We start from the raw sequence: 72,089 nt of genomic DNA, 5'->3' as shown, positions 1-72,089 counted from the left end.
GTTCAGCCCCATGAACTGTATCCCAACAGGCATCTCTGTCCATGGAATTTTCCAGGCAAGAATAATGGAATGGTTTGCCATTTCCTACTCCAGGGGATCTTCCCCATTATGAAGTATATATTGGCAACCAAATAATAAGAGGGGCCGCAACCAGACTAGCTCCGTTGGCATCCATCACTTCAGCTAGTAGAAATGGAATCATTATTTTTGTTTTTCCCAAAAGCAAGTTATGGATTCTTAGGGACATTCTGTCCTGGGTCCATAATGGAGGAGTGAGCCCACTGAGATGATTCCTGCTGCCTTGTTGTTCCAAACAGTCATCAAATGAGATGCTTTAGTAGCTTCATAAAAGAGGTATTGATCCAACATAAGCATCTGCTAGATTCATTTCATATTTAGTCTATCTTGAGGAATCTTTAAGCTGCAAAGAGGTTAACCCATAGAAAAGTGTCTTTGTGGCTATTGTAGTTATAGTCAGCTAAGGGTATTGGGAAGGATAATGTCACAATACAATCAAATGACGTGGCTGATCCATGATCAGTGTGCTTTCATTATGAGTTACTCTGCTGATATTCCAATAAAAAGAGGCTCATTAAAGGGAAAGCTGAATGTACAGAAAAAGGTAGCAAACTGATGCTGAGGATTTCCTTTAAATTTAGTCTGCTTAGGTGAGTACTGATATCAATTTTTATTGATACCAAGAATTTATAAATTATATCAAGTAAGTGGGTGTGTTGGGACAAGCTATATAAATCAATTGTAAGAGAAATGGATAACTCTTCTCACACATACTAGAATTTGGAGTCTCAGCTTCCTTGGGAACATAACCACTTGTGAAAAAAGAACTTCATTTATAAAGCAGTAGTTAATATATGTAGTGAAGTAGTAAATATGTAGTAAACCATGTAATTCAAAATCATCAGATTTATAAACCACTAGAAGACCATGAGTTACTTGGATCCTGGCTACTAGAATAATGCAAGTTTAACTAGGCACGATTGCCAGGCTGGAAATATTTTCCAAAGAAGCTGAGAATTTGTAAACTCATTGTGGCAGTCTATCAGGATAGACCCTAGATTCACAAAGCTGTCTTTGACCAAAGTTAGATTAAATATTACTGCACATTAGAGACCAAGAAGGATAACTGACTTCGCCTTTTAACTGTTACCTGACTATCAGTGGTAATCCTAGAAAACCAAAGCAAAATATCTTCTAAACCAACTGTCGGGAGCTCTACTCTTCTCTGAAACCCCTCATTAAAATAATTTGTCTTCACTTGGAATCATGTTTATATGGTAGAAAATGGTTTCTGAATTTTTAAAGATAATACCAGGCAAGTTATTAATATTATCTTAATGCAGACAAAACTTTTTTTTCAGATTTTTTTTTTTTGGTACTAGATTGCCCAATAAAAGCATCTTCTTTGTATATATCTCCACTTTAAGGTAAATTTCCAAGACAAGAGTGCTTGCTAAGAGAACACAGTTGGGTTATTTTTATGCTGGGGGCCCTAAGATAGTCCTAGGAAGTTTAGGAAAAACAGGAAAAAAAAAAAAACCCCCCCCCCCCACACACAACTCCCCTTATAGGGGGAGTATTACTGTGTAACAAAGTACCCCAAACTTACTTTCTGAAAGCAATACATATTCACTACCTTATCCTTTTTGAAGGTTGGGAATTCAGGGGTAACTAAACTGGTTTAGGATTGTAGTGAAGATGGTAGCGGGAGCTGTGTAATCTGAGGCTTAACTGGGCTGTGTGTGTTAGTTGCTCAGTTGTGGCTAACTCTCTGCAACCCCACGGATTATAGCCTGCCAGGCTCCTCTGTCCACGGAATTCTCCAGGCAAGGATATTGGAGGGGGTAGCCATTCCCTCCTCCAGGGGATCTTTCCAGTGCAGGGATAGAACCTGGGTTTCCCACATTGCAGGTAGATTCTTTACCATCTGAGCCACCAGGGAAGCCCTGACTAGGCCTGGAGCATCCATTTCAGAGACTGTCACTTACTTGGCTGATGACAAGCACACTGTGCTCCTTGCTGGACATTGGCAGGAAGCTTTAGTTCCTCTCCATGTGGGCCCCACCACAGGGATGCTTGAGTATTATCATGACATGGTGACTGGCTTCTTTCCCTCAAGTGATCCAAGAGAAAGACCAGAGGAAGAACTCATATGCCTTTTAAGACTGAGTCTCAGAAGCATACATCCTCATATCTGCCACATTCTATTTGTTGTTAGAAGCAAGTTGCTAATTATAGCCCAATTTCAAGGGGAGACGAAGGAATTAGTCCTCACCTCTCAAAGAAGTATCACTAACTTTTAGGTTATAATTTAGAGTCAGAAAGTTTGGAACTATCTGATCCTTTCTCTCAAGAAATTGATTTTGATGGGCTTTCCTGGTGGATCAGTGGTAAAAAAGGGATAGACACAGGTTCTATCCCTGGTCTTGGAGGATTTCACATGCCTTGGAGCAACTAAGTGCATGCACCACAAGTACTGAGCCTGGGCTCTAAAGCCTGGGAGCTGCACACCCTAGAATCTGTGCTCTGCAACCAGAGAGTAGTCCCCACTCACCACAACAAGAGAAAACCCCACGCAGCTACAAAGATCAGAAACAGCCAGAAAGAAAGCAAGAAGGCCGGAAGGAAGAATGGAAGGAAGGATTATTAAAAAAAGAAAGAAATTGATCTTGAGATACAAGGAACACACAGACATGGCAGCAGAAGATACCAAGAAGATTTAGAAGCCAAGAGTTAGCAAAAATCCTGAGAGAGAGAAAATATATAGCACAGATGGTGGGATGGTGGGCTGGCAACCACCGATCTGCTTTTCGTCACTATAGTTTTGCTTTTTCTAGAATTTCACATAAATAGAAACATACAGTGTTTAGTCTTGGGTCTGGCTTCTTTCACTTAGCATAATGGTTTGGGATTCATCCATAATGTTACATATATCAATAATATTTTCCTTTTTAATTGCTGATTAATAACAATTATATGGATAGTTTGTTTATCTGTTCACCAGTTGAACATTTTGGTTGTTTCCATTTGGGGGTTATTATCAATTTATCAACTATGAATACTTGAATCTGACTCAGTGAACATATGTTTCATTTCTCTTATGTAAATATCTGCGAGTAGATTGCTGGGTTTCGTGGAGAGTGTAGATGTAACTTTTAAACAAATTGCCGAACTGTTTACCAAAGGGGCTGTACCTTTTCCATTCTCATCATCACTGTATGAAAATTCCAGTTGCCCCATTCAGGCCATCATTTGATGCTGGAAACCTATTTTAACTTCAGCCATTTGAGTATGTTTTAATTTGTCTTTTTCTTATAACCAGTGATACTGAACATACTCATGTATGTATTTAATTTACTAGGGCTGTCAGAACACAATAACACAAACTTGGTTGCTTATGCTTAGTCATTCAGTCATGTCCAACTCTTTGTGACCCTATGGACTGTAGCCCACCAGGCTCCTCTGTTCATGGGATTTCCCAGGCAAGAATGCTGGAGTGGGTTGCCACTCAAAGATCCAGGGGATCGTCCCAGCCCAGGGATGAAACCCATGTTGCTGTGTCTCCTGCATTGCAGGCAGATTCTTTACCTGCTGAGCCATTGATATCACAATACACAAACTGGGTGGCTTAAACAGCATAAATTTATTGAAATATATTTTCTCACATATGTTGGCGAGAAGAAGTCCAAGACCAAAATGTCTGCAGGGCTAGCTTCTTCTGAGACCTCTGTCCTTGGCTTGTAGTTGGCCATCTACTCTTTTCTCTGTCTTCACATGGTCTTCCTCCTATGTATGCTATGTCTTAATTGCCTCTCTTTACAAACATACTGATCAAATCTAATTAAGATGCCCCCCTAATGACCTCAACTTAATCATCTCTTTAAAGACCCTGTCTCTAAATACAGTCACATTCTGAGGTACTAGAGGTTAAGTCATCAACATAGAAAGAGAAACAAAATTCAACTCATAACTAGGTTGCCCTAGTTATAACTCATAACATGAGTTATGCCCAACTCATAACATACTTGCCATTAATGTATATTATTTGAAGTGTCTATTCAAAATTTTTGTTTATCGGACCTTCAAAAACTGAATTGTAAGAGTTTCCTTTCATATTCTAGATACAAATCCCTTATAATATATAAAGTCTGTGAGTGTTTTTTCCATGTCTGTGGTTCCATTCCTCATTTTCCTAGTCATGCCTTTTGAAGAACAAGTTTTCAATTTTGATAATATCTCATTTGACTTTTTTTTTCTTTTGTGTTTTGTTCTTTGTGTCCTTTCTAAGAAATCTTTCCCTATCCAAGTTTGCAACTCCATTTTCTTCTGGAAGTTTTATACTTTTAGTTCTTTTCCTCATGACTAAGATCCATTTCGGGGTTCCCCAATGAGTCAGAAGGTAAAGAATCTGCATGCAATGCAGCAGACACAGGAGATGTAGGCTCAACCCCTGAGTCAGGAAGATCACCTAGAGGAGGAAATGGCAATCCTTTCCAATATTCTTGCCTGGAAAATCACATAGACAGAGGAGCCCGGAAGGCTACAGTCCATGGGGTCACAAAGAGTTGGACATGACTTAGCATGTGGCACAAGATCTATTTTGATTATAGTGTAAGGTGACTACTGTGCTGTGTTTTATAATATTTTCTAGGGTCACTTGTTGAAAACACTATACTTTGCTCGATTACATCATAAATTTTGTTGAAAATCAGTTGACAACATATGTGTGGGTTTCAGTATGACATTGCAGTGATTACTATAACTTTTTGTTGAAATTAGATGGTCTGAATCCTCCAACTTTATTCTTCTCTTTAAAAAAATTGTTTGGCTATTTTGAGTTCTTACATTCCAAATATCTTTTAGAATCAGCCTAACAATTTCAACAAAAAATCTTGCTGAGATTTTAGGTGGCATTTTGTTAAATCTGTGTATCAATTTGGAAAGATTTAACATAACACTACAGAGCATTCCCATCATAATCATGGCATATCTCTAATTTTATTTAGGTCTTCTCTAATTTTTTTAGCAATATCTTATCATATTCTATCTACATATTTTCTAAATATTTTGTAATTTTTAACCCTAAATGCTCTAGTATTGATATTATTATAAATGATAGTTTAACATTGTAAATTTCCAGTTATTTGTTGTTATAAGAAATACAGTTGACTTGTATATTAACCTTGAATCTTGCAAACTTGATAAATTTAGTTATTAGAGCCAATCTTTTTTTTAAGATACCTTTGGGATTTCTATGTGAAAAACTATGTCCTTGAATAGAACCAATTTTACTTCTTCCTTTCTTCTGCCTTTTATTTTTCCTTCTTGCTCTTACAAGATCTCAATTTAATACTGAATATAAGTGATGCACTTGAATATACATGCCTCGTCCCTGATTTTAGAAGGAGTAACTGTTATGCCTTTGTGTATGCTATAGATTTTTGTAGTTGCCCTTTATCTGGTTGGAGAAGTTCCCCTTTATTCCTAGGATGTTGGGAGTTTGTCTTGAATGGGTACTGAATATTGTCAAATATTATTTCTGCATCTACTGATATGGCCATATTGTTTTTATCTTTTAATTTGTTTATGAGTTCCTATTGTTGGATTTGTTCTTTTGGATAAGCCCCACTTATTATGATGTACAATCCTGTCTTATATATTTTTCTTAAGGAATTTTTATACTTAGTCCTTAAGTGATATGACAAGAAAATTATAACCTAAAATCTTTGTGTGGTTTGATTATAGGGTAATTCTCATTGTAAAATAAGTTAAAGGACTTCCTTATGCACTTTCTTTGTGTAGAATTGGTTTCCTTTATTCCTTTCCTTAAATGTTTGGAAAAATTAACCATTGATATAATTTGGGCCTGATGGGTATGTTTTTTATTTGGGGGTTTTTTTTGGTGGGAAAGTACTTAGTTAGTACTTTAATTTTTAAAATACATATAAGACTATTTATGTTAATTTATTTCTTCTGGAGTAAACTTTGGTGGTTGTCTTTTAAGGAATTTATCCATGTCATCTCTGTAATAATAAATTTATTATATAATAATCAATTTATTCTCATAAGAGGATTCAAAATACTTCCTCTTATTCTTTCCAAGTCTGTGTTGTCAGTAGTGAGGTTCCCTCTTTCATGCTGATATTTTTCCTTATTAGTGAGGGTGCTGCTGCTGCTGCCGCCGCCAAGTCGCTTCAGTCATGTCCGACTCTGTGCGAGGGTAGAGGTTTGCTAATTGTATTTATCTTCTGGAATCAGCTTTTGGTTATATTGAGTTTTCTCAATGGTTCTTCTGTTTTTTGTTTTTGTTTTTTTTTTTTAATTTCAATTCTTATTTGTATTTCTTCCCTCAATCTGTTTACTCTGGGTTAATTTGCTTTTTGTGGTTTCTCATAGTTGAAACTTAAATCTTCACATTGAGGCCTTCTTTATTTCTAATATAAGCATATAGTGCTAAAGATTTCCTTCCTCTTACTACTTTAGATTCATTCCATAACTTTTGTATGTTGTGCCTTCATTATTTTTCCATTAAAAGTATTTTCTAATTTTTATGTTTTTGTTATCTCATATTATTACAAATTGTATCACTTAATTTCAACTCTTGGAGATTTTTCTGTCATTATTTATTGCTTTCTATTTAAATACACTGGCCATAAACCACTTCCAATTTTTAAAAAATGAATTTAAACCCTCAGATTTATTGAGAAATGTATCATGACCCATAATTCATGTCTTGGTGGATATTCCAAATGTAGCCGGAAGGGATGTATGTATTATTGCATTAGGGTTTCGTGTGATATGCTTGTAATTTCTTCTTGATAGATATGATATACTGGGTAAAAGGAACTGGTGCAAATGGACCTTTAGTAACATGCCCATGGGTTTTGTGTGTGGGGTGGAGAAGTGTTCTAGAGTCCTGTGATTAGGTCTCAGTCTTTTAGTGAGCCTCTGCCTTTGGGTTGTGAACTTCACACGTGTTTCTCAGTTTTCTCTTCACTTCTTAGATGAGTCGGGATGGCTTGAGTGAGCAGGATTTGGGTGGATCTTTTCTCCAGGTCAAATAGGCTCTGATGATACATCATGTTAGGCTTTGGTTAACTAGTCTCCCCTAATGGCAGGCAATGTTAGGAGAAAGAGTGCTCTGATGTACTTCAAAATACAGAAGGGTTCTCTTCTGCTCCTTCTTCTGGAAGCTCATGAATATTTTTTTCTAAAACTTCCCTAGGAATCTGATCAAGCTCCTAAAGGAGGTCACAATATTGTGCCCTTCCCTTGTCCCATGACAGGTCTTTCTGAAGTTTTTTTTAACTGTCATGTTGACTGCTCTGATCTTTCAGCACTTTGTCAATTGCAGTTAAGGTCTTCCTACCCTGGCCCTGGTTTCTGCAATAGTTTCTGCTGGTGAGTCTTTCTGCTCCAGGAAGTTGCTATTTGCCTGTTGGTCTTTTTAATCTTGGAGGCAGCGATTTGCTCTTCCTCCTCCTCTCTCCTGTAGACCCAGGAAGAGTTGTTGATTTTTTTCCAGTCTGTTCAGCTTTTTACCTACTAGGATGGAATGGTGACTTGTAAGCTCCTTACATGCAAGATTAGAAACTGGCAGTTTTTGAAAAATTTAGTGAAATCCAAACACATATCAAGCCACTGTTTGCTAAACACACTGATATATATATATATTGCAATTAAAATAGATGTTTTACCTATACATGATTTAAAAAAATACTCCTTAGTTTTTGTTCAAATTCATTAGTTCCCTGAGTTATGCAGATCATCCAAAAGTTGATACATTTCATTGTACAATCATTGTACACATGAATTAACCTCAGAAAAACATCACTGTATATTCATGAGATAATGAGAATGGAAAAGACAAGCATTAACATAGCATTATTAAAACAGGTTTGGCCTAATGGGACCTTTGAAATGGTCTTTTAAAAAAATATTTATGTATTTATTTGACTGCACCAGATCTTAGTTGGAGCATGTAAACTAATGCTGTAATCAAGATCAAAGATCCTGCGCGCTGCAACCAAGATCCATTTCTGGCACTATTAATGTCTTTCTACTGATAGAACTTTCATTCGTATTACTTGCCTTTTGCTGAAAGAACTTCCTTAAATATTTCATGCTGTTGGGGACTCTCAGTCATACACTTTCTCATCTTTTTTCTCTAAAAGTCTTTATTTCACCTTCAACTTTGAAGTTTTACTTTTTTTTTTTTCATGGATAAAGAAGTCCAGATGATACTTTTTCATTTTTGTTTCTGTCATAGAAATAACATTTGACATGAGATCTACCTTCTTGGAAAATCTTAGAAATGTACAATCCTATTATCACTCCCAAGACGTACTATGTGGTACAGCAGACATCTAGAATTCATTCTTCTTGTGCAACCGAAAATTTATCCGTGTTGAATAGTATCTCCCCAGTTCTCCCTCAATCTAACCCCTGGTAACAGCTATTCCACTCTTTGATTCCATGAATCTAACTACTTTAGGTAGTATTTATCATAAGTGGAATCATACAGCATTTGTGTTTCTGCCTCTGCTCTTTTCCAGCTTGCATAGTTTCTGACACATAGTCTGCTGGTTTACCTTTATTCCTTTGGCTTCTTTTGGACTTTTCCTTTTATCACTGGCTTTTAGCAGTTTGACTATAACTTGGTATACTTTTCTTTAAGATTATTCTTTTTGATGTTCATTGACTTTTTGCATTTGTGGATTTATATTTTTATCAAATTTGGACATATTTTAGCCATTATTTCTTTAAACTCTTTTTCTGGCACTTATCCCTACCCTGCCCCTTTCTCTCCTTGATTTCTGGGACTCCAGTTTCATGTATGGTAGACACTTAATGTTGTCCCACAAGGTCATTGATACTCCATTCATTTTTCTCTTCTGTATTCTAAATATTCTGAATAGTTTCCACTACCACATCTTCAAGTCTCTAATCATCTCTTCTCCATTATCTCATCTGCTCTTAATCCCTCTTTGTGTATTTTTCTTTTTAAATTTCAGATAGTGTATTTATCATCTCTAGAAGTTATTTGGGTCTTTTTTACATTTTATATTTTTTGTTATGTTCATGACTTATATACCATAGCTTAAGCATATGAAGCATATTTACAAATAGATGTTTTAATCCTTGTCCATTTACCTCTTTCATTTCTCTTATGTTTCTAATGATTGGTATATATCCCATATAGAGATCATATTTTCCTGCTTCTTTGAGTGGTTAGTAACCATTTATTAGATACTAGATACTTCTCTGGTGGCTCAGACAGTAAAGAATCTGCCTGCAATGCAGGAGATCCTGGGTTGATTCCTGTGTCAGTAAGATCCCCTGGAGCAGGGATAGACTACTCACCCCAGTATTATTGGGCTTCACTGGTGGCTCAGAGGATAAAGACTTCCTGCAATGTGGGTGGTGTGGGTTCGATCCCTTAGTTGGGAAGATCCTCTGGAGGAAGGAATGGCAACCCACTCCAGTATTCTTGCTTGGAGAATCCCCATGGTCAGAGGAGCATGGGGGACTCCTCCATGGGGATCCCAAAGAGTCAGACTCAACTGAGCTACCAAGCAGGCATGCTACAGATCTCTACATGCTTCTTACTTACAATTTATTTCCTGATACTTATCTTTGCTCAGCAAAACAGTGAAGTTCTTTTGGATTCTTCCCCACTACACTACGGCCTGGAAATTGCTTCTAAGTAAACTGAGACTACTCATATGTTTAAATTCATTTGTTTCCATCTTCCCAGGAAGCACAGTCCTGATTTGCAAATTGTCTGAAATCATTTTTTGCGTATATTTTATCTAGCTTTCTAGTGATTTAAAGCAGAAATGTAAATTAGGTGTTAATTTTTCTATCTTGACCTATTGTAAATGCACCATCCCAATTATTTCAGTTGTGTTTATAAAGTTCATTATCAATGTCTTAATTTTATTGATTTTGTTACAAATGTTAGAGGTTTAGGTTGTATTAAATTCAACAAAACTCTTGCTTTAATAAAAATTATTGTACCTAACTGTTTGAATTAGTGACTGTTTTGTGGGAATAGTTACCCTAGAAGGAAAATACTACATGAAGAATTTAAGCACTTTTTATGCTCTTGATACATTGGAGCAAATGGCTTCTTAGAAAGCATGTACCAATTTATAGGAATTCCTATTTATACTAGTAGCTAACATTTGTGGATCTATTAATATGTCCTCAATTCAGTTCAGTTCAGTCGCTCAATCATGTCTCACTTTTTGTGACCCCATGGACTGCAGCATGCCAGGCTTCCCTGTCCATCACCAACTCCTGGAACTTGCTCAAACTCATGTCCATTGAGTTGGTAATTCCATCCAACCATCTCATCTCTGTCATCCCCTTCTCCTCCTGCCTTCAATCTTTCCCAGCATCAGGGTCTTTTCCAATGAGTCAGTTCTTCACATCAAGTGGCCAAACTATTGGGGTTTCAGCTTCAGCATCAATCTTTCCAATGAATATTCAGGACTGATTTGCTTTAGGATGGACTGGTTGGAGCTCCTTGCAGTACAAGAGACTCTCAAGAGTCTTTTCCAGCACCACAGTTCAAAAGCATCATTTCTTCAACACTTAGCTTTCTTTATGGTCCAACTCTCACATCCATACATGACTACTGGAAAAAATCATAGCTTTGACTATACAGACCTTTGTCAGTAAAGTAATGTCTCTGCTTTTTAACATGCCATCTAGGTTTGTCATAGTTTAGGCAATATTATAAGAATGTTCACAGATGCTTATTTGTTCCATACTCACAATAGTGAGGTAGCCTCTATTAGGCCCTTGGAGGAGGAAACCAAGGCACAAAACCAAGATTTTAAGTAACAGCTGACACACGATGGGTTGAAAATTCACAGAACAATGAGGCTATAGAGGCTACTCTAACGTCTACATTATTCTACTTCCTTACCAGTATTGCTCTTATTTAAAATATTTGCAAATTAAATACTCACAAAATGGTATACGGTTATTCAATTTAGTTACTGATAGAATTAAAAATTTGGTATTTCCTGGTGGTTCAGCCAGTAAAGAATCTGTTCCAATGCTGGAGACCAGGGTTCTATCCTTGGGTCAGGAAGATCCCCTGGAGAAAGGAATGGCTGCCCACTCCAGTATACTTGTCTGGAGAGTCCCACAGACAGAAGAGTCTGACAGGCTACAGTTCATGGGTCGTAAAGAGTCAGATACAACTGAGCAACAAACTCACATAGACAGTCATTCTATTTGTTTTATAAGCAAGGTAGTTGTCCAAACAAGAAATCTGAAGAAGACCCTCTGGGCCCATGAACTTCTAGAAGTTCATTCTACTATCACAGCAAAAATGACTAAGATTCCAGACTCTAGGGTTACTCTGAAGATAGTGGGTAAATTACCTTTGGTCACTATAGTCCCTTCTATAATGAAGACCTAAATGTCTCAACTCTAGGTGATCACAAGTTTTTAGAGTGGGTGGCATAGAAGAAGAAAATGAAGGGTTTTCAAATGCCCGAAGAATCAATGACTTCAAAGAGAACTTGAAATAGTATCAGGCTGGCCAAAAATCACTCTTTGGAAAACATTTAATTTGAGTATCGTTTGGTCAGTAGATAACCAAAGACATTCATTTTAGAGTGTTTTAGGTTTTAAGGATATATTTATAGTGCATTTTGGCAATTATAAGCAATTAGTTTTTAGGTTAAAAATAGCCTTGAAGACAGCTTTACAGTACTTCAGATTCTTTCCAGAATCTTTTCTCAGTACAAATGATGCAAAGAAAGCAAATGTTGTAAATGCTTTTACATTGTATAAGACTGGTAAAAATATTCAGTTATAATTCTTAAAGCGTTTTTGATCTATAAAGCAAATTCTTATTAACAAAACAAAGTCTTTTAAAATATATATATGTATATATATATACATATAAATGTGCAAAGGCAGTTATTTTATGTCATTTAAACTTAGTATGAAATACTAGAGAAACATCTGAGCTTTATTTACTTGTATGAATTTGTGGATATAAGATATCTCACTATTGATTAGGGTAGACCAGTTACCCAGTTATAAATGCCACATTAGCAGTTTAACCCATTGCTTACTGAGAATCCCCTCTATGTCAAGCTGGATGCCAAGTGTGTGCATGCTCAGTCGTGTATGACTCTTGGCAACCCCATGGACGCAACATATCAGGCTTCCTTGTCCTTTATTATCTCCCTGAGATTGCTCAAACACATGTCCATTGAGTCGATGATGACAGCCAACCAGCTCATCCTCTGTCACCTCCTTCTCCTCCTGCCTTCAATATTTCCCAGGATCAGGGTCTTTTCCAATGACTTGGCTCTTTGTATCAGGTGGTCAAAGTTTTGGAGCTTCAGTTTCAGCATCAGTCCTTCCAATGGATATTTAGGGTTGGTTTCCTTTAGGATTGCATGGTTTGATCTTGCAGTCCAAAGATCTCTCAAAAGTCTTCTCCAGCACTGTAGCTTGTAAGCATCAATTCTTTGGTGCTCAGCCTTCTTCATGGTCCAACTCTCACATCTGTACAGGACTACTGGAAAAACCATGGATTTGACTATATGGACCTTTGTTGGCAAAGTGATGTCTCTGATTTTAAATATGCTACGTATGTCATAGCTTTTTGTCCAAGGAGTAAGAGTCTTTTAATTTTGTGGCTGCAGTCACTGTCCATGGTAATTTTGGAGCCCAAGAAAATAAAGTCTGTCACTGATTCCATTTTTCCCCATCTATTTGCCATGAAGTGATAGAACCAAATGCCATGGCATTAGTTTTTTGAATGTTGAGTTTTAAGTCAGCTTTTTCACTCTCCTTTTTCACCTTCATCACCTTCATTAATTCCTCTTTGCTTTCTGCCATAAGGGTGGTGTAATCTGCATATTTGAGGTTTTTGATATTTCTCCCTGCAATCTTGATTTCAGCTTGTAATTCATCTTTAGAATGTACATTTGGTTCTTTTTTTTTTTTTTTTTGGTAATTTGTATATACTTATTACTATTCTATATTTGATGAATTCTGCTTTTCTTTCATTTTAAGGGATGGTTTCCTTTAGTTCTTTGCTAATATTTCTAATAGCTCCTTTGAAATCTTTGTCTGCTAAATTCAACATATAGGATTTTCTTTCTTGTTTATGGGCCACATTTCATATTTCTTTCACTTCTCCCTTTTTCTTAAAAATAAGCTACTTTCTATTATTCCATTTTATATTATAGTGCCTATTTCTAATTTTTACCCTGTGACTTGTTGTTGCCTATTTCTGTTTATACTGTGGATGGCATGGATTAATTCTGCAAAGTCTCTTTCTCTTAGGTGTGTGATTTCTGATGTCAGTGCTTAGAATTTTTTCTCTTCTTTTGAAATTTTAAGCTTGGACTCAGTAGTTGCTCTTGGGTCAGCATGTCTTAGTCTTCAGCCAGTGACTGATTAGGAATTATGATTAAACCTCCTGAGTCAGTCAGACTTCTGTTCATTTCAGGAAGATTTCAAATCTTCACTGGTTTTAGCCAGGGATTAATAGCTTTCCAATTGCTCCAGAGCAGATTGACCCTAGTATATGTGCACGACCTTCCACTAGGGATGAGTATAATGTTATCAGGTTTTTTTTTTTTTTTTTTTTCTTTCTGTCTTTTTTCCTCCTGTCATTCCTTATTAAATTTCTGGTGAGTCTACTGTTTTGTTTGCTGCTCCTTGCATCCAACTGATCCAATTACCTCTCAAATTGTATACTACTATAATCTTTATTGAAGGGAGGATGTCTTTAAGCAGGATTGTTCCAAATATAGTTGTTCCAAATTGTATTGCCTACTGCAGGCATGCTATGAAGCTGACAGTCCTCATCCTTTCTCCCCACTAAGCAGAAGTTCTGGTAGATATGATGGAGCTTAAAGGGGGGAAGGATAGGGTCTACTTCTCCTGAAGTAACTCCTTTATCCTAAGAAAGAGCTTGAGGAATGTAGTCCTATTAACCTAGTCGGTATGGAACTTCTGCCTTATAATCTGATGGTGGGGAAGAGGATGTAGCAGTGGAAGCTCTAGCCCTTTTGGCCAGCAGCTCATGGTTTGACATGTCTGCCTAGGATAAAGCCTTTACATTGTAAGTGGGAGCTGAATAGAGTTGGGAGACCTTATCTTCTTGGCTGTATCCTCCTGGAATAGGTTTTCTGAAACATCTTGGTGTTGGTTATAAGTCACCTGTCCCAAGTGAAATGATTGCCTTGTAACTGAGAAGTGGCTGGGGAGCTGGCGAGAAGGTAACCAACCTCTTCTTGGCCTTGTCCAACCAGAATAAACCTTCTGAAAAATTTAGTAGGAAGTAGAAACAGGTGATGGGAGCAGTTTCTGGCTCAAATGTTCATGCTGTTATCAGTGTTTTTGCTGTTATTATACAATTTTTTAAAAAATAAATTCTTCTCAGTTTATTACCCATGCTCAAGTCTATTTCTAGAGACTTCAGTTGTTTGACAGTTTTTACCAGATTAATGATTATTTTGCAGGAGAGAGAGTTTGCAAGCTCACACAGCATACATTTCATCATGTCTGTGTAAGTCTTTACATTTGATGTTTGATCCCCAGGTTTGATCCCAAGGCTGGGAATTGGGACATTCGTTTCTGATCTCATTCTTTAACCTACTTGTCTCTTCCTTAGTTCCTCCTGTAACCTAGAAGGCTTGCTGCAGCCTCTTTTTTCCTGTGAGATCTCCCTTAAGATAAAGTCATATAAGTAGAAGCTTTTAGACTTAAAAACAAAAGCTGCCAAAATCCCCAAGAATAATAATTTGAAAGCTTATTTCTTCCTGCAATAAATATTTTTCATGATGGTTGTCCAGATGGATATCATACCCATATCTGTTTTATTGACTATGCCAAAGCCTTTGACTGTGTGGATCACCAAAACTGTGGAAAATTCTTAAAGTGATGGGAATACCAGACCACCTGACCTGCCTCCTGAGAAATCTGTATGCAGGTCAAGAAGCAACAGTTTGAACTGGACATGGAAAAACAGACTGGTTTCAAATCGGGAAAGGAGTACGTCAAGGCTGTATATTGTCAACCTGCTTATTTAACTTATATGCAGGGTACATCATGAGAAATGCTGGGCTGGATGAAGTGCAAGCTGGAATCAAGATTGCCAGTAAATATCAATAACCTCAGATATGCGGATGACACTACCCTTATGGCAGAAAACAAAGAACTAAAGAGCCTCATGATGAAAGTGAAAGAGGAGAGTCAAAAAGTTGGTTTAAAACTCAACATTCAGAAAACTAAGATCATGGCATCCGATCCCATCACTTCATGGCAAATAAATGGGGAAACAGTGGAAACAGTGAGAGAATTTATTTTTTTGAACTCCAAAATCCCTGCCAATAGTGACTGCAGCCATGAAATTAAAAGACACCTGCTCCTTGGAAGAAAAGTTATGACCAACCTAGACAGCATATTAAAAAGCAGAGACATTACTTTGCCAACAAAGGTCCATCTAGTCAAAGCTATGGTTTTTCTAGTAGTCATGTATGGATTTGAGAGTTGGACTACAAAGAAAGCTGAGCACTGAAAAATTTGTGCTTTTGAATTGTGGTGTTAGAGAAGATTCTTGAGAGTCCCTTGGACTACAAGGAGATCCAACCAGTCCATCCTATAGGAAATCAGTCCTGAATATTCATTGGAAAGACTGATGCTGAAGCTGAAACTCCAATACTTTGGCCACTTGATGGGAAGAGCTGACTCATTGGAAAAAACCCTGATGGCTGGGAAGGATTGAGGGCAGGAGGAGAAGAGGATGGGAAGTCATCCTCTGATGACAGAGGATGAGATTGGATGGCATCACCAAATTGATAGACATGAGTTTGCGTATGTTCCAGGAGTTGATGATGGATAGAGATGCCTGGTGTGCTGCAGTCCATGGGGTTGCAAAGAATTGGACACAATTGAGTGACTGAAGTGATCATACCCAGAGTTGAGAAAGTCCAGTTCAATTTGAAATCTGAACAAAGATGTTACTTTAGACCAGCAGATAATTTTTTCATAAAGCAATGAAATGCTTTCATTCAACAGGTAGGGAATCACAGGACATTGTGATTTAGCAGGAATTATTTATTAAATACAGCATAATAACAATGATGTAGGCTTGGAAAAAATAATAGGCAGATTAATTTTAGCTGAGAGGAGGTGGAAGATAATTTTGAAATGAACTGTGCCATAAGTGAGTAGATGACTCACTTTTGATGCTCCAGGTTTATAAAAAGCCCAACTTCTGACTCAGCAGGCTAGGCATTGACAGATTGGTGATTCATAAGTAATGAGAAGCTATTATTAGAGGAATAATGGTGGAGCAGATTGACTAAATGAAGCAAGGCTGACCCATGTCATGGAATCAGGTCATCTGTTTTAATGCCACTGTTTTTATTAATGACACTAGCATTTCACCAGTTACATAAAATTGAAAAGCAAATCACTTAAATGTTTTCATTATATAATATTTAAAGCGTGCCATGGTACCTATATTTGGTAAGAAGCGTACCTATAAAATTAACATTTGTACACTGCATAACAAAAACCTTACCATAAAAAATACCTTTGGACTATACCCACAGCTTAAAGGGATTTCTGAATCTTAACATTATTGTTTGTGTTTTGAATTTTCTCATCTTTAAGTGTTCAGTTCAGTTCAGTCAGTTCAGTCACTCAGTTGTGTCTGACTCTTTGCGACCCTATGAATCACAGCACGCCAGGCCTCCCTTTCCATCACCAACACCCGGAGTTCACTCAGACTCACATCCATCGAGTCAGTGATGTATCCAGCCATCTCATCCTCTGTTGTCCCCTTCTCCTCCTGCCCCCAATCCCTCCTAGCATCAGGGTCTTTTCCAATGAGTCAACTCTTCGCATGAGGTGGCCAAAGTACTGGAGTTTCAGCTTTAGCATTATTGCTTCCAAAGAACACCCAGGGCTGATCTCCTTCAGAATGGACTGGTTGGATCTCCTTGCCATCCAAGGGGCTCTCAAGAGTCTTCTCCAACACCACAGTTCAAAAGCATCAATTCTTCGGCCCTCAGTCTTCTTCACAGTCCAACTCTCACATCCATACATGACCACAGGAAAAACCATAGCCTTGACTAGACGGACCTTTGTTGGCAAAGTAACGTCTTTGCTTTTGAATATGCTATCTAGGTTGGTCATAACTTTCCTTCCAAGGAGCAAGCGTCTTTTAATTTCATGGCTACAATCACCATCTGCAGTGATTTTGGAGCCCCAAAAAATAAAGTCTGACACTGTTTCCACTGTTTCCCGATCTATTTGCCATGAAGTGATGGGATCGGATGCCATGATCTTCATTTTCTGAATGTTGAGTTTTAAGCCAACTTTTTCACTGTCCTCTTTCACTTTCATCAAGAGGCTTTTTAGTTCCTCTTCACTTTCTGCCATAAGGGTGCTGTCATCTGAATATCTGAGGTTATTGATATTTCTCCCAGCAATCTTGATTCCAGCTTGTGTTTCTTCCAGTCCAGTGTTTCTCATGATGTACTCTGCATAGAAGTTAAATAAGCAGGGTGACAATATACAGCCTTGACGTACTCCTTTTCCTATTTGGTTCATGATACTGTACAGGAGACAGGGATCAAGACCATCCACATGGAAAAGAAATGCAAAAAAGCAAAATGGCTGTCTGGGGAGGCCTTACAAATAACTGTGAAAAGAAGAGAAGTGAAAAGCAAAGGAGAAAAGGAAAGATATAAGCATCTGAATGTAGAGTTCCAAAGACTAGCAAGAAGAGATAAGAAAGCCTTCCTCAGTGATCAATGCAAAGAAATAGAGGAAAACAACAGAATGGGAAAGACTAGAGGTCTCTTCAAGAAAATTAGAGATACCAAGGGAACATTTCATGCAAAGATGGGCTTGATAAAGGACAGAAATGGTATGGACCTAACGGAAGCAGAAGATATTAAGAGGTGGCAAGAATACACAGAAGAACTGTACAAAAAAGATCTTCATGACCAAGATAATCACCATACTGTGATCACTCATCTAGAGACAGACATCCTGGAATGTGAAGTCAAGTGGGCCCTTAAGTGTTACAAGATGCTTACTCCTGGGAAAGAAAGTTATGACCAACCTAGATAGCATATTAAAAAGCAGAGATATTACTTTGCCAACAAAGGTCCGTCTAGTCAAGGCTATGGTTTTTCCAGTAGTCATGTATGGATGTGAGAGTTGGACTATAAAGAAAGCTGAGCACCAAAGAATTGATGCTTTTGAACTGTGGTGTTGGAGAAGACTCTTGAGAGTCCCTTGGACTGCAAGGAGATCCACCCAGTCCATCCTAAAGGAAATCAGTTCTAAATATTCATAGGAAGGACTGATGTTAAAGCTGAAACTCGAATACTTTGGCCACCTGATGCGAAGAGCTGACTCATTTGAAAAGACCCTAATGTTGGGAAGGATTGGGAGCAGGAGGAGAAGGGAATGACAGAGGATGAGATGGACATGCATTTGAGCAAGCTCCGGGAGTTGGTGATGGATAGGGAATCCTGGTGTGCTGCAGTCTATGCGGTTGCAAAGAGTCGGACACGACTGAGGGACTGAACTGAACTGGGTGTTATATATGAATTTTTCTTCCTTGTGATTTTCTTATTTGGTTTGGTATTTGGCTAACAGCTCATTGAATGAGTTAGGAACTATTGCATTCTCTTTCTCTCTTTTATAATTTGGAAATATTTTTCAAGTATTTGTGGAAATCTTCCTTTAAATACTTGGCAAAATTTAGCAGTGAAGCCATCTGGACTTGAGCAGTTTTTTTGCCAATTAGTCTCAATCTCTTTCCTTCCTGTAGGTCTAGACAGACTTTCTGTTTCTTCTTGAACCAACTTCAATAATTTGTGTCATTCTTGAAATTTGTCCATTACATCCAGGATATCTAATTTATTGATTTTTAATCATTTTTCCTGTTTCCTTATCTTTATTTATATAAGGCCATTGTGTCTGTAATGTCACCTCTTTCCTGTTTTTAGTAATTTGAGATTTCTTGCTTTTTCACTTGGTCATTCTAGACAAATATTTGTGAGGTTTCTTGATGCTTTGAAAGAATCAACATTTAGTTTCTTAATTTTTCTCTGTCTTTCTGTTCTCCATGTCATTTATTTTCCCTCTAATACTTATTTTTTCCTTCTTTCTGGTTACTTTGTACTTAGGTTGTATTTTTCAAGTTTCTTAAGGTGAGATGATTTTATTATTGATTAAATATTTGTCTTTTTAATGTGGACTTTTACACGTTTAAATACCTCTCTGAGTGCTACTTTCCCTGCATCCATAAGTTTTGGTATGCTGTGACTTGGTCGTCATTTATCTCAAAGTATTTTCTAATTTTTCTGTGATTTCTTCTTTGACCCATTAGTTACTTGGGGATTGTTTTTGTTTAGTTGCTAAGTCATGTCAATTCTTTACCACTAGTGCCACCTAGGTGCTAAACATTGATTTTTCTCATTCCTTTCATTTTTTCTTTTAATGCTTTTGTTATTCAGTCGCTAAGTCACCTCTGACTCTTTCCAACTCCATGGATTGCAGGATATCAGGCTCCTCTGCCCTTCACTATCTCCTAGAGTTTGCTCAAATTCATGTCTATTGAGTTGGTGATACTATCTAACCATCTCATCCTCTGCTACTCCCTTCTCCTCCTGCCCTCAGTCCTTCCAAGCATCAAGGTCTTTTCCAATGAGTTAGCTCTTTGCATCAGATGGCCAAAGTTTTGGAGCTTCAGCTTCATCATTAGTCCTTCCAATGAATATTCAGAGTTAATATCCTTTAGGATTGACTGGTTTGATCTCCTTGCTGTCCAAGGTAATTCAAGAGTTCTCCAACACCACAATTTGAAAGCATCAGTTCTTCAGTGCTCAGCCTTCTTTATGGTCCATCTCTAACATCTGTACATGACTACTGGAATAACTATACTTAAAAACCATTAGCACTTTTGAAGTAATATAAAAATTTCCTCTGTGCTCTTCAACAAGTTTCTCCATATTTTTACCCCTATATATCTGGAATAGGTTTTCATCTGTTTGATAAACAGTAGAAATCCCAGGAAAAGTTATTTATATTAACCAATGTTAATAGGACCAGTTTTTGAATGATTTTTTCTCTGCAATGCTCCTTCTAACATATAAATATCTCTATATGTGCACAGTTTCTGGTTTCTTTGTTCTGCTCTATTGGTCAAATTGTATGCCAATAACATACCATCTCAGTTATCGTGTTTGAACCATAAGTCTTGAGATTTAGTCAGGACATTTTCTTGTGTACACTGTTTTCATTGTTTAGGCTATTATTGCATCTTTTTTGGCCTATGTAGGTTGTAGCATCAGCTTGCTAAATTTCTCACAAGCCCTGTTAAGGTTTTCATAGAAATTACAAGCACAGAGGTCAATTAGACATGCATTGTATCTTGGACTGAACACCTGCCGGGAGCCGGCATATTGCATATTGAGTGAGGATCTGGAATAGCTCAACTGGAATTCTATCACTGCCGGGAGCCAGCGTGAGGAACTCCGCCCATGACAAAGGTCATGAGGAAGGAGGCTCGGCATACGCAAAGGCGGGATCGAGCCTCAGGAGTCCGCCTGGAAATTCTCGAGCATCTACCCCCCAAGCCAGAGTCTGCCTACTTTCTGCTTTGTGCTTTCACCTACACCTCTGACTTTACAGGGGGCTGTCCCCACTACCTCTCTCTGAAAAAAGAGTTAGCTTACAGCTCCAGTTAATAATTCCTGGGTGTGACAGTGTTTAACCTACAAACTCCTTTGGAAATCCTCTAGCCTGCCTGAATAGGTTTTTCTGGCCACATGTGATTGTTCAGAGCCTCCCAACTGTGAGAGGCAGGAGATGTTCTAAACTGCCTAAACACAGATTCCTTTGAGTAGTTAAAAGATTGATTAGAAATTGTATTGGTGAAGGGTTTTTCACTTGTTGGGCCAATGTTTGCTGCTAAGTCTCCATACTCCTTACCTACTGTGTCCTTGGCAGTGTATTGATTGATATAATGGGTGTATAGAAATGTAAAATGCAGCTTTGTCCAATGCTTTTTTGGAGGCTGGTGCCTGACTTTGGAATAATCACCTTTAGAGAAAAATAAGTTTCTTAAAATGTTAACAGGCCTCCGGGCCAGAAGATGATGTCAATCACCTGAACTTTTGCATATGATAAGTTTGAAAGCCTGGCTTCGATTAGGACCAGGAACTGCTGTCCTTGCATGACTCCACCCCTTCCCCCATTATCCTCTATGCATAACTTAAGGTATAAAAACTACTTTGGAAAATAAAGTGCAGGCCTTGTTCACTGAAACTTGGTCTCCCCATGTCACTCTCTCTCCCAAATTCTAGCTGAGTCTCCATCTGGAGCGCGGAACCCACCATGCTTGCTAATTATGCCTGGGCTTCTAAGATCCGACTGGGGAGGCCTCAGTGTCTCCTCTCCTTCGGGAGAACGGAAGGACGCCTGCGGCCTACGTAAGTGGTGCAAACTTCTTGTCTTGAAGTTTTATTGGTCTCCCGCGTAAACCAAGCTACTCAGCCTCTTTTCTCCACTGAATTTTCCTACTGAGCTATCCTCATTCTATTACTCTTTGTATCCTTAATTAACGTGTAATTAAGCAGTTGTTTCCTGACCCTCGCCTATGCCGTCTCTCCTTCGAATACCCTGGATCAGCTGGGGCTGGACCCCGGCAAACACCCATTTGCCAGTTAAATGTCACTGGAAGATTTTTGTTGATGCTAAGTGAAGAAGAATCATCCAGCTGATCATGGACCCTCTGAAACTGAGAGATATCAAATTATTTTTGCTTAATGCCACTAAGTTTTAGGGCATATTCTTAATAGTAATAGATAACCAATACAGAACCTGATATATGGAAGTGAAATGTTGCCATAGTAAAATTTGAGAACATGTTAAACTGACTTTGGGGCCAGGTAGGAGATAGAGGCTGGTAGGCCTTGTAAAGCTTGTCTGTGAAAGCTGGAAGAAAACCTGAGGACATTGTTATCAGAGGCTGGGGGGGAAAGCAACTTTGTTATGTAGTGGCCTGAAGTTTGGTAATGTTGTCACCTAGGACAACAGACTGGTTCCAAATAGGAAAAGGAGTACATCAACGCTGTATATTGTCACCCTGCTTATTTAACTTATATGCAGAGTACATCATGAGAAACGCTGGGCTGGATGAAGCACAAGCTAGACTCAAGATTGCTGGGAGAAATATCAATAACCTCAGGTATGCAGATGACACCACCCTTATGGCAGAAAGTAAAGAAGAACTAAAGAGCCTCTTGATGAAAGTAAAAGAGGAGAGTGAAAAAGTTGGCTTAAATCTCAATATTCAGAAAATGAAGATCATGGCATCCGATCCCATCACTTCATGGCAAATAGATGGGGAAACAGTGGAAAGAGTCGCTGACTTTATTTTCTCGAGCTCCAAAATCACTACAGATGGTGACTGCAGCCATGAAATTAAAAGACGCTTACTCCTTGGAAGGAAAGTTATGACCAACCTAGACAGCATATTAAAAAGCAGAGACAATACTTTGACAACAAAGGTCCATCTAGTCAAGGCTATGTTTTTTCCAGTAGTCAAGTATGGATGTGAGAGTTGGACTATAAACAAAGCTGGACACTGAAGAATTGATGCTTTTGAACTGTGGTGTTGGAGAAGACTCTTGAGAGTCCCTTGGACTGCAAGGAGATCCAACCAGTCCATCCTAAAGGAGATCAGTCCTGGGTGTTCATTGGAAGGACTGATGTTGAAGCTGAAACTCCAATACCTTGGCCACCTGATGTGAAGAACTGATTGATTTGAAAAGAGCCTGATGCTGGGAAAGATTGAGGGCAAGAGAAGAAAGGGACAACAGAGGATGAGATGGTTGGATGGCATCACCGATACAATGGACATGGGTTTGGGTAAACTCCAGGAGTTGGTGATGGACAGGGAGGCCTGGTGTGCTGCAATTTATGGGGTCACAAAAAGTTGGACATGACTGAGCGACTGAACTGAACTGACTGATGATAACATGTATATATAATTAATTAACTGGTGAATTTTGCTGAGGCATTGTCCAGGAACAATGTTGAAAGTGCCATTTCATTTTTTTAGCCCTATATAATATAGCATGGATAGAGGAGAAATGAGCTACAAAAGGAGAAAATCAGTTTTCAAGAAAAGTTTAGAAAAAATATACAGCAGTAGTCATTTTAAAGTAAGTGTATCTTGTTCACAGCTTTTCTAAAAGGCTATCAAATTAAGAGATGACCATAGAGTAAAGATAATCTCAAGGATACACATATAAGATCCTTTATTAAGATGCTATAAATATTTCAGGACATGTCTCACAGAAGCTTTCAACTAGACAAAATACCTTCTAAGAATTTTAAAGCCATTTTCTTATAGAATTCTGACCGTTATCTCAATCCCAAGACAGTCTATCTTGAATGATTCCTGATATGGTTTTTACCCAATATAGAGAACCCACTAGGATTCATAAGAATCTCACAAAGCTTATAAGATAGTTGTATTAATACCATCAACTTGGAATAAAAGGGACAGAAATATTTCAAAGAAAATAAAAACTATGAACCCTCAACTGTCTAAGAGCATAAAGAAGGATGAACAGGTCAAGAGGCAAAAAGTTCAGGAGGGTTATTTATTATGTAAAATAAAAGGTAAATAAGAGGGGAGTTCCCAGGTGTTAGAAGTTGAAGCCAAGCGTCACAGAGACTATTTCTACAAAATAAGACTTGCCCCTAATCAAGACACTGTTAATATATGCCTTTCTTTTGCTTTTCTTTCCCCCTACTTTTTTTCCAGCTTTATTGAGGTATATTTGACATATGATATTGTAAAAATTTAAGGTTTATAATGATCACCACAATAAAGGTAATTAATTCACCTAATAATTAGTTCACATAGTTACTTTTCTTTCTTGTATTGAGAATATTTAAGATCTGTTTTAACCACTTACAAGTATACAGTACAGTATTGTTAACGATAGTCACCATGTGTGTGTTAGTCACTAAGTCGTGTCTGACTCTTTGCAACCCTATGGACTGTAGCCCGCCAGGCTCCTCTGTCCATGGGATTCTCCAGGCAAGAATACTGGAGTGGGTTGCCATTCCCTTCTCCAGGGATCTTCCCACCCAGGAAATGATTCTGCGTCTCCTGCGTTGGGGGCAAATTCTTTACCGTCTGAGCCATCAGGGAAGCCAAAGTTGTGAAGAGAAGGGCCTCACTGTGAGAGTCACCACGCTGTACATTATGTTTCCAGAACTCATTCATCTTAAAACTGGGAGTTTGCACTTGTTGATTACCATCATCTATTTCTCCCAACCTTAGGCCTCTGGCAATCACCAATCTTCTTTCTTTTCCATTGTATACAATGGAATATAATCACAGGTTGCGCCTAAGTAAAAATCTGCCTGCCAGTTCAGGAGACAAAAGAGACTTGGGTTCAATCCTTGGGTGGGGAAGATCCCTGGAGAAGAAAATGGCAACCCACTCCAGTATTCTTGCCTGGAAAATCCCGTGGATGGAGGAGCCTGGTGGGCTATAGTCCATAGGACCACAAAGAGTTGAACATGACTGAAGCAACTTAGCATGCACACACCTATACACCACATTCTTTCATATATCCATCTTTTGATGGACCCTTAAATGTTTCCATGTCTTGACTATTGTAAATAATGCTTCAATTAACAAATGAGTGAAAATATCTCTTTGACACCCTATTGTCATTCCTTTGGAAAATGGGAAGTGCAATGGCTGATTCATATGGTGGTTCTATTTTTAATATTTTTGAGAAGCCTCCATACTGTTTTCCATAGTGGCTGCACCAATTTACATTCTCCTTGATGGTGTACAAGGGTTCCCATTTCTTCACAACCTTGTCAACACTTGTTTATCTCTTGTCTTTTGTTATTAACCGCCATTCTGAGGAGTATGATGTGATAGCTCATTGTGATTTTGATTTGCATTTCCGTGATCAATTAGTGATGTTGAGCACATTTTCATGTAGCTGTTGACCATCTGTATATCTTATTTGGAAAAATGTCTATTTAGGTTCTTTGCACATATTTTCATTAGATTGTATTTTTTGTTATTGCCTTTTCTCCCATTTCTGAATGAGCGTATCCACAGCAATTATTTGGCCTCTGTATTGCCATTGTGTATCGGGTTCATGTATTTGTCTGGGATGGGGCAGTATAAGAATGGCAGATAACTTTCTTATTGTTTTTAGTTTCACAAGTTATCAGATCAAGGAGAACCACACTCAAGTTATTGCACTGAGAAGCATCACCTGTACTTGGACCTGATAATAACAATAACCTATTATTGTTATTATCAATATTGTCAATAACTTCATGACAACACTGCCTGGCAGGGCTAGGAGTAAGGTGAGTTAACGTTCTTTTTGGAAGTCTCAAAACTCCATAAAAGAAGTTCAATAATCCCTAGTTGAAGCTATGCTGGAGGGGTCATGTGAAACTCATTGGGCAGTTTTTTCAGTTGATTTTAGCCTTCTAACTATTGCTCCCAAGGTGTTAGGTATGTGATTGAGGCATGCTGGACCATCCAACCAACCTATTCAACAGGCTAGATAAGAAAAGGTGACCTCTTTTGATGCCTCATAAAACAAAAGAATCTCCCAGCCCAGTGTTTCCAGTTTCTGAGCCACAAAATTGTGAGATATAGTAGTAAGTGTTGGTGAAGGCTACTAACTTTTTAGGTAGTTTATTACACCACAATAGATCTTGGCAACAGAATCCTTTAAATATCATTCTTTGTGTGCAAAATAAAACATGTGCAAGTGTATTTATTGAAGCCCTGATTTATGCTGGGAGGGATTGGGGGCAGGAGGAGAAGGAGACGACAGAGGATGAGATGGCTGGATGGCATCACTGACTCTGTGGACATGAGTCTCAGTGAACTCCGGGAGTTGGTGATGGACAGGGAGGCCTGGCGTGCTGCGATTCATGGGGTTGCAAAGAGTCGGACATGACTGAGCAACTGATCTGATCTGATCTGATCTAATCTAATCTATCTTTCAGTAGGAGTATTAAATTAGAGGATATATACACACTGGAAAATATATGCAGTAGTTAAAAATTGAGCATTCTTTTTTGTACATGAATGTAGAAATATATCTGAGATGTTGTTAAGTGAAAACAGGAAAGTGCAGACAGTATGTTGAATACGCAACTATTTGTGTAAAATAAAAAGGGGCAGAAGAATAAAGTGTTTGTGCATAAATATCTCTGGAAGAACAGGCAAAACCTAGTCATACTGGTTACCTGCAGAGAGGGAGCTGGGGTGGCTTGTGGGCAAGAATGGCTAGGAAATTTTGCCACTTGTCCTTTCAGCTGAGCCACCAGGGAAGACCAGGAACACTGGAGTGGGTTGTCTATCCCTTCTCCAGTGGATCTGCCTGACCCAGGAAATGACCTGGGGTCTCCTGCATTGCCTGTGGATTCTTCCAGCTGAGCTACCAGGGACGTCCACTTACCCTTTCAGTCTAGCATTTTGGTGCCTTTTTTTTTTTTTTTGGCCACACCAAATAGCTTGTGATATTTTAATTCCCTAACCAGGGATTGAACCCACGCCCTCAGCAGTGAGAGCTAGGAGTCCTAACAATCTGCATTTTTGCACTTTGAACCAAATGTATTTTTTAAAAAGATTTACTTATTTTTTGACTGCTCTGGGTCTTCATTGCTGCCCGTGGGCTTTCTCTAGTTGCAGCAAGTAGGGGCTCCTCCTCTTTGTGGTGTGCAGAATTCTCACTGGAGGCTTCTCTTGATGTGGAGCACAGACTCTAAGGGCTCAGATTCAGTAGCTGTGGTGCCTGGACTGAGTTGCTCCTAGGCACGTGGGATCTTCCTGGACCAGGGATTGAACCCGTGTCCCTTGCATTGCAAGGCAGATTCTTAACCAGGACCATCAGGGAAGCCCCCATATGCATTTTAAAAATGAAATTAACACACAGGTAAGATTCGAGAAATTTTGGAAACACTAGTTTGAAAGCTGTAATGACTGCCTATTAGCCTTCTGGCCTTAAATCAGGTTCTTACATAGTTGCAACTACTTTGCCTCTCCTGAGCAGCAAACTTGATCTTACTGCTCCTCTGCTAAAAACACATTGAAGGGCCCCATTTCTCTCAAGATAAATTCCCAAATCCTAACTACTTCATAGTTTAATGGTTGTCTTAATTTGACCAGCCCGGATCGCCTCTCACTACACCTAACATTTTACCTTTTGACAACAGTCAATTACATGTGGGTACTTGAAAACAAGATGATCACACCTTTGTGATTTTGCAGGTGATGTTTTCACTGCCTGGAATTATTTTCCCCTTCCCTCTTTTCTCCTGTTGAACTCCATTAGATCCTTCTCAATTAAATTTTTTCACTTACCATCTACCAATTAGAATGAATTATTCACACATATGTAGACTATTTTTTGCAATCTCAGAGTCTATTGAAATTTATCTTAGTTTACATACCTGTTTCACTATTAGAGGGCTTCCCAGGTGGCAAAGTGGTAAAGAAACTGCCTGTCAATGCAGGAGACGCAAGAGAATGTGGGTTTGATCCCTGAGTCAGGAAGATTCCCCTAGAGAAGGAAATGGCAACTTACTCCAGTATTCTTGCCTGGAGAATGCCATAGACAGAGGAGCCTAGAGGGCTACAGTCCATGGGGTCGCAAAGAGTTTGACACAACTGAGCACACACACACACTTCACTATTAGATTATGATCTATTGGAGGCAGAAATGATTTTTGTGTCCCAGTTTCAAAGTCAGCTCTGGCAGGTGATAACTTCCTAAAAGCCGATTGCAAACAGAACTGAAAGATTATTGTATATAACAATCTGGCGCAGTCTTTGATCTTATTTTAGATATCCTAAATACTTTGGCCACCTGATGTGAAGAGCTGATTTGAAAAGACCCTGATGCTGGGAAAGATTGAGGGCAGGAGGAGAAGGGGACGACAGAGGATGAGATGGTCGGATGGCATCACCGACTCAATGGACATGGGTTTGGGTGGACCCTGAGAGTTGGTAATGGACAAAGAGGCCTGGCATGCTGCAGTTCATGGGGTCGCAAAAAGTTGGACACGACTGAGTGACTGAACTGAACTGAACTGAACTGAATTGCATTTGAAATATTATCAGAACTAATACCTTCTGGTGGTAGCATTACTTAAGGAGTATGTATGTGTGTATATATACATGTGCCAACACACATATTTATTTAATTTTTTTTCCCTTCAGACACTCCGTATTCCCTTTTGACTAATCAGTTTTCCCCAGGCAGATATTTTTTCTCGAGGCAAGATGACAAAGTAACAAAATGTAATATAGTGTTTTGGCAGTGGAGCTAGAATTCAAAACAATGATAAAAGGGGTTTATAAAGAAGAAACATGATAAAATATTTTCTCAATTATTCTACTACCAGAACATTCAATTAAAATATCCATTTCCTAGGAGTTTACTTGGTCATAGATAAATCCTCATTCATTCCCCCTCCAGAAAGATCATGTAGGTGTCATTTGTTGCTGTTGCTGAGGATCTATGAAGCAAGGGAACAGTTTACTTAATTATAGAAAAGATACATTGCACATTTGTATATCACGCCTGGATGAAAAGATTTAGAAGGAAAGTTATCTTCCTGCAAAATCCCTTGATAATCGCCTTACAGTCTCATTTGAAAACTTGAAGTGTGGAAAAGTAGATACTCTAAACCTGTTCATATTCTCTTAGTGACAAGTGAATGCTTTTTATAGTTTGTACTTGCTGTGAGCTTCATTTAGAGATTCAACTGTTCCTGGTAACCAGTTTTGAATAACAATGGAAATGTCTAGCCAGTTTGTCGCGTCTCGGTGGGTTGGGGTGGGGTGAGAGTGTCTGTGCAGAGAACTTCCCTTTCTTCAGAGTATGCTTCAGAGCTTGGGGACATATGATGTGGAGGTTTTCCTGTTTCATGGTGATTCACATGTAATTGTACTGCAAGTGTATTTACACATAGCCTCATTTCGTTCTTCTACATTTAATCACTTAAAGCCATGATTTCATTTAAATACCTGGATGCCTCATACATTCAGCTTTGCTAGAACCAAAAGCAAAATCTTGAAGATTCTGATACTGTTGTATGAACCAATTAATACCTAAAAGTGTTTTTATTTTTAGGCGAACACCTGGTGGCTGCTTGACAAACTTGAGTATCATTCTGATTCAATTATTATCTGATACCTTTGTATGTGTGTGTATATATGTATGTATGTGTGTGTGAATTACCAAGTCACTCTGAACCTAATTCTTCATTAGCAAATGGATCAATTTTTGTTTCAAAACTTATTTCTCTTGATAGTACAACTCTGGGTTTTCTGCAATCATTTACCTCAGTGGGATCCAGACTGACCAGACCCTCTTGCAGGAGCTTCTTCCCATGTTTACTGATCTCTTTGTAGCCCCAGCATGTGAGCACCCATTGCAGCCTCACACTCTGTATGCAGCTTCTGTTTCCTGTAGGATCCACTGGGGCACCGATTCCCGTTGATTCCAGAAGGAAATTAACTAATTCAATAAAATGTTTACATAAAACTTTAGAGATAAAGGATTCCTTAGAGTTCATGGAGACTGTTACATTTTAGGGACAAGGACATTGAAGCCTAGGAAATGGGAGTAGCTTTCTCAGGGTCAGAGATACTGCACCCCAGTCTAGGCTTACCTGCATGAAGTTACAATTCAGATCATCTTTGTGTTCTAGGTTTGGGGATAATATTTACATGAAAATTAACTCTCTCTTCCGACTTAGTAATATTCATCTTACTTCCAAGTTTCGAAGCACAAAATCTTAACTCCAAGTAAAAATTCTAATGGTGAAGACTTCAAGTCGGTATGGCACACTAAAAGGCCAATCTTTTTGAACTGGATTGGGATATTATACAATCCCTGAAATTGTAGTACAGGAAAGTACCTATTTTTCCTATGCTTGATAGTTTCCTACCCTGGCTCCAAAAACCCTCTGCTCTGTTAGGCAGCAACGTGCCCAGCTACAGATTGATGTCCCTGGTCCCCGTGAGAGGAGAGGGCAGTGAGATGTAAGAGGAAGTCACCAGGGAGAGTTTGGGAGGAAACTCTCAAACTCAAAGCCAGGCTCCTTGGCTTTATAGGAATGTTCTTTTCCTCGCTTGTTCTTACCCCTTATTGGCCATTCTGCAATCGTGTAGTGACCTTGAGAATATACGAAGAGTGATATAATAAAAAGATAAGAGACCCGGTCCATGGGGGAACTGGACCGCTAATCTCTATACTTTGTGTTACGTGAATGAAAAGTAAACTTCCATCTTGTTGAAACCCTGTTGTCTCATGTCTGATGTGTGTGTGTGTGTGTGTGTGTGTGTGTGTGTGTACTTGTGCACTCAGTCATGTCTGACTCTTTGCAACCCCACGGACTATAGCCCACCAGGCTCCTCTGTCCATGGATTTCCCAGGCAAGAATACTGGAGCAGTTTGCCATTCCCTTCTCCAGGGGATCTTCCAGGCAGAGGGATCAAACCCACATCTCTTGTATCCCTCCATCGGCAGGTAGGTTCTTTACCAGCTGAGCCACCAGAAAAGCCCCTCATGTCTGATATATGTCAGTTTCTAACTGACACAATTATTTTCTTCTCTCTCTTTTTCTCAGCTTCCTTTAGTCCTTAAGAATGCTTCCGTATCTGCTATCATTCAAAACCAAAACCAAAAGCAAATCCCTCCTTTATACCAAGTCTTGTTCTGGGAATTTCCTGATCTCTCACAGCACTTCACAGCCATTTTCCTCAAAAGAATATTGCATACTCCTGTAAACTAGATTCAGTCAACTTTCCCATCTCCCATTAATTTGGAAAAATCCATCTCTTTAGCAAGTTAGCTGTAAAATAAGACTAAATTTTAATCAATAATATGTATACTTGGTATAAATTCAGAAAGTGAGGGAATGCTTATAGGAAGAAAGTAGACTGTCCCTCCCTTGTATCTCCCACCCAGTTTCCTTTCATAGAGGCAAGTGAATTATCGGTTTCCTTTGTGTATATATAATCTTTCAGAGATATTATATGCAAATGAAAATACAGATGGTTTTCTCTTGAATATTTTTACACACACAATGGCATATTATATATATTGTCATGCTATGCTATGCTAAGTCACTTCAGTCGTTTCCGACTCTGTGCGACCCCATAGACGGCAGCCTACCAGGCTCCCCCGTCCCTGGGATTCTCCAGGCAAGAACACTGGAGTAGGCTGCCATTTCCTTCTCCAATGCATGAAAGTGAAAAGTGAAAGTGAAGTCACTCAGTCGTGTCCGACTCTTAGCGACCCCATCGATTACAGCCTAACAGGCTCCTCCGCCCATGGGATTTTCCAAGCAAGAGTACTAGAGTGGGGTGCCATTGCCTTCTCTGATATATTGTTATACATTGTTTTATATATATATTGCTCTAAGGTTATATTTTCACTTATATATCTTGGACATTTGTTTCAAAATTGACTCAATTTTTTTTTTTTTTTAGCAATTATTGAATTCATTATCTGAAGTTAGCATAATTTAATGAATCTTACATGGCTGGACATTTAGATTGCTTCAAATATTTTTTATTACAAACAATATTATAAAAATATTCCCATAAATATTTTATAGCTTTTTAAATGTATTGTTGTTGTTTAGTCATTAAGTCATGACTCTTTTGCAATCCCATGGACTGTAGCGGACCAGGCTCCTCTGTCCATGGGATTTCCCAGGCAAGAATACTGGAGTGGGTTGCCATTCTCTTCTCCAGGGATCTTCCCAACAAAGGGATTGAACCTGCATCTACTGCTTGGCAGGCAGATTCTTTACCACTGGGCCACCAGGTATATCTATAAAAAAATTCCCCAAAGAAAGCTTAGGATTAAAAATATTTTTACTTTGACAGCTATTGTCTAAATGCCACAGAGATTTGACCATGAAAAAAAATTAAAGTTTATATAATTCCTTAGCTCAGACTGTTGTAGCAAAATACCATAACATGGGTGGCTTATCAACAACAGAAATCCTCCCACAGTTCTGGGGGCTGGAAGTTCAAGATCAGATGCAGGCATGGTCTAGTTCTAGTACGGGCCCTCTTCTGAGTTATAGACAGCCAGCTTAGCTTCTCATTGTGTCCTTACATGGTAGACAGCAGAGAGCCAAGTAAGCTCTCTTGTGTCTTCTTGAAAGGCACTACTCTCATTTATGAAGGCTCTGCCCCAAAGACCTAATCAGCTCCCAAAGATCTTACCTCCTAATACCATCACATTGTGGGAGTGGGGGCAGGTAGGCTTCCAACATGTAAGTTGGGGGTGAAGAGGGTAAACATTCAGTTTGTAGCATATAATATATTTGATTTCTAATATCTGCAGAAGTTAGCTATTGAGTTTTCATTTTGAGAAAAGATAAATTTATTATATTGCCACTTCCTCCCCTCCATATTCCTCATCACTGATCTTAGTTAATTATACTTCAATGTTCTTAGTTTTATACCTTTAAATACACTTATACTTCATTTGACTTATAAGCTCTTACTGATGTATGTTTGAACCTAGCTGTAAAAAATAATGGGTTGGAAAGGTCCCCTGGAGGAGGGCATGGCACCCCATTCTAATAGTCTTGCCTGGAGAATCCCATGGACAGAGAAGCCTGGTGGGCTACAGCCTATAGCGTCACACAGAATCAGACATGACTGAAGCAACTTAGCATACAGTCTCAAAATAGTGATTTCATTTTCTTTGGATCTATACTCAAAAGTAAAATTTCTGGATCATATAGAAGTTCTATTTTTAATTTTTTTGAGGAACTTTCATTATGTTTTCCAAAATAGCTATACTATAGAATAATTTTAAATATAGAATTCATCATACTTTAAAATAATAATGAAGCACCAAAAAGTGAGGTTTGTACCAAGAGTAGATGATTTAATACTAGGAAGTATGCTAATATAAGAGCCATATTGATCAGGTAAAAATCATATAATTTCCTTGAAAGAGTCTTCCAAAACCATTTGATAAAACAATTTCTATCTTACCTAAAACCTATAGGAACAGATATTCCTCCCTGAGGTGTCTATTATAAATAAATTCAGTGACAGTTATATGAGGCATATATGCAACAACAATTGGACATATGTGTGTGTGTGTGTGTATATATATATATATATATATATTCACAGATGTATGTATATACCTTTATATATTTCTAGGTATATATAGAGCAAACAAAAGCCATTATGATTAGAGGTTAAAACAGTCATCTGACATCCCTATGAAATTATGGCAAGTAAGATATCCTTTCATTACTTCTGTAAACTTATATATCTCTAGACTTATAAGCTGATGCAATGGACAAAAGAGAAATAAGTAAAAATTTTAGGAAGTTTAAAAGCATTATTATATGCAAGTATTGTGTCTGAAAAATTGAAAGTTATCAAGTGAAAATCTATTAGAAACAAGGGAGAATACAATAATATAGTAATAGTTCTAGCTATGAATACCCAAATATATAATACATCCACACAATATATATAATACATATAAACAAAAGTGCAACAGAACACAGAAGAATAAACTAAACAAGAAAGTTTTAAGCTCTAAACAAAGAAAATCTTAAATATCCATCCATTTATTAAAAAACTAGGAAGATATATTCTATTCTTGGAGAAGATTGACTACTATAAAATTATAAAAAGACAATTCTCAATTTTATCTATACATTAAATGAGGGGTCAGCTAAAATATACCTCAAGACTAAAAAAACAAAATTAGATTAGAAAATTTTACAAATTTTATTTGGGAAAAAAAATATGACTGGTTAAAAAGCTTCCAAAAGGAAAATAATGAGAAGGGACCGACAGAAATATTCATGATGCTACATTAATTATTTAAAAATGTGTTCCATCAGCAATAACCTTAGTGAATATTTTCTTATCATATTATTAAAGTATTAATGTTTTCTGCTGCAGGGAGGGTGAGGTCAGCAGGAAGAGGGGAACTGGGTTAATTGGAACTAGGAAGCCAGCCTCAGCTCCAAAAGGTGGGATGACTGGGCATGTAGCTTAAATCTTCTGTGGCTTTCAGTTCACTTCCTTCTCTGTAGCAAAGATGTCCCATGACCTACTATGTTACAAATTGTGGTTCATAGAGAGGGATGGTTAGGAGAACTTGGACAGTGGCAGAGAATGAAAACCACAGATAGACATACTTATTTTCACTTCTAAAATTTCTAAGCTGATGATTTAAAAACTTTCCTTCTCCTTGGGAATTACTTCTAGAAATACCACTAGAAAAATCCTTATTTTTGTTTTGAGGATGGTTTTATGCATTAAATTAAGCTATATTATGCACATACTAAATTTTATATAAAGTCTCATAGTGCAATTTCATGTTAACTTGTTCACTAATTATATAATAAAATTGCTGGGATAATTATCCAACTCATATTTTATTAATGCTTAATTAAAGATATAGCTTAAGTAATTGTGGCATATTGCAGCACTTGTGAACCAGAAAGTTATAATAAACAATACGATGACAGAAAATTACTAGGTAGAGTCATTTGGTTTTATGGGTCTTTCAGCTAAATTCATAAATAAATTACATCATTTTGGAGCTTTTTTTTTGGTTCCATATTATCCTTTCTAAATGAATTTCTGCTGTAAGTATTGTATATTCACAAAGGTGGCTTTCATTGACAGCCTAGAACAGGTATCAACATGGCCTTTGGTTTTTTTCATAAATCCAGTTGTTAGATCTGATCCCAATACTGGCTTAGAAATAATGTGGAAGAAAGATTGACAAAAAATCATAAATTGAATAACCACAGGGACTTAGGTTTAGGGCCCTTGGGAAGTACTATGACTTATTGAATTATAGCCTTAAACAGAATTAAACACTTCCATCTTTTGTATTTTTCTGCCAGTCTAGAACATGACTCTGAGTGAAAATTGTCTTTCCTTCCAATGTGCTTCTTCTTGATCTTTTAAGTCGTTATTAGGTCTATGCCTGTCTGGTAACAAAAATGAAAATATTAAGCTGATTATGTAGACAGTGGTTTATTGTTCTAGGTTTATCCAAATTGTTGCCTTATTTCTTTTTACTATAACTTGCATAAGAGAGTATATTCTTTCAAAAAAAATAGATGGATCAAATTATAAGCAAAACAGAAAATCAAATATTTTAGCTCCAGGGTTACAAATTAGGCCTTACTCTATGAGTTTTCATAAAGAAAACCATTATTTGTAAAGTTATTATCACTCACCCGGAATATAGGGAATAGCTTTCTTCAAGCTACAATTCAGATTATGAACTTTGAAAGGACTCAAACCATATCTGTTTAATTCCTCTCCTGAGGTGGGAGGATGAGCTTTCCCTGAAACCTTTCAGAGAGAGAAATGAATTTTTATAAAAGGTTGCTGGCACTAAGATCTTGGATGTGTGTTCTACTCCTTTATCCTTTGGTGAGGCACAAAGAAAGCATATCAAGGGAAAAAGGAAGAACCCCAGCATGGAAAATATTCAGGAAAGCAGTTCCTTATGTATCTCTCTGCAGTTCTGTGCACTGATGACTTTCAGTATTTACTTTGATATACATGCTTTACAACATTAGTAGATATTGAATGCATATTGAACACTGCATATGGTTTGATCTGCAGTTATCATCTTTGCAAGAACTTCCTGGCAACTCTTTCAACTAATTGGTACAGCACTTCACTATTTCATTCATGACTATAATGTTCACTGTAAATTTCCTTCTTTATCTCTCTATCCCCCTGAATATTTTCCCTTCAAGGAGTAAATTATGCTTCCTGAAAGTGAAAAGTGAAAGTGTTAGTTGCTCTGTTGTGTCCAACTCTTTGTAATCCCATGGTCTGTAGCTCACCAGACTCCTCTGTCTATGGAATTCTCCAGGCAAGAATACTGGAGTGAGTTGCCATTTCTTTCTTCAGGGGATCTTCCCGAACCAGGGATTGAACCCAGGTCTCCTGCATTGCAGGTAGATACTTTATCATCAGGCCACCAAGGAAGCCCTTATGCTTCCTGAAATACCTAGAATCTTGTGCGAGGTGATACACAGTCAGCAATAGCTTTTTTATCCTCAGGAAACCAGGATAGATCTGTGTGTTGATAGCAGAAGAGCAAATCAGTTCAGTTCAGTTGAGTCGCTCAGTCATGTCTGACTCTTTGTGACCCCATGAAACACAGCACACCAGGCCTCCCTGTCCATCACCAACTCCCGGAGTTCACCCAAACTCATGTGCATCGAGTCAGTGATACCATCCAGCCATCTCATCCTCTGTTGTCCCCTTCTCTTCCTGCCCCCAATCCCTCCCAGCATCAGGGTCTTTTCCAATGAGTCAACTCTTCGCATCAGGTGGCCAAAGCATTGGAGTTTCAGCTTCAGCATCATTCCTTCCAATGAACATTTAGGACTGGTCTCCTTTAGGATGGACTGGTTGGATCTCCTTGCAGTCCAAGGGACTTCTCAAGAGTCTTCTCCAACACCACAGTTCAAAAGCATCAATTCTTTGGCACTCAGCTTTCTTCACAGTCCAACTCTCAAATCCATACATGACCACTGGAAAAACCATAGCCTTGACTAAACGGACCTTTGTTGGCAAAGTAATACCTCTGCTTTTGAATATGCTATCTAGGTTGGTCATAACTTTCCTTCCAAGGAGTAAGCATCTTTTAATTTCATGGCTGCAATCACCATCTGCAGTGATTTTGGAGCCCCCCAAAATAAAGTCTGACACTGTTTCCACTGTTTCCCCATCTATTTCCCATGAAGTGATGGGACCAGATGCCATGAAAAGGCAAAATGATAGGATACTGAAAGAGGAACTCACCAGGTCAGTAGGTGTCCAATATGCTACAGGAGATCAGTGGAGAAATAACTCCAGAAAGAATGAAGGGATGGAGCCAAAGCAAAAACAATACCCATTTGTGGATGTGACTGGTGATAGAAGCAAGGTCCGATGCTGTAAAGAGCAATATTGCATAGGAACCTGGAATGTTAGGTCCATGAATCAAGGCAAATTGGAAGTAGACAAACAGGAGATGGCTAGAGTGAACATCAACATTCTAGGAATCAGCGAACTAACATGGACTGGAATGGGTGAATTTAACTCAGATGACCATTATATCTACTACTGTGGGCAGGAATCCCTTAGAAGAAATGGAGTAGCCATCATGGTCAACAAAAGAGTCCAAAATGCAGTACTTGGATGCAGTCTCAAAAATGACAGAATGATCTCTGTTCGTTTCTGAGGCAAACCATTCAATATCATGGTGATCTAATCCTATGCCCCAACCAGTAACACTGAAGAAGCTGAAGTTGAATGGTTCTATGAAGACCTACAAGACCTTTTAGAACTAACACCAAAAAAAAAGATGTCCTTTTCATTATAGGGGACTGGAAAGCAAAAGTAGAAAGTCAAGAAACACTTGGAGTAACAGGCAAATTTGGCCTTGGAATACAGAATGAAGCAGGGCAAAGGCTAATAGAGTTTTGCCAAGAGAACACACTGGTCATAGCAAAGACCCTCTTCCAACAACACAAGAGAAGACTCTACATGTGGACATCACGAGATTGTCAACACTGAAAGCAGATTGATTATATTCTTTGCAGCCAAAGAAGAGCAAATACAGATGTACAAAAGGAGAAAAAGTTTGGCATACAGTTTCCTCAATGTTTACTAAACCTTTCTAAATAATTTTTAACGTTTTCTTTTTATTGTAGTAAAAAGTAACACGTACACAACATACAATTTTAACCGTATTTAACTGTACAGTTCAGTGGCACCAAGTACATTCACACTGTTGTGCAGCTCTTACTACCATCCATCTGCCAAATCCCAAACTGAAACTTTGTCCCCATCAAACACCAACTCCCCATTCCTCCTCCTCACCTCCAAACCCTGGCCCCTGGCATCCACCAATGTACTTTCTGACTCTGAATGTGATTATTCCACTCTCATGTAAGTGGAATCAAACAGTATTTGCCTGCACATACTGCATATTGTAATGCATTTTTAAGATTAACTTAATATATGACCTACAAACAGAGTGTACCTTCTTTTTTCCCCTGTGCTATACAGCAGTTTCTCATTAGTTATCTCTTTTATACATAGTAGTGTATATATGTCAGTCTCAGTCACCCAATTTATCCCACCCCCCTTCTGCTCTTGGTGTCCATACATTTGTTTTCTTGTGTCCATATGTTTGTATGTCTGTGTCTTTATTTCTGCTTCGCAAATAGTTTCATCTGTACTGTTTTTCTATATTCCACATATGTGCATTAATATACACTATTTGTTTTGCTCTTTCTGACTTCATTTTTTATGACAGTCTCCAGGTCCATCCACATGAAGAGATGGGTTGAAAGGCTTCTCAAGATTTCCAAGACCTGAACCTAGAGACAGGTCTTGTATTTCTTAGGTATTTCTGGATCTAGACAGACTAGTGAAATATTCGCTTAAGTAGGGTCACAAACTGAAAAACAGGGCCCCAGCTGTCTTTAATTTGCTCCTCATGTGTTTTTTTAAGTTGAAAGTTTTGAGATTATTGTAGATTTATGGTAAGTTTAAAAAAAAAAGACAGAGAGACCTCTTATATCCTTTACCAATTTCTCCCCAGTTGTGACAATGTACAAAGCTATAACATGGAGTTGCAACTAGGATACAGGAATTGATACAATCCACTGATCTTATTCATATTTCTCAGTTTAGCTTGCACTCTTGTGTATGCCTGTGTATGCGCACGTGCGTGCTCAGTCGCTTTAGTGACACTATGGACTATAGCCTGCAGGCTCCCCAGTCCCTGGGATTCTCCAGGCAAGAATACTGGAGTGGGTTGCCATGCCCTCCTCCAGTGGATCTTCCGGACCCAGGGATCGCAGGCAGATGCTTTACTACTGAAGCCCATGTGTGAGTGGAGTTCTATATAATTTTATCCTGTTGTAGGTTTTTGTATCTGGCTCCAGAATCAAGATCTTAAACAGTCCCATCATCATAAGGATCCCTACACCCACCTTCTCCAATACTCCCTCCTGCTCAAACTCTATTACCAATCTGTTCAGTCATTTCTAAAACTGTGTTGTTTCAAAAAATGTTACCTAAATGAGATATATAGTATGCTACTTTTGGAAAATGGCTGTTTTCCTCACTCATTATAGTTCTTTCACCCAGGTTTTTGATGTAGTCATTCATTGTTAGATGGACTTACAATGGATCCTTGTGGGTGGTGAGGGTTCATCTCTTTTATTCCCCCTATAGGGGTCTGGGCTGACTTGAGCTACCTTTACTGCTAGGATGAGGGTCAAAATGTTGGATCTGGGTGGCTGTCTTCTGTTCAGTGGGGAATATAACATACTTGACCACTGTTTTGTTCTGCTGGTCATGAAGTCCAAAACCAGTTTGATTTCTCCTTACCAGATTTCCGAGACTTCTTTTGTTTGCTTTTTGCATTATTTCTAGAGTTTATCGTTGCCCTTAGTGGGGAAGAACAGGGAGAAGTGGGCCTCCACCATCTTGTCCAGAGCAGAAGTCCTTCTGGTGGTTGTACTTTCCTACTTATCCACTTACTGCCCCCTTCAGGAATGCATATTCTTCTATTTTCTATGAGTTCATATTTACTTTCTATGTGTTTGTAACTTTCAAAGGAAACTTTAGATCCATCCTGGTTCACTCTCAGGCCTTTATTGAAACTTGAATCCAAGGGTTAGGATGGCTTTGCCTGCAAGTATAAAATGCCAAACTAAAATTGACATAAATGATCAGGAAAATATAAGAAGGTGAGATAGAGTGTTACAGGTTTGACTTATTAGGTGAGACTCCTGCTCAGAATCTTATAAGTTTTCTTTTCTTTCTTCCTTTTTTTCCCCTTGGTGGTAAGATGGCTACTGTGGCCTCAGATAATATATCAGCTACGGCAACTTCCTGTTAGGGAGGCACAGGTCTCTGTTTCGTGTCTTTGAAGGTGTATTTTCCTTGAAGCTTCCCAATAGATGGTCTCATTGACTAGGGATATGTCACATGCAAGCTTGCTGTCAGCAGGAATGGAATTGCTATAATTGTCTTGAAGTAATTAATATGCACTTACTCTGTGGTTTGAGGAGCATTCCATAAAGCACGTGAGTATCTAAATTCTGAACAACATCACAGTTTCATTTGGAAGGAAGTAGGTAACAGTGGTTGTGGTTAGGCCACTCTAGACTAATTTAGTGTATTACCTGTCTTATTTTAATCATAAAGCCTGATCAGGCCTTTGAAATACAAACTAGTAGAGACAGTATAGAAATAACAACAAAGCAGGATGTGATGCTGAGATACGCTACCCGTTCATCCATAGGGTTGGTGCCTAGATTGTACATTTTTGTTTGTAATAAAGGAACTGGGTTTTAGGCTGTATGGTCAATTGTTTCAAGACAAGATTTCAGTCATAAGTGATAACTGGGTTCCTAGGGTAATAGGATAGCCTAAGACAGTCTAAACAATGACCAAGTGATCAGACAGAAAACCAGAGGTCAGGCAAGTCATGTTAGAACACAGGTTTTTTGGAGAAGCTGCTGATGGATTGCTTTAGTCTAATATAGATTGGCTTGAATACTAGATGGGTCTGACTCTACAGACACAGCAAATCACTGATGCTTATTGGGGTAAAAGAGGCAGGGGCTTCCACTGAAAATTCTGGTCATCAGGATTATTTACTATCCTACATTTCAGAAATTTAGCAAAGCTCTGTAACACTAAAGATTTGCCATTCAGAAATATTTTGTCATTAATTTTCTTAGAACACTGATTTGATTCAATAGCAGAATTATCAAAAACCAAGTTCTTTTAGTAAATTAGAGTTGGATATTATTTAGAAACTAATCTAGGATCTTGATTAAGGCAGTGACCCTGGGATGGAAAACAGAATTGATAAATTGGTTTAGTTAAACCTCTATTAATGCTTGCATTAATAATAAAAATAAAACTACTATGTGTCACAGTTTGTTCTCTATACCAATGGTACCAGTCTCTATTCTTTTTTTTTTTTTGGCTGCGTTGGTTCTTTGGTGCTGCACATGGACTTTCTCTAGTTGGTGAGCAGAGGTGAGCAGAGGCTGCTTTCTGTGCGGTGAGCCGAGGCCTGTCTTCATTGTGCTGTGCGGGCCTTCTCATTGTGGTGGCTTTTCTTGTTGCAGACTACAGGCTCTAGAGCACATTGGCTTCAGTTGTTATGGTGCATGGACTTAGTTGCCCCATAACGTGTGGGGTTTTCCCAGACCAGGGATTGAACCCATGTCCCCTGCATGGATAGGCGAATTCTTAATCACTGGACACCAGGGAAGTCCAGTCTGTATTCCCTAAAGAGCATAAATTCAATGAAAATTTGCTAATTAGATGTTAGTCTCTAATCTACCCTAAGGATGAAAGTGAAAGTGAAAGTCGCTCAATCCTGTCCGACTCTTTGTGACAGTCCATGGTATTCTCCAGGCCAGAATACTGGAGTGGGTAGCCTTTCCCTTCTCCAGGGGATCGTCCCAACCCAGAGATCGAATCCAGGTCTCCTGCACTTCAGGTGGATTTTTTTCCAGCTGAGCCACAAAGGAAGCCCAACCGAAGGATGCAAAGGTATGTAAGCTATGTTCTTTAACCTCAAGCAGCTTAGTCTAGATAGCAAAATAGAACAGACTCCTTACCTATCCTGTGGATTATTGAGTTCCAAGAAATCAGCAGAGACCCTGGCACATGACAGATGCACAAAGCCTTTCTGCATAAATGAATGTGTAAACAACTAACTACAGTATTGCATAGTAATGCTATGACAAAAGTGTGAAAGGAGAGTTAGAGAAGTGAAAATACTGAAAAGATTATGATGCTCTCTGTGGAAAGGCAGAGCAGACAGGGAAAGGAAAGCCTCAGAAGGGCTGACATTTGAACTAAGCGTTGAACATAAACAGGATTTCTCTAAGTAGAGAAGTGCAGAAATGATGATGTAGGGGTGTGAACTTCCCTTGGAGTCATGGAAATTGATGAGGAATGTGCAGGTAACAGGAAACGATGGTGGATGAGTGGGGTATGGCCAGAGATAACCTTGAAAATGAAGGGTGGAGTAATCTGGGGAAGACTTGAATATACTCTGTCAAAAGGTTTACATTTCACTTTGTAGGTAATGGGAAAACATCAATTGCATTTAAGTGTATAAACTTCTTGAGCAGGTATAATTCATAGAAAGGACACACACTGGTGGTATTGTGGAGGATGGTGGGAGACCACCACGAGCCAGGGATTGAGTCAGTAGGCGTCTGCAATAATCCAAGCAAAAAATGCCAAGAGCAAGGATTAGGGTACTGACCTTGGGACCAACAAGGCATTTTATGGACATCGAAGGTATTTTAGAAGTGGAGTTAATGAGACTTGATGATTGATGGCGTATTCATGGTAGTAAAAAAGATGGCGAATCAATTTTTACTCTGTGGTTTTGGCTTGGAGAATTGAGTGGATAGTATTGTGAAATTGGCTAATCAAGGGAGAGAGTTCTAGGGGAGACAAGGGAGATAAGGTCTGTCTCACTAGAAATACTGTGGCAGAGGCAGGACTCTGACATAGAAGACAGACATTACTAGGTCGTTCATCACCTTGCGTAAATAAATTTAGCTTTTTCTAAAATAAAATTTTTATTGAAGGATAACTTCTCAAATTACCAGGGTTCAGAGTAATGCATCCTCACAAATAACACATCTATATCAACAACCAGGTTATAGTAGAACATGATTAGCATTTGCAAATTGACAGTCTGGCAATAAGACATGCTATCAGCCTTAAAACAAAAAGATGACCTTTTTATAAACAAACAAACAAAAAGCCCCCACTTTGAGTCTGTTTCTTGTCACATGAAAAGACTAGATATTTTTCTTGATTTTTGAGAACTATGTTTAACCTGGCTTGAATAAAACATAGAGTCTGTGATCTACAAGCTGGAGGAGCAACTCAAAGAGGTAAGTAGTGAACAACCAAAGTAGTTGAATCTGAGATAATGACAAGAGGCCCACGTGACTATCATAGGAAAGTACATATCAAGGAGCTGAGGACAGAGAGAACAAATAGGGCTTTCAGATAAATTAAATAGTGCTTTTCAAATTGAAAGTCATTAGCGCAGAAGCTTTGAATTATAGGCATTGATTTTCTGCTTCTTACTTGGGCAATAACTATAGCTAATATTTATTGACCTCTTACTATGTGCTGGGGACAGTTCTATGGTCTTTATAGGTATTAAATAATTTAAACCTTACTATTATTATCATCAGATGAGCTGCCTGCAGCAGAGCTGGCTGTATAATTTGCCCAAAGTCACAGCTAGGAAGTTGTGGAACTGTACTTTGAAGACGGGCACTTGGATGCAGAACGTTCCTAACTAATGCTAAACTCTGGAGTAAGGCATAGTGTAGAAAGCACTAGATTTAGTAGAATTAGTGATGGGCACTGATGGGCTTCCCTGGTGGTTGATATGGTGAAGAATCTGCCTGCAATACGGGAGACCCGGATTCAATCCCTGGGCCAGGAAAATCCCCTGGAGAAGGGAATGGCAACCCACCCCAGTATTCTTGCTTGGAGAATTCCATGGACAGAGGAGCCTGGAAAGCTACAGTCCATGGGGTCGCAAAGAGTCAGACATGACTGAGTGACTAACACACACACATGATGATTCTCCTACACAATTGTTAATTCTTATGGCATAAGTGGCAAAAATTCTGCAGGAATAATTTTAACCAAGAGGCAGTATAATTGTATGTAAACACATGAAGAGTATTTAACTTACATTTATTCATATATTTTATACTCACTTATTGAGTACTTAGGACAAATCAGACAATGTGCTTACTTAGAATTCTTTTAGGAGCCTTAGAAAACCAGACTCTTCAGCATATGATTAAAGTGTGATTAAAGATCTTTGAATAGGATTGATGGCAGCCTGAAACACACAGTGTTGCTTGCTGCCTGGGAGTTGAGCAGCTCTCTGTGGAGGAAACATTTGAATTGAATTATCTTCTCCAGCACTTCCCTGGTGGCTCAGAGGTAAATAATCTGCCTGTCAATGCAGGAAATGTGGGTTTGATCCCTGGGTTGGGAAGATCCCTTGGAGAAGGAAATGGCAACCCACTTCAGTATTCTTAACTTGGAAATTCCCATGGGCAGGGGAGCCTAATGGGCTACACCATCCACGGGATCTCGAGAGTTGGACACAACTTGGCAGCTAAACAGCAATGATCCTCATGAAGGATAAGCAGGCATTTGCCAGGTAGGATGGGGAGACTTTCTTAGTGTATCAAAGACAAGCGTGAAAAAAACCTGACTGGAGAGGCAAAAGAAAGGTCTGGAAAGGCAGGCAAAAAGCCAGGAGAAACCGGTTTTGAAAATCAGGGTAAAACTTGCTTTTAAATTGTTCAGTAGATGCCTGCCAGTAAGAAATTCTAAACAAATTGTAATTAAACAACTGTTTAATTGTAATTAAGACAAAAGTTTCCCAAAGCAAGTCTTCCCCATTAATATTTTGTTCCATTTTTCCCTCTTCCTTTCTTTCTTTTTCTTTTTTCTATCCTCTAGTCTTTTCTATACTTCATTGAAAAATCTTATTTAAGATCCACAAATTGTTTTACTGACCAAGCAAGAGATCACTTCTTGTAGTGAAAAAGGATATTTGAAGTGGCCTATGATACTTGTTTTAGAAAAATCACTCTTGACTTGAGAGTAAGGATTAGAGTAGGATGACCCTTGTCCATATGCTTGAGGTCCAGAGCCAGGTGAAGAATTATTTTAAAAAACATCTAGGTAGAATTAGTGAGTGTGCAGACTGAGAAATTAGAGAGAAGAATTGCCATTAGAGTTATGACAAAAGAAATAGTTTCAGAGGTAGTTGAGATATGGAATTTAAAAGGAAAGGAATACATAAATAGACATGGAAAGTTTATAATCGGCATACTTTAATATTAAAGTTTGTGAACTTAATACATTCCTTTTTGACATCAGAGAACTCCCTCCTGAAAAATATCAAAATAATCCACATCACACACACACCTTTTCTAGCTATGATTCTGATTAAATGATTCCACTCAAGGAATGTTCTTTTCTCCTTTTCTGATCTCATGATAGACTTTTAATTTTTCTTTGAGTACTTAAAAGAATTTCTTATCTAGTAGGTTATATACAGAATCCCATTAGGGAATTATTTGAAAAGAATAAAATATTTGACCCCTATAAAATCCTACATGGAAAGAAATATAAGAAAATAAGTCTCTTGGCCTTAATGTACTCTAAAATTGAAAAAAATGTTCTGATGATTTTGAGAAGTGCATCAGCTCTTTAATGAGGTTGTATTAAAAATATATATTCCTGTTTGGAACCACTTACTGTTGTGATAGCGTGATAAATCACATGGGTTAGTTCCCCCATAAAATCGGCTTGTATGGTACTGCCGGTCCTCACTCACTAGATTAGTGACGGCTCCAAGCCAATAGAACAACTCCTTTGGAGGACAAAATAGAGTCCATTTTTTCAGTTTTGTCTCATTTCCTTATCTCTTATGTCATCCCCTCATCTCTGATTGTCTTTTTTAAAAAATTGAATAACTCTAACAAGCCATCATTTAAGCAGCCTTTGGCAGGAAAGAACTCTGGCAGGAGGCTCCTCTGTCTTGTCACCAAACTTAAACCGGACACCCTCATTCTCTGCACATCTCCAGCCCCAGCATACCTTTCACCTCTTTGGTCACACAAAATTCTGCTTACCTTATTGATTCTTTCCATAAATCAAAGAAGCAGAAATGAAGAATAAGTAATTAACAGAGTTCCAGATCTCTCCCTAGTAATCTTGTGAACAAATTATGTGCACAAGATAGCCTCTAAAAAAGATCACAATCACAAGAAGTCGACAAGCAGACACAGCCTGCACAGAGCCAGGCACGGGGATGACTCTGATGCCCTATCTCAGTGGTTAACTCAGGTTATTTTTCTTTTTCACTTTAAAAACTTTCATAGCTGAGCAGAATCTTCAGACGTGGTTTCTGCGGAACACTGAGTCCACCATCTCCCCAGATTGATGGCATTCTTATTAAAAACGGTTTTCCTTTCTACCAACATTTGTCTCTCTCTCTCTCTCAGGTATTGATTTTGAGTGGTAAGCAGCCAGACCTAATTCAGTAACGATCAAATTCACAGTTTTAACTATTTTAAAGTGTGCAATTAGGCATTTTCAGGACACTCATAGTGTTGTTTACCATCACCACTAATTCCAGAATATTTTCATAATATCCCCAAAGAAACCCCATACCTGCTTAGCAATTATGTCATAGTCATTTCTTCCAGTCTTAACACCCATTGGTCTACTTTGTCTCTAAGGAACATTTCATATACATTGAATCACACAATGTTCATCTTTCATTTAGCGTACATGTACATAGTGTTTTCAATGTTCACCCATGCTGCAGTGCATATCAATACTTCATTTTTTTTATGGCTAAATAATAATCCATTGTATAGATATGCCACATTTTGTTTGTCCCTTCATCCATTGATAGGCACTTAGGTTGCTTCTACTTTTTGACTAATATGAAAAATACTGCTATGAACATTCCTATATAAATGTTTGTGTGGACTGGTTTAATTCTCTTGGGTATATTTCCAGGAGTGTAACTGTTAGGATCAAATGAAAATTCCATATTTAACTCTTTGAGGAACCTCTAACTTCTTTTCCCTCATGGCTCAGACATTAAAGAATCTGCCTGCAATGCAGGAGACCCAGGTTCAATCGGTGGATCAGGAAGATTCTCTGGAGAAGGGAATGGCAACCCATTCCAGTATACTTGCCTGGAGAATTCCATGGACAGAGGAGCCTGGTGGGCTGCAAATCCATAGAATTGCAAGGAATTGGACTGGAATACCAACTCCTGAGTGACTATGCTTTCATGCTAACCTTTTTTCCACAGCTATACCATTTTATATTCTCATCAGCCATGTATGAGGTTTTCCAGTATGCCTATATTTTTTTTAAATGAAAAATAACATCTCTTTGCCTTGTAAAATTTATTTTTGTCAATCATATCTTCACATTTCAGTGTCCTGTACCTTTGTCTCACTTTTCCTCATTTTCTATCTTTTTTTTAATGTTATTATTGTTTTTTAATTAAAAAATTTTTTTATTGAAGGATAATTGCTTTACAGATTTTTGCTGTTTTATGTCAAACTTCAACATGAATCAGCCATAGGTATACATATATCCCCTCCCTTTTGAATCTCCCTCCCATCTCCCTCCCCATCCCACCCATCTAGGTTGATACAGAGCCTCTGTTTGAGTTTCCTGAGCCATACAGCAAATTTCCATTGGCTATCTATTTTACATATGGTAATGTAAGTTTCTCTGTTACTCTCTCCATACATCTCACCTTCTCCTCCCCTCTCCCCATGTCCATAAGTCTGTTCCCTATGTCTGTTTCTCCATTGTTTCCATGTAAATAAATTCTTCAGTACTATTTTTCTAGATTCTGTATATATGCATTAGAATATGACATTTATCTTTATCTTTCTGATTTACTTCACTCTGTATAATAGATTCTAGATTCATCCACCTCATTAGGACTGATTCAAATGTGTTCCTTTTTATGGCTGAGTAATATTCTATTGTGTATGCATACCAAAACTTCTTTATCCATTCATCCGTCAATGGACATCTAGGTTGCTTCCATGTTCTAGCTATTGCAAATAGTGCTGCAATGAACAATACTCCCTGAGATTACTTATGTTAAGAGCAACCATAATCTTTCATTTTACTAGTAGGGAAAAATCATCATGGTCTTTTCTTATATTTTTTAGTACCTATGGGGGAAAATATTGTTTTTAGTTATCTATTACTGGATAACAAGTTAACCCATAACTTAGAGGCTTAAAACTACAAACATTTGTTATCTGTGGCTTCAGTGGGTACGGAATTCATAGGCAACTTAATCCTCAAGCTCAGGGTATTTCTCAAGACTATAATCTAGATGTGGGGCAGAGCTGCCATCTCCACTCAGGCTTCATGGGTCAGGATGCTCCCAAGCTTACTTAGGAGGTTATTAGCAGAATTCAGGTCCTTACCAGTTGTTGGACTGGTTGTTGCTAGATATTCCCTCAGTTCCTCCCTCCATGGGCTTCTCCATACAGCAATTTCCAAGATGGCAGCTGGCTTCATCAAGATGAGTGAAAGGAAGAACAAGCAAGATGGAAGTACAAAATCTTTGAATCTAATTTTGGAAGTCATATCTTATCACTTTTGTCCCTCTGTATTTATTAAAAGGGAGTCACTTGGTTCAGCACACTCTTAAAGGGAGGAAATTCCACAAACGCATGAATCATGGGAGGTAAAGATCCTTGGGCAGCCGTCTCAGAAACTGTCTACAATTTCTTTAGGGAAAGGGACAGATGTGTTGGGATAAACATATTCCCTTATATTTTTACAAATGTCGGTATTTTGACATAAATTTGTGGTGCTTATTTAAGACATCATTAGTATATTTCTTAAAGAAAAAAATATTTTCAAGGCTTTTCAACACTTAAAAATGCAGAAAAACTTGGCAGAAACAGAAAAATCAACTTGGAATGAATTGGGAGACCTGAGTGCTACTTTGAGGCATAACATTAACACAAACTCAGTATGCTTCTGCAAAACCTATAAACTCTTTGTGCTTTACTTTCATTGTCTGTAAAATCAAAAGGTGCTTTCCATCAAGGGTTTTCAAGTTTTTTTTTTTTTTTTTTTCTGCAACTCACAATAAGAAATTCATTTTACTTAGTGACTAGCCTGGTACACACCCAGGGAACCATTTTCTAGACGATTGGAACAAAAGTTTTTAGAAACAATATTTACTCTTACTAAATACAAAGCTCTCTGGTATTTTCCTTTCTATTCCATTTCATTAAAATGCCTTATTCTATTTAATAAAAAATTATGAGTTGAACCAACTAAATTTTTTATTACTTTTTAATGAGTTCCAACCCTCAATTTGAAAGCATTATGGTTTCTATAGCTACTTTTGAAACTGCATGACTCATTTAGGGTTATTTGCTCCGTCTCTGAAGATGATGAAAAGGAGGAAAAGAGAAGGATGTGCATTTCTCTACTCCTTAAGCACCAGTTGCCCACTTCTGAGTTTATTAGCAAGGATCTCTGTGTCTCTACAATCATCAGTGTGTTTGTACATCATTTTGGTAAGGAGATTATGGGCTGCTATTTCAGAAAGCTAATGACTGCATGGGACAAATAGCCCCTGGTTTTGCTTCAGGCTATCAACTCTCAAAAAATTCTTAATCCCCTCCAAATGACCTGTCTTTCCCAGTCAGCCAGGTTCAAGAGGTTATTGATTCTGTCACATATGTGTTTGCTTTATTCTGTGTTGCATTATCATTTATTTGCTCATCACTGTGGATTTACGACAGTTGGTATCATGTGCAATGCTAGCATCATGAGGAATTTCCACTAAAAAGGGAATTTGACCCAGATGAGGAAATTTTATCTTTACTACTATGGAGCATCTATTATGTGTTTGACAATGCAAAGGCATGCATACGTTGCTTCTAAAAATTGTCACCAAAGTATATGTAATGCAAGAGCAGCATGAAATTTGTGGCAGCTGGCTGAAAATCAAATTTCTGTGAAGTTTTCTGTTTAACTTATTCATGTGAATTTTAAACTCTATGATATGTGCTTGTTTTAATATCTTAACACTATTTTCCATTTTTAAAGAAGTACATTATTTTGACTCCCCTTACTCCTCAATCTTAGAATAAAATTTTTGTTCCATGAGACTGTACCATGATTTTTTATGACTCAGAACAAAGTACTCTGAGGAATTTTGAGAATCATGACACATGTTCTTTTCATGTAATCCTTGTAATCACCTTATGAAATAGCTTTTATTGTCCTGATTTAGCAGATGAAGAATAAGAAGCTTTAGAAATTTATATAATTGGTCACTTACAGCATTAGAACTTAAAACCGGGTAGTCTTCACAGCCATTGTTTGCCTTATGGTATAATAATGCCTTTAGATCTTTATGGAATAAAGAAGAATCCAGATAATTCTAAAGTATCTGGTACAGATATTTCAAAGGTTTTGTCCATTTTCAGTATAAGTATTTTGTATCCTGGAAGAGAAGACGTGAAAAGTGTAGAAATTAAGATACATGTTCCTTTAAGAAGGAACATCTGAAGGTGCATCTGATGATCACGCTTTATAAAGTAAGGTTCAGTAACGTTCTAGAAGACCACTATAGATGAACTATCCGGGTTCATAGTATATTCATCATGCTGTAAAAATGGGACTGAATGATGGTTTGTTGAGATTCATTGGATTCCAATGATATTACAGCCAGGAACTCTGGATGTCCACATTCCTCTTTGCCAGTTTAGTCCACTCAAGAAGAATTTTCTGACTCCCTTCTCATCTACAAGTTTCTAGAACCAGAAGGCATAGGGATACTTACAAGAAGGGTAAGAGAGACTGAGAGAGAAAGAGAGATCATTCCAAAAGAAACTTACTTTACCTACTCTTTTAGCAGCTTGCAGCCCTCTTCATTGTTTTAAGGGATTATAAATTCACTGGCTGTATGAAGAAACAAAGCTGGACGATAAAGTGAAAGCAGGAAAAAAAAAGTATTATTATCAGTCATAACTTCCTTCCATCCAAATAAATATTTCCGTATTTGTCATAGCAGTTATAAAAAAACTTTATTTCAATATAAAGGTTCCCTTTCATACCCCTTTCTAAACAAGTCAGATATGCAGATGATACCACCCTTAAGACAGAAAGCAAAGAGGAACTAAAGAGCCTCTTTAGTGAAAGTGAAAGAGGAGAGTTAAAAAGCTGGCTTAAAACTCAACATTCAGAAAACTAAGATCATGGCGTCCGGTCCCATCACTTCATGGCAAAAGATGGGGAAACAATGGAAACAATGACAGACTTAATTTTCTTGTGCTCCAAAGTCACTGCAGATGGTAACTGCAGCTGTGAAATTAAAATACTCTTGCTCCTTGGAAGAAAAGCTATGACCAACCTAGACAGTATATTAAAAAGCAGAGACATTACTTTGCCAACAAAGGTACATCTAATCAAAACTATGGTTTTTCCAGCAGTCATGTATGGATGTGAAAGTTAGACTATTAAGAAAGGTGAGCACCAAAGAATTGATGCTTTTGAACTGTGGTGTTGGAGAAGACTCTTGAGAGTCCCTTGGACTGCAAGGAGATCCATCCAGTCCATCCTAAAGGAGATCAGTCCTGAATATTCATTGGAAGGACTGATGCTGAAACGCCAATACTTTGGCCCCCTGATATGAAGAACTGACTCAGAAAAGACCCTGATGCTGAGAAAGATTGAAGGCAGAAGGAGAAGGAGACAACAGAGGATGAGATAGTTGGATGGCATCACGGACTTGATGGACCTGAGTTTGAGCAAGTTCCGGGAATTGGTGATGGACAGGGAGGCCTGGTGTGCTGCAGTTCATGGGGTTGCAAAGAGTCAAACATGATTGAGCATCTGAACTGATTCATACCCTTTCTAAACAAGTCCTCCAAAAGAGGAGGGCAACAATATTTCATCTCATCCTTTCTTCCTCTATGGTCTTCATAGTTTGACATTTGTCTTCCGATAGCAAGATAGCTGCTGTAGCCAGATGGTAGTTTTAGTCCTAGTTTTTAAAAGAATCTCGATACTGTTCTCCATAGTGGTTGTTTCAAATTACATTACCACCAACAGTGCAAGAAGTTTCCCTTTTATCCACATCCTTTCCGGGATTCATTGTTTTTAGATTTTTTGATGATGGTCATTCTGACTGGTGGGAAGAGGTAGCTCATCGTAGTTTTGATTTGCATTTCTCTAATAACAAGCGATGCTGAGCATCTTTTCCTGTGTTTATTGGCCACCTGAATGTCTTCTTTGGAAAAGTGTCTGTTTAGTCTTCTGCCCAATTTTTGATTAGGCTGTTTGCTTTTTTGATATTGAGCTACATGAGCTGCTCATATTTTGGAGGTTACTTCTTAGTCAGTGTTTTATTTGCAATTATTTTCTCCCATTCTGAGGGTTGTATTTTCATCTTGTTTATAGTTTTCTTAGCTGTGCAAAAGCTTTTAAGTTTAATTAGATTTCATTTGTTTACTTTTGTTTTTATTTCCATTACTCTAGGAGGTGGGTCAAAGAGGAGTTTGCTATGATTTATGTCAAAGAGTTTTCTGCCTATGTCTTCCTCTAAGAGTTTTATAGCTTCTGACCTTACATTTAAGTTATTAATCCACTTTGAGTTTATTTTTGTGTGTGGTATTAGAAAGTATTCTAATTTCTTTCTTTAACATGACCCAGCAATCCCACTGTTGGGCATACCCTGAAGTGAAGTGAAGTGAAAGTTGCTCAGTCATGTCTGACTCTTTGCAACTCCATGGACTATACTGTCCATGGAATTCTCCAGGTCAGAATACTAGAGTGGGTAGCCTTTTCCTTCTCCAGGGGATCTTCCCAACCCAGGGATTAAACCCAGGTCTCCCACATTTCAGGTGGATTCTTTACCAGCTGAGCCAAGGGAAGCCCCATATACCCTGAGAAGACCAACAATTCAAAAAGACACATGTATCCTAATGTTCTCTGCAGCACTGTTTACAATAGCCAGGACATGGAAGCAACCTAGATGTCCATCAATAGATGAATGGATGAAGAAGTAGTGGTACATATAATACAATTGAATATTACCCAGCCATAAAAAGGGATGAATTTGAGTCAATTGTAGTGTGGTGGATGAACCTAGAGCCTGTTATACAGAGTGAAGTAAGTTATACAATGAAAAAAAATGTAGCATATTAAAGCATATACACAGAATCTAGAAAAACAGTACTGATGAACATATTTGTAGGGAAGGAATGGAGACACAGATGCAGAGGAGAGACTTGGGGACACAGGGGGAAGAGGAGGGTGGGAAGAACTGAGAAAGTAGCCTTGACATACATACACCTCTGTGTGTCAGATAACCCAGCCTCGTGCTCTGTGACAACCTAGAGAGGTGGGATAGGGAGTGGGGTGGGACGGAGGCTCAAGGGCTCGTATGTATATATGTACATATGTATGTATATATGTACATAATGTATGTATATACAGTTACGTCTGATTCATGATGCTGTTCAACAGAAACCAATACAATGTTGTAAAGCACTATCCTCCAATTAAAAAATAAAGATATTTAGGTGAACTGGAAAAAAAAAGACAGCTGCTATAAAGTTGTGCATCAGTTGAAACAGACTCAGCTGCTGTGTTCCTTTTTCATCTTTCTGTTGCCTAGAATGAGGACATAATGCCTGGCGATTTAGCAGCCATTATGCTCTCATGAGCACAAAATGATACAGAGGACAGCAGGACAGGAAAAAACAAAGAGCCTGCTCCTTGATGGCATCATGAAGCCACTGTACCAGCTCTGATGCTAAGCCAAGATTTCTTGGTGCATAGGATGAGCCATTATTGGTCATATTTTCTGTCACTTACAGAAGAACAGAGTCCTTAACTGATACAACATCAGTCTTCTAAGTATCTTCCAAATGATATTATCAAGACATAGAAAATCTTGTATCCTTTCTCATTTACATCTGTTTTGAGGAGATATTATAACAATAGATATAGAGGTAATGCTGTGATTACTTAGATAGCTATCATATATCAAGCATAACTGTTAATACCTTGTTTTTTGAGTTATAAGCCACCACTATGTGCTCTTCTATCTAGAGATGATATACACTGAATGTTTATGTCCCTTCAAAAGTCATATATTAATGCCTAATCCCCAATGTTCTGGTATTTGAGGTGGGAACTTTGAGAAGTAATTAGATCATGAGGGGTGGAATCCTTGAGAATGGGATGTGTGTCTATATAGGAAGAGACACAGAGAAGGTATCTCTCTTAGCCATGTAAAGCTGTAGGGAGAAGCTAGCTGTCTATAAGCCAGGAAGCAGGCTGTGACCAGAGATGAGATCTGTTGACACCTTGATCTTAGACTTCTTAGCTTCCAAAACTGTGAGAGAAAAAAAACAAAAACAAAACAAAAAAAAAATGCTTGTTGTTTAAGCCACCAGTCTATGGTATTTTTGTTAGAGTGTCCTGAACTGACTAAGACAAGAGACAACCATTATCCTATTTCAAAATAAGTATTCCCTTGTTCTATAGCTTTTGACCCTATGTATGTATCTTTAAAATACATATAGTTTCAGTTCAGTCGCTCGGTCATATCCGACACTTTGTGATCCCATGGACTGCAGCACACCAGGCCTCACTGTCCATCACCAACTCCTGGAGCTTACTCAAACTCATGTGCATTGAGTAGGTGATGCCATCCAGCCATCTCAACCTCTGTTGTCCCCTTCTCCTGCCTTCGATCTTTCCCAGCATCAGGGTCTTTTCCAATGAGCCAGTTCGTATCAGGTGGCCAAAATATTGGAGTTTCAGCTTCAGTATCAGTCCTTCCAATTCAAGACTGATTCTGTCAATATGAACTGGTTGGATCTCCTTGCAGTCCAAGGAACTTTCAAGAGTCTTCTCCAACACAACATTTCAAAGGCATCAATTCTTTGGCACTCAGTTTTCTCAACTCTCACATCCATACACAAATACTGGAAAAGCCATAGCTTTGACTAGATGGACCTTTGTTGGCAAGGAAATGTCTCTGCTTTTTAATATGCTGTCTAGATTGGTCATAGCTTTTCTTCCAATGAGCAAGCATCTTTGAATTTTCATGGCTGCAGTAACTATCTGCAGAGATTTTAGAGCCCCCCAAAATAAAGTCTATTGCTGTTTCCATTGTTTCCCCATCTCTTTGCCATGAAGTGATGGGACCAGATGCCATGATCTTAGTTTTTTGAATGTTGAATTTTAAGCCAACTTTTTCACTTGCCTCTTTTCATTTTCATCAAGAGGCTCTTTAGTTCTTTGCTTTCTGCCATAAGGGTGGTGTCATCTGCATATCTGAGGTTATTGATATTTCTCCCTGCAATCTTGATTCCAGCTTGTGCTTCATCCAGCCTGCCATATTGCATGATGTACTCTGCATATAAGTTAAATAAGTAGGATGACAATATACAGCCTTGATGGACTCCTTTCCCGGTTTGGAACCAGTCTATTGTTCCACGTTCAGTTCTAACTGTTGCTTCTTGACCTGCCTACAGATTTCTCAGGAGGCAGATCAGTGGTCTGGTATTCCCATCTCTTTAAGAATTTTCCATAGTTATGATCCACACAGTCAACGGCTTTGGCATAGTCAATAAAGCAGAAGTAAATGTTTTCCTGGAACATTCGTGCATTTTCAATGATCCAACAGATGTTGGCAGTTTGATCTCTGGTTCCTCTGCCTTTTCTAAATCCAGCTTGAATGTCTGGGAGTTCACCAGTCATGTACTGTTGAAGCCTGGCTTTGAGAAGTTTGAGCATTACTTTGCTAGTGTGTGAGATGAGAACAATTGTGTGGTAGTTTGAACATTCTCTGGCATTGGAATGAAAACTGACCTTTTCCAGTCCTGTGGCCACTGCTGAGTTTTCCAAATTTGCTGGCATATTGAGTGCAGCACTTTCACATCATCATCTTTTAGAATTTGAAATAGCTCAACTGGAATTCCATCACCTCCACTAGCTTTGTTCATAGTGATACTTCCTAAGGCCCACTTGACTTCACATTCTAGGATGTCTGGCTCTAGGTGAGTGATCACATCATCTTGCTTATCTGGGTCATGAAGATCTTTTCTGTATAGTTCTTCTGTGTATTCTTGCCACGTCTTCTTAATATCTTCTGCTTCTGTTAGGTCCATACCATTTCTGTCCTTTATTGTGCCCATCTTTGCGTAAAATGTTCCCTTGGTATTTCTAATTTTCTTGAAGAGATCTCTAGTCTTTTCCATTCTATTGTTTTCTTCTTTTTCTTTTCATTGATTACTGAGGAAGACTTTCTTATCTCTCTTTACTATGCTTTGGAACTCCGGATTCAAATCGGTTTATCTTTCCTGTTCTCCTTTGACTTTAGCTTCTCTTATTTTCTCAGCTATTTGTAAGGCTTCCTCAGACAACCATTTTGCTTTTCTTTGCATTTTTTTTTTTTTTTTTTGCATTTACTTTTCTTAGGAATAATCTTGATCACTGCCTGCTATACAAATGTCACGAACCTCCATCCATAGTCCTTCAGGCACTCTGTCTGTCAGATCTAATCCCTTGAATCTTTTTGTCACTTCCATTGTATAACCATAAGACATTTGATTTAGGTCATACGTGAATGGTCTAGTGGTTTTCCCTACTTTCTTCAATTTAAGTCTGAATTTTGCAATAAGGAATTCATGATCTGAGCCACAGTCAGCTCCCAGTCTTGTTTTTCCTGACTGTAAAGAGCTTTTCCATCTTTGGATTCAAAGAACATAATCAATCTGATTTCAGTGTTGATCATCTTGTGATGTCCATGTGTAGAGTCTTCTCTTGTGTTGTTGGAAGAGGGTGTTTGATATGACCAGTGAGTTCTCTTCGCAAAACTATGTTAACCTTTGCCCTGCTTCATTTTGTACTTCAAGGCCAAATTTGCCTGTTACTCAAGGTATCTCTTGACTTTCTACCTTTGCATTCCAGTCCCCTATGATGAAGAGGACATCTTTTGGGGTGTTAGTTCCAGAAGGTCTTGTAGGTCTTTATCGAACCATTCAACTTTAGCTTCTTCAGCATTACTGGTTGGAGCATAGACTTGTATTACTGTGATATTGAATGGTTTGTCTTGGAAATGAACAGAAATCATTCTGTCAATTTTGAGATTGCACCCAAGTACTGCATTTTGGACTCCTTTGTTGACTATGATGGCTACTCCATTTTTTCTAAGGGATTCTTGTCCACAGTAATAGATACAGTGGTCATCTGAGTTAAATTCCCCTATTCCAGTCCATTTTAGTTCACTGATTCCTAAAATGTTGATGTTCACTCTTGCCATCTTCTGTTTGACTACTTCCAATTTATTCATGGACCTAACATTCCAGTTTCCTATGCAATATTGTTCCTTACAGCTTAGGACTTTACTTCTATCACCAGTAACATCCACAACTGGACATTGTTTTTGCTTTGGCTCCATCTCTTCATTCTTTCTGGAGTTATTTCTACACTCTTCTCCAGTAGCATATTGGGCACCTACTGACCTGGGGAGTTCATCTTTCAGTGTCATATCTTTTTGCTTTTTCATACTGTCCATGGGCTTCTCAAGGCAAGAATACTGAAGTGATTTGCCACTGCCTTCTCCACTGGACCACATTTTGTCAGAACTCTCCACCATGACCTGTCTGTCTTGGGTGTCCCTACACGGCATTGTTCATGGTTTCTTTGAGTTAGACAAGGCTGTGGTCCATGTGATCAGTTTGGTTAGTTTTCTGTGATTACGGTTTTCATTCTGTCTGCCCTCTGAGGGATAAGTATAAACAGCTTATGGAATCTTCCTGATGGGAGAGACTGAGTTGGGGGAAACTGGGTCTTGTTCTAATGGGTGGGTTATGCTCAGTAATCTTTAATCCAATTTTCTGTTGATTGGCAGGGCTGTGTTCCCTCTCTGTTTGACCTGAGACAAAAACTATGGTGGAGGTAATGGAGATAATGGCTACCTCCTTCAAAAGGTCCTGTGCATGCACAGCCACACTCAGTGCCCCCCCAACTTAGGAGCAGGCCACCACCAACCCATCCCTTCCCCGGATACTCCTGGGCACTCAAAGGTAAGTCTGTGTCAGTCTCTTGTAGGGTCATTGCTCCTTTCTCCAGGGTCCTAGTGCACACAAGGTTTTGTTTGTGCCCTCAAGAATTGGTTTCCCCAGCCATGGGTAAATTCTGGCAGCTCTGTGGTGGGGTTAATGGTGACCTCCTCCAAAAGGGCTTATGCCACACCCAGCTCTGCTGCACCCAGAGCCCCTGTCCCTGTGGCAGGCCAATGCTGAACTGTACCTCTGCAGGAGACATTCAAGCACTCTAAGGCAGGTCTGACTCAGGCTCTGTGGGGTCTCCTGGTGTGCACAAGGTTTTGTTTGAGCCCTTGAGCATTCTGGTGGGTCTGGGGTTTGATTCTAAATGCAGTTTTGCCCCTCCTACCTTCTTGCTGGGGCTTCTCTTTTGCCCTTGGATGTGGGGTATCTTTTTCTGGTGGGATCCAACATTCTCCTGTAGATAGTTGTTCAGCAGCAAGTTTCAATTTTGGAGTTCTCGTAGGAGAAGATGAGCACATGTCTTTCTTCCACCATCTTGTATTGGTCTATATCTGTACAATTTCTAATTCTGTTTCTGTAGATGGGGTCTGCATGACTCATTCTTTCTGGGGTCTGTGCTCTTTGCTGAGAGATCCAGACTTAAATTAAAAGCATATATACATACATATCAGGGCTTCCCTGGTAGTTCAGAGGGTAAGGAATCTTCTTGCAATGTAGGAGACCCTGGTTCAATCCCTGGGTCAGGAAGATCCCCTGGAGAAGGGAACAGCTACCCACTCCAGTATTCTTGGACTTTCCTGGTCGCTCAGACAGCAAAGAATCCACCTGCTTTTTAGGAACCCTGGATTCAGTTCCTGGATTGGGAAGGGTCCCTGGAGAAGGGAATAGCTACCTACTTCAGTATTCTTGCCTGGAGAATTCCATGAACAGAGGAGCCTGGCAGGTTACAGTCCATGGGTCACAAAGAGTCAGACACAATTGATCAACTAACACTTTCACATATATATGGAATGAGATTTTAATACTTTGAAAATGATGTGATTGATCTTAATGATGGTTAACTGTGACTTTAAAATGTATTTATAGCTGTTGGCAAAACAAATGGAAAACAAATAATCTCCCCATTCCCAAGTTAAATGATTGCTTTGTGTACCTGGTAGGATGCCCACATGAAGCACAGAGTATTTACCAGGAAGTCACAGATAAATAACTAAGACAAGGCGAAAGATATGAATTCCATTATCTGTTTTGGGATAGTAAAGAAATTTACTTCCCATTTTTTTTCTGTAATAAAGCTGCTCTATGGCAATTGTGGAGAGTTCTTGAATTGTAAGATAAATGACTGTGGTTTTTATAAAGTGTTGGTATTTAAACAGAAGTATGAACTATCTGAGGCTTGAGAAAATAAAGGTCTTGTTTTCTCTGGGGATCACTGTCTCATCTGGGGAAATGATCTGTTTCTGAAATGTGCTCTCCTTTTCTGATGCTCTGCTGTACCGCGAGAACAGTGAGGTCCTAGGAACCCTGACAACAGCAAAAGCAATTTGCATCAAACAGACATGACACAATTAGAGGGGACAATATTTTGACTGGGAAAATATCTCCTTACCTTGTGACCTAATCCACATAACAAATACATTGATTTAGATGTGCTTACTTATGAAATAGAACTTTTCTTTAAATGTTCTCTTACTGAATTTAAGTGCTTTTCATACCTCTATAGTGTGGGCTAATGGATTACATATTGAAAATTACCTAACTTATCAGGTAAATTTTAATACCAAACTCTCAATAAATATATGCATGCATATTCATAATTTGTTACTTACACTATTGAACTAATATTATTAAAAGTAGAAAATATAATGACATAGAAATTTCAAAAGAATGAGAAGAACTGAAATAAATATTAATTACATTTTTTTATCTTTAATACTGTTAAAATACTATTGTGCTAATCCCAAAAATTAGTTAAAACTGGAAAATTTATAACTAATTAGGCTTTAAGCAAATCTCTGTTTGGCACTTCATGATACAGTTACTATACCTGTAGCTGATTTATGTTGATTATGGTAAAAACCATTACAACAATTGTAAAGTAATTATCCTCCAATTAAAATAAATTAATTAATTAAAAAAAGACCTGGTTCTAGATGATGCTTGCTTTGATACTAGATTTTAAGGCCATTACAGCTGAAAAACTTAATTCAGAAATATACATACATGGAAATGGGTCTGCTTATCAAATAGTAAAATGTTTTTCTATCTCATCCCCAATTTTCCAAAGCATTTGTTGAAAATAAGGTGGCTAAATGTGAATTTCTCCTAATATTAAGCACAATAGGTGCTATATTTTAATGATATTAACTAGTAAATTCATACTCTATTGAAACTCTTTACTTGGAAGTTCTAAAAACAAATTAGGAAGACCTATTTTAGTTGTCCAAATATAAAAGATTTTTTATATTTTTAAAAAATTTTATTTATTTTTAATTGGCTTATTTATATCAGTTTCAATGGCAAAAATCCCATAAAGTTGGAAATATTTTTAAACATCGATTTAAATTGGAAATTGGAAATTTAATATGAAAAATTCTTTTTCCATAGTGTGAATTTTCTCAAAAAACAAATATTTGTGACTTGTTAAAAGTGTCATCCTCATTTTAAACCCCAAAGTATAGTTTAGGTATGTACATTTTTTCATAAATATTTTCAGGGTAAACATTACTTATAATTATTATTGAACAGATTTAAGGATCAGCAAAGTTGACACTTGTGTCTTTTGTAGAAGAAAATTACTCAACTCATGCTTTAAATGATAACTTTTTTAAGTACTTTGCTGTAAGAGAACCAGTGAATCTCTGGATGCTCCAAAGACTTTTATGTATTCACTCCCCATGCCATTAATTATCATAAGTATTTCTCCATATTTTAGAAACTATCCTTTGTTGATACAAAACTGGGGTCAGAACCTAAAGCAAGGGCTCCACCGTTGCCCAGTTTCAAGTTTAGTCATATTTTATTATAGGTTGATTAGGGTTATGGAGAAGGCAATGGCAACCCACTCCAGTACTCTTGGCTGGAAAATCCCATGGATGGAGGAGCCTGGTAGGCTGCAGTCCATGGGGTCGCTAAGAGTTGGACACGCCTGAGCGACTTCACTTTCACTTTTCACTTGCATGCATTGGAGAAGGAAATGGCAACCCACTCCAGTGTTCTTGCCTGGAGAATCCCAGGGACGGCAGAGCCTGGTGGGCTGCCGTCTATGGGGTCGCACAGAGTCAGACACGACTGAATCGACTTAGCAGCAGCAGCAGCAGCAGGGTTATGCAACAGGGGAACTAACTGACATCTTGTAGCAGTTTGTTCATTTTATTTGCTTCAATCCTTTGCTGTAATAACTTGCCTGTAAATGATGCAATGAATGAATTTCACAAGTGGGGCTATCTCTGAGTTCTTAATGCAGATTCCCTTTTCTATTCCTGTCACAGGCAACTATTTTCAGTAGCTCACAAAAAGTAGTTCTTTGTACTTTTCATCACTGAAACAGCACATAGCAAATACCATAAGCTGAGACAAACCATAATCCACAGTTTCAACCAAAAGAACAAGACCCCCACACGGATGATTTGTTTTCTCCAGTCTTTGGCAGTATTTTCTCTCAGCAGTGTTTGCTTTTAAAAATATGGCTTTAGATTGTGCCTCTGTTGTTTTCGGTGCATCGTTGCAGTCCATTTTTTACTACTGTAAGAAGGAAAGTTTCCTCATTGGTTTATGACACTTGCTTTTCATAATAAAAGCCTCAGTGAGTGAGTGAAAGTCACTCAGTCTTGTCTGACTCTTTGCGACCCTATGGACTGTAGCCCACCAGGCTCTCTGTCCATGGGATTTTCCAGGCAAGAATACTGGAGTGGATTGCCATTCCCTTCTCCAATGAAAACCTCAAGAGACTCCTAAATACTTACCATAAGTTTTAATAGAGAAATTTGATAAAATGCAATACTTCATATGACATGACTTAGAACATGATGATTTTGAGGGATGCTTATATTTTGGTTGTTTATTTTCTTGTATGTTGCTAATGTGATGGCTTTATATGGTCACTAATATCTTAAGGTGCAGAATGTACTTAAATTGAGATTAATTTATTATCATACACACACATGCACACACACATATTGCAAATACTCGTCTTGATTATTTTGAATTATCAGATATTGCTTCTAAGTAATAATGAAGATCTTGTATAAAAAGTCTGAGATGTCAGCACTACCATTTAAATATTGGCTTGAGCTTGGATGAGTAGTATTAGCTGCAATCTGTAGTTTCTTTGCAAGAATCTTTTAAATATATCTGTCTATATTGTATAAGTTATCTTCCTTTAGCTTTGTTAAAACTAAATAATGTAATTATGAATCCACTTACTGAGTCCAAGCAAACTGAACCCTGCAATTAGCTAAAATACAATCAAAGAGAAGAGACGATGAAAATATTACTGTTAACCCTCCTGGTCTAAAAAATCTCTTCCTTTGCTTTGTTCTCTCCTTAATGATTATATGTCTTTAGTACCTGATTCACTATCAGTAGGAAAATGCGACTTACTCATTTACTTTGCCAGTAAATTATTTTTGGAGTCTTGAATTTGTAATACTACTCTTCTAGTAAGTTTTTAACTTAGCATTTCCTTCTAAAGCATTTAAAGACACAGCCCTTCTAATCATAGAATTTTATGGTTGATTATACATCTATTCTCTATGTTTAAAGATATTCTTTCTGACTGTATAGTTAATACCTATCATTATATAAAAATGTGAGGACTAAAGTGTAAAGAAGGAAACTTAAAATGCCCATAAATCTAACCACATGGAGAGAATTTCTATGGTGATTTCTGTGAATAAACTCCCATCTATGAAGCTATGCACATACATACGTGTCAACAGATATTCAAATAGATACATTTGTTATCTCTACATTTTTAAACATGTTAAAATGGGAATCATGCTTTACTTACTGTTTTGTAGCTGTTTCTTAAAACATTGTATACATCTAGTTCTAAAAATTTCACTAAGTTATTCTTTTCCATGTAAATTATTCCTCTCCCTATAAATCCCTATAACCTCCCTGTAAGTTTTTAAACAACTTTCTGTCTTGCTATTTTGTATAAGTGCAATTTAAGTCACCAGACTCCTCAAGAATCTATCTTCCTTTTGTTTAGGCCATCATTTAAAGTCACCAGACTTTAAGTCACCAAACTCAAGTCACCAGACTCCTCAAGAATCTATCTTCCTTTTGTGGTTAGGCCATCATTTAAAGAAAGGCACGCACAGGGCATATCATGAAAAATTAACTATAGATTCTTTTTTTTTAGGTCAAAATACAAGAGAAACATTTTATTGATATTTGTAAATTCTTAGGATATGGAGATATCTATCCATGATTATGAAAGTTCTTATAACTCAGTAAAATATTTTTAAAAAGGATACCTTGAAGGCAATTTGGGCTGATGTTTTAGGACGCTGAAGCTGTGGTTCAGCATACTCGCTCAGCAAACCCAGAAAAGTTTTAGATATTTTCTAAAGCCATTGTACAGAAAAGTCCTAGAATGACATAAGACCAAGCTTTACATGCCTGCGTAAATGTCAAGAACAAGCAGCAATCTGAAGGGAAGGTATTTGCTAACTTGTATAATGACAGGAAATAAACAAATTGTAGTACTGCAGGCTCAGTTATATTGATTGATAGATTCGTGGCAGGCTGTCGCAAAGATCTGAATTTTATATCGAATAACTTACCTCCATTTTACATGTAAACTATATCTTTATTTCCAAATCCAACTCATTTTGTGAAAGGAGTAGAGGCAAATGTTAAGATGAAGAACAAGATTTTTTTGGAAACTGAGTCTGTGAGGGTAGAATTAGGAAAGAGCAGTTGAAGAATCTTCGTTCTGGACTAAGGAATTGATTATTTTAAATAATTACTTACCATATAAAAGTATTTTTTTCTCTATATGCAAAATGGAAAGTCTAGTGTTTTCCAGTTGCAAACATAAACAAGCACTGGAAATTTAAGTAATGACTTTAAACTGTCATGTAAATACAATTCCATTTGGGAGTTCCCTGGTGGCTCACTGGTAAAAAAAAAAACCTGCCTGCCAGGGTAGGAGAAGGAAATTCGATCCATGGGTCAGGGAGATGCCCTGGAGAAAGAAATGGCAACCCACTTTAGTATTTTCTTGCCTTGGAAATCCCATGGACAGAGGAAGGAGCCTGGATAGGCTGCAGTCCACAGGGTCACAAAAGAGCTGGACATGACTTAGCGATTAAATAACAACTCAGGGCCATTTGATTGCTAACAATATGCTTTTTGTTTTAAATACGTAAATGTTGATGGAATGGCATGAAAAAGCTATTTTATTTTCCAGAATGGTGAATGAGAGCAGAAATAAGAAGAATAACATGTCTTGCTTAGCTTGTTGGGGAATTTGAATTAGTCTTGTGTGTGTGTGTGTGTTAGTTGCTCAGTCGTATCTGACTCTTTGTGACCCCATGGACTGTAGCCTGCCAGGCTCCTCTGTCCTTGGAATTCTCTAGGCAAGAATACTGGAGTGAGTTGCCATTCTCTTCTCCAGGGGATATTCCCACCCAAGAATTGAACCCAGGTCTTCTGCGTTGCAGGTGGATTCTTTTTACCATCTAAGCCACCAGGGAAGCCTCAGCTCAATTCGGTTGCTCAGTCGTGTCCGACTCTTTGTGACCCCATGAATCACAGCACGCCAGGCCTCCCTGTCCATCACCAACTCCCGGAGTTCACTCAGACTCACATCCATCGAGTCAGTAATGCCATCCAGCCATCTCATCCGCTGTCGTCCCCTTCTTCTCCTGCCCCCAATCCCTCCCAGCATCACAGTCTTTTCCAATGAGTCAACTCTTCGCATGAGGTGGCCAAAGTACTGGAGTTTCAGCTTTAGCATCATTCCTTCCAAAGAAATCCCAGGGCCGATCTCCTGTAGAATGGACTGGTTGGATCTCCTTGCAGTCCAAGGGACTCTCAAGAGTCTTCTCCCAACACCACAGTTCACTTCGGCGCTCAGTCTTCTTCACAGTCCAACTCTCACATCCATACATGACCACAGGAAAAACCATAGCCTTGACTAGATGGACCTTTGTTGGCAAAGTAATGTCTTTGCTTTTCAGTTTGTATAAATTTATATGGTATGAATCAGCATGCCAAGAAACACATAGCAATTTGGGGAAACCCAATTCTTCCCAATTTTGGTGACCTTTCCTGCTGTCATAAACTGGTCGTTTATAACCCTCTGTCCTTGAATAATTAGCTAACAATGAGGCACTGATTGCAAAATATCATAAAACTGTTACTTGCAATATTTATATCCAACGTCAAGCTCCTTACTCTCATAACACATACTAAAACAGTCAATGACCATTTATAGCAATAACTGCTTTTGCATTGCCAGGAAACCGGGAAAATGAAGTTGTCTGAACCAGATTATGATGTGGAATTTGATGAGATGTTGGAGAAGGGAGAAATGTTATCTTCTAAATCCTCCCAGAGGGAAATTTTAAGTAAAACATAGCTCTTCTGCTTCCTCTTTCATCTTTTTTTTTTTTCTCTTTAGATTTACCCCTTCCTTTAAAAATTTTTTTTTAATTTGGGAAATTTGACATGTTACAATTTATAAGTAAGTTGTACAGCATGCTATTTTGATACATTTATTTTTTGTTATTTTATATTTTAATTTTTTTATTAATTTTTATTGGAGTATGGTTGCTTTACAATGTTGTGTTAGTTTCTGCTGTACAATAAACTGAATCAGTATATGTATATGTATATCCCCTCTTTTTTGGATTTCCTTCCCATTTAGGTCACCACAGAGGATTGAGTAGAGTTCCCTGTGCTATTTAGTAGGTTCTCATTAGTTATCTATTTTAAACCTAGTATCAATAGTGTATATATGTTGATCACAGTCTCCTAATTCATCCCACTTCCCCTTTCCCCTTGGGTATCCACACATTTTTTCTCTACATCTGCCTCTATTTCTGCTTTGCAAATAAGATCATCTATGCCATTTTTCTAGGTTCCACATATATGTGTTAGTATATGATATTTGTTTATCACTTTCTGACTTACTTCACCCTGTATGACAGACTAGGTCCGTCCATGTCTCTGCAAATGACACAGTATCATTCCCTTTTATGGGTGAGTAATATTCCGTTATGTGTATGTACTACATCTTTATCCATTCTTCTGTCAGTGGACATTCACATTGCTTCTATGTCCTGGATATTGTAAATAGTGTTATAGTCAACACTGGGGTGCATGTATCTTTTTGAATTATGGTTTTCTCCAGGTCATTTTTATATTTTAATTGCCACTTTATTAAGCAGAGGGACTTCCCTGGTGGCTCAGATGGTAAAGCGTCTGTCTATAATGCGGGAGACCCGGGTTCAATCCCTGGGTCGGGAAGATCCCCTGGAGAAAGAAATGACAATCCACTCCATTGCTATTGCCTGGAAAATCCCATGGACAAAGGAGCCTGGTAGGCTACAGTCCATGTGGTCGCAAAGAGTCAGACACGACTGAGCGACTTCACTTTTACTTTCACTTTTATTAAACAGGGTGAGGACTGCCATCCCTATCTTCTACCCTGCCCAAAGTTCAGGGCCAGAATGAGGGTTCCTAATGAAATCCCTCAGCTTGAAAGAGCCTCCACTTATAACAGGATCTCAAATGCATTTCCCCTGAATTTCTCTCTACGACAGCAGTAAGCTTTTCATGGCAATAGGACATATTCAATATTGAGTTAAGAAGGGATATTCTGACAAAGTCACCTCCTTTTTTCATCTCTGTTAAATAGTTTACATGAGTAATTATCTCACAAAATTAGTCAAACAATGCCCAGGTTGGTGGAGTCTACATGCTTGGATATATAATATGTGACTAAGGTAGAGAACATTTCATTTACTAGCTTCCTTGCAGCTGACTCACTTGTGCCAAGTGAAATATTAAGTGTAAACAAATGGTTACCAAACTGTATTCTTAAGGGGTGGTCACTGCTAACACTAGTTTTTATGCAAGTTTGGCACAATGCTTAATTGCCTGTGTTGATCTTGGAAAGACTGAGCATGAGATCTTGAAAGATTATAAAAATATGTCCCTGTTGATAGCAAAAGCAGTATATCTGGATAAAGATACACGTTGCAACTGGAATGGTGTTCTGTAGGGTAAATGATGTCAAACTCCCCTACTTCTCTTTAGTTTAATCTGTGGAAATTATCTGCATTGCAATGATGTCAGTTGATAATTTCTGGGATTTCTAAAGATCTTTGAAAGCCCTGTGTTTTAGTGGGCAAGGAGAAGCAAAGTATTATGGATATAAGACTAGGGATGGAGTGGGGGTGGTGGTGAATGAATTTGGGACATGAAGCAGTAGGAGAAAACTTTTAATTTCTTTTTCTGGACCCTTGCAGATCCTCCTATTTCATTTCAGTTTCTCCATCTGCTGACATTTTGGAAACAAAAGCCAGGAGCAGTATATCACATAAGCAGCTCCAGGCATAAGGCTGCTTCAAACAAAAATTGATCTTTCAAAAATCTTTAATCAAGTAGGAATGGCATGCTGTGAATGCTTCCAGGGAGTAAATTTACTGCTGATTAAAGATTAGCCTAACCTAGGTACTATATGGTAGTTTGGTTTCGTTTTGATTCTTGGTCAAAACAAAGTAGCCCTGAATGTAATTTATAACCAAAATGAATCATAGAATGGAGCAGACATTCATTACAAATTCTTTTATTGAAATTCCTAATGTTTGGGTCCAGATCTGTAATCAGATCTTATACATGAAAGTTTGTCATTACATTGAAAAGGAGGAAGTAAAAGCTTGGAAAAATAAACATATGAAGCAAGAAGGAGGAGAAAGGTGCCTCCCACCATAAAGTGATGGAGCGATTTTCCCTCCGTAAAAAAACTGCAGTATAGTGGAACTGGTTTTGGATGAAAACTGAGAAAAGGCTCCTTGGGTCCTTCTACATTTGTCCTCTTGAGATCTTCAGCTTCCCCATCATGCAGCTGTGAATGTTTCTCCTGGGTCCATCTCCTCTCTCACCATCACCACGGGTGACCTCTCTGTAGGCATTTCCTAGCAGTTAATGACTGGCTAGTTTAAGGGCCCTGGGCTTTGCCTCAGGCTCTTAACTAGCATCTCGTTAACTGGCGGGAAATGTGTTTTCTTTCTATTGCTTACTTTTATATATTCTTAATAGAACAGAAGGTGCCTTGGCTGTGGTAGACGCTGTTATACCTTCAGTGTCTCATTTGTAAATAACCCTGTTATGAGTAATAGGAAGTGATCCAGCTGGTTGTAAAAAGACACAGGTTTAATGGGCAACTCCTGGTGGACTAATGGATTTGCTTGAAAAAACATTGCACCTGCAGGACACATTGCTGTTTTTTGTTCCAAACGTAATGAATCTGCGTTCAAACAGGGATGCATGCGAATCTCTTTGGGAGTTATAAACCTTGAAATATACAGAGAAAATATTTTTTAAAAATAGAATTACCTCATTTTTCTCCCTGGAGACTAACATTATACCATCTGAGCATCCTTCTTTCCTAAGGTTTGGTAATTTCCAGGTACATGGTAGAGGCACTTTTCTATACAATGTAACACCCCTTTGACATTTTAGACCTGGGCCATGCAACTCAGGACTTCCCTGGTCACTCAGACAGTAAGGAATCTGCCTGCAATGCAGGAGACCTGGGTTCCATCTCTGGATTGGGAAGCTCCCCTGGAGAAAGAAATGGCAACCCATTCTAGTATTTTTGCCTGGAGAATACGATGGACAGAGGAGCCTGGAAAGCTACAGTCCATGGAGTCACAAAGAGTCAGACACTATTGAGCGACTAACACATACACACAGCATATAACTTATGAGTATACTCTGAGAGTGTGACCGTTGTTGCCTTCCTTGGTCATTACTATTCTGCCTCTTTCTGACATTGGAATAGTAGATCTAGTATACTCTGGTGCTAGGTGCTCAGTTGTGTCCGACTCTTTATGACCCCATGGACAGTAGCCTGCCAGACTCTTTAGTCCATGGGATGTTTAAAGGCACCAATACTGGAGTGGGTTGTCACTCCAGATTCAAAACTCAGATTCAAAACTATAATGCAGTGGACCTTTGAGGTTTCTACTTATAACTATAGCCCATAAGCCCATAGCTTATGCCAAGTGAAAATTTTATTTCCATTTAAAGTGTAATCTCAAATATCACAAGATCAACTCTTTACCTCTAATACATATACAGTAATAAATAAATGGCAGCAAAGTACCAGGGTAGAGAAAAGATTGCTCTTCGGTAAAGAGTAATTGGAAATAGGAAAAGGAATATAGTGTCCTCCAGTTGCTCCTGTTCAATTTGATTTAACACTGGGAAAACAGAGACAGAACATCTTAACCAACTGGCCTAACCCATGTAAATTAATGGTGAAATAAATGTTACCTAATATAATTTGATCAAGTCATTTGCAGACAAAACTAATGTCACATTCAGTAGCCATAGGCAGATTTTTCTCTATCTCTAAAGAACCCGTTGAAATAGAAGTCTTCAAAAGCGATGACGATGGGACAGAGGGGCATGGTCCCAACTGAGAGATGGCATCCTCCTTGCCCACTGTCCCAGAGGGTAGGGGAGCCAGTTAATTGGCTCACCACCATGCAGGCCCCATGTTGTCACCACCAATGCTGGCTTCCCCAAACAAATCATGTCATTTCTACTGCTCACTGTAACAAACCGGAATCTCAAGCAACAGTGATCAGGACCCCTTTCATCCCTGAAGCTTTTCTGAGGCAAAGAGGGAGCACTTCCCTGAATGACTGAGGTCTTTGCTCTGATGAGCCCCAGCTGCCTGATGAAACTCTGCTTTGAAATAACTGCAGGCAGAGGAGCAAGAGGTGTTAGCGCTGGAAATGTAAGAAGTTGGAGTCTTTTCCTCTCCATGTGGAATACCTGCAAACTTGTGGAAAAGAGAACAATGGTGGTTTCCTCTGTGTGTGTGTATGTGTGTGTGTGTGTATGTGTGTGTGTGTGTGTGTGTGTGTGTGCATGCACATGTGGTTCATTTCCAACAGACATACTTGTCAGGTATTGCTTTAAATGTGGCCCTGCCTGGAAACACTGCAGATGGACAACATGGAAACAAAGAAATGGGGGCTTTCCTTTTACATACACTTTCTGACTCCTTGGAAAAGACTCTGATGCTGGGGAAGATTGAAGGCAAAAGAAGGCAGCAGCAGAGGATGACATAGTTAGATAGCATCATCAACTCAGCAGACATAAATTTGAGCAAACTCCTGTGGGATATAGTGGAGGACAAGGGAGTCTGGAGTGCTGCAGTCTACGGGGTTGCAAAGACTCAGACACGACTTAGCAACTGAACAACAACATTTTACGTAAATCATTGTGTTAATTAGGGATCAGGTAGGGTGTTTCCACAAGTAAGCAAAGGGAATATAGTATTTATAGAAGCTGTCCATGTACAAATGCACACTGTAGCTTTGACCCTGTGTGAGAGCAGACAGCCTGTTTCAACTCATATTAATATTAGAAAATTAAGAAGAGCTTTGTGGGTTAGCAGCTTGTCAAGTCTTATGACTTCAAGTATAAAATAAGAAAAGTAGACTTTACTGAGGAAATTCCCCCACCCAACCCTACCCCCAACTAGCTCTTCCAGCTCTGCTGCAAACCTATTCAAGGTTCTGGAATGGCCTTCTTGCACTTGGTTTATTTTCTGAGTTCAATCATAATGGTTGTCTATGGTTAGTTTTGTTAATTGGAATGAATAGCAATCCTTCTTGTTAAACTTTATCTTAATATATGGACTTAATGGGCTTCTCAGGTGGTGTTAGTGGTGAAGAACCCTCCTGCAAATGAGGAGACATAAGAGACTCAGGCTTAATCCCTGGGTTGGGAAGATTCACTGAGGAGGGCATGGCAACCCATACCAGTGTTCTTGCCTGGAAAATTCCATGGACAGAGGAGCCTGGTGGGCTACAGTCCATAGGATCACAAAGAGTTGGACACAACTGATGTGATTTAGTGATGTACACTTAATTCAGTATTGTTTCTGTATGGAGTTGGCCCAGTTCTTAGATTGCTTAGTTGTCCCAGAGCCTGGGATGAATGTTTTGGCCTCAGTAATTATTGTCTACACTGTCGGAATTTGTTACATAATTACTTGATATTCTGCTTCATTTTGACTGTTTAGATGTGGCCTTTGAACACTTGGCATTTTGCTCACAGGAAGGAATTTACAAATGCGTTCCTCTGCTGATAAATGTAATGGCACACGATGGTATGAATCCTAATTAGAGAATCACACATCTCTAGTACATTAGGGTCAAGAGCTTTGGAGTATCAGAGTAGTGTGTTTATCTCATTAGTATATGCAGCTTTGGAATTGATTATTGCAATAACAACAGTTGGTTTTTTTTAATTAGGGTAATTAAAATTTGTAATGTTTCCTTCTTATGTTGGGTAAACGTTAGTCGTGTGTGTGTATTTTTTTTTAACTGTACATTGGTTTAGAATTAGTCTTTAGGGTTTTGGTTTTCTAAAATCTGAGGCTCTTCTTTGTAAATAGGCAGTTTATAGGAAAGGTCAGAATGCTTAACACAGATGTGACATAGTAGAAAGAGAGAAGTCAAGGCTTATGTTAAGTGGGAAATAAGCTCTGATATAAACAGTTCTTTACCTCTGAGGATTGTCTTGAAAATGTCTTTCTTTTGCCTTAAGTGTGCTTGTACTGCCCTTGATTTCTCTAACAACAATTTCCCCCCTGAGATCTGTAAGATTAAGGCAGGAAGTTATCTGGCTAAAATGATTTTTACCTTGTGGTAGAAAGACACATCTGTCTCTATGTATTTCTCTACTTATCCTCTATCAACACATATTCGATAAGCAGTTACTATGTTCAATGATATACTGGGTACTGTGGAGGAAAACAAAAGTTTTCTAGATAGTGAATCCTAGATAAACAAATTTACAATCTGATGGTTGGGAGAGCTGAGACTATCTAGAGGTAGAGGGGGGAGTGGATAATAAACATATCCAGGTGACTTTGTTTTATTGGAGTATAATTGCTTTACAATGTTGTGTTAGTTTCTGCTGTTGAAAAGAAGGGAATCAGCCATATGTATACATATATCCCCTCCGTC

The 72,089-nt window shown here is 38.4% G+C and overlaps 1 long non-coding RNA gene across 1 annotated transcript; it reads left to right on the top strand.

Moving 5' to 3' along the window:
• Positions 1-21,353: 21,353 nt before the first annotated feature.
• On the top strand, positions 21,354-64,663 carry LOC129624140 (uncharacterized). Its single transcript, XR_008700774.1, has 3 exons — positions 21,354-21,527; positions 57,696-57,870; positions 64,530-64,663. It is a non-coding gene; the product is annotated as an uncharacterized LOC129624140 (long non-coding RNA).
• Positions 64,664-72,089: the final 7,426 nt, after the last annotated feature.

This window comes from Bubalus kerabau, chromosome 12 (genome assembly GCF_029407905.1).
Source record: "Bubalus kerabau isolate K-KA32 ecotype Philippines breed swamp buffalo chromosome 12, PCC_UOA_SB_1v2, whole genome shotgun sequence".
In the NCBI taxonomy this organism is placed as follows: Eukaryota; Metazoa; Chordata; class Mammalia; order Artiodactyla; family Bovidae; genus Bubalus; species Bubalus kerabau.
The sequence above is the reverse complement of the archived record's forward strand: the minus strand, read 5'-3'. Positions and strand labels throughout refer to the sequence as shown.